The sequence below is a fragment of the Hibiscus syriacus genome, unplaced genomic scaffold, assembly GCF_006381635.1.
Source record: "Hibiscus syriacus cultivar Baekdansim isolate YM2019G1 unplaced genomic scaffold, ASM638163v2 tig00111614_pilon, whole genome shotgun sequence".
Taxonomy (NCBI): domain Eukaryota; kingdom Viridiplantae; phylum Streptophyta; class Magnoliopsida; order Malvales; family Malvaceae; genus Hibiscus; species Hibiscus syriacus.
The window spans coordinates 727725-799813 of NW_024063134.1; the positions used below are offsets into that span (position 1 = coordinate 727725).

At 35.0% G+C, this 72089-nt stretch overlaps 1 protein-coding gene and 1 pseudogene across 2 annotated transcripts; one reads left to right on the forward strand and one right to left on the reverse strand.

The window, feature by feature from the left end:
• The first annotated feature begins 12254 nt into the window (after positions 1-12254).
• On the forward strand, positions 12255-14297 carry LOC120165816 (putative 4-hydroxy-4-methyl-2-oxoglutarate aldolase 2). Of its 2 annotated transcripts, none has more exons than XM_039175253.1 (3): positions 12255-12350; positions 13523-14037; positions 14091-14293. In XM_039175253.1, the coding sequence occupies exons 2-3, from the start codon at positions 13536-13538 to the stop codon at positions 14180-14182; spliced, it is 594 nt and encodes a 197-aa protein (XP_039031184.1). In that variant the 5' UTR covers positions 12255-12350; positions 13523-13535; the 3' UTR covers positions 14183-14293. The 2 variants fall into 2 exon arrangements, with proteins under 2 accessions (XP_039031184.1, XP_039031183.1); XM_039175252.1 differs by having other exon boundaries at positions 12311-12351; positions 13522-14054; positions 14130-14297.
• A 33423-nt stretch (positions 14298-47720) lies between these two features.
• On the reverse strand, positions 47721-48936 carry LOC120165800 (annotated as a pseudogene).
• Between the last annotated feature and the right edge of the window lie 23153 nt (positions 48937-72089).

The following is a 72089-nucleotide window of genomic DNA, read 5'->3' on the forward strand; positions in this document are numbered from 1 at the left end:
GAAGATGAGCCTGAGGAGCCCGAGGAGCAAGCACAACAAACGAATCAAATGCCTCCATATTTGCAATCTTTTATGGAGACATTCGATTTCTGATATGCTACCATAGATTCGCGCTTTACTTCTATAGAGTCCCATTTATCCACAATGGGAGCTCAACAATTGGAAAATCTTCAGGAGATGCGTGCAAACAATGAAGCAACAAACACTCGTATTAATGAACTCACTCATGAGATGGCCGCTATGCGAGCTCATTTTCCTCCTCCCGATCCTCCTACGGATGCTTGATTATGTGTTTTGCTTTAGTACTTTGAACTTAAAGCTTATTGTTTCAACATTTTGAATATTTTAGAATGTTTGATTTTTATGGATTGTTAAACGTATTTGATGGATTATGGATGTTTGAACTTATATATTTGGTGTGGTTAAATTTCTTCATTCTTGCATCATTTATATCATGTTAGATATATGACCAATTTTGCCATGTCACATTGTTTATGAATATTGATTATGAAACTAATGGCTAACGTTTTTCTTGATTGTGATCTTTGCAGCTTAAACTATATAATAATCAATTGGCCAAATGATTTCAAAACCTTCTTTAAATTCTTTTACGAATCTTTTTGATTTAACAAAAAGGGGAAGAAATGTTAAAAAGGAAGTTTTTGAAGAGGAGTAGTGTTAAAGTAAGGAGGAGTAATATTTTTAAAATCAAAATTCATTTTGAAATTAGAAAATATTAAAATGTTTTGTTATATCAAAAAGGGGGAGATTGTTGAAAACATTTTGATGTTTCGATATAACAAATTAAATTAAAAGAATTTTAATTTTGAAAAAGATTTTTTCTAAGCATATTCGATATATTAAATCGAATATCAAAATATTACTCAAAGTATTTCAAAGTTCATTTTAAATCCTTACTCAAGTGTAAAATTAAGTTTTAATCTTAAAATAATTTCAAAACGATTTTACAAAATATTTCGAACCATTTCAAAGCCAAAAATTCCAGATTGCTCAGAGGGAACCGATTCCCCCCCAAGGGGGTACCGATTCCCCCTGAATGGTTTGGCTCCGAGAATTTCAGTATGCTCGGAGGGAACCGATTCCCCCCAGGGGGTACCGATTCCCCTCACTGTTCAACGGTCGAAATATTTGAATTTTACACTTAGGGAACCGATTCCCCATTAGGGGTACCGATTCCCCCCACGCTCCAAGCAGAAATTTTAATTGTTTTCACATTTAAACGGCTCCAAAAACTTCATTAATGATCCCCAACATTCAGAAGTGATTCAAGGTTTATTTAAGCAAGCTTAGAAGCCATTGATAAAAAACAAGAAACATCAAGCAACTAGAATCAAGAGAGAATCAAAGAGAAAGCATCAAACCTCAAGTTTGAGCATTTCAAGCCTATTTTTCATTCAATATTCATTTTGCTTTCAAGAACACTTATTGTGCTCAATTGTATTCATTCTTGAGTGTTCTTTTATTTTTTCTAGAATTGTGCAAACAATATACCTTGTGAGGATTTCCTTGTAAGTTTGTAAATTTGTATTGTTCTCTTTGGGAGAGAGTGTTCTCAAGAATTTGGGGTATAATTCTTGAGGGTTTGTAAGGTTACTCGTTGTCCTCAAAAGAAAGACAAATTAGTGAATTTGTGGAAAATCCTTAGTGTGGATAGCTAAGGTAGTGGACGTAGACTTTGGTTGAGAAAGTCCAACCACTCTAAATCGCTGTGCAAATTTCTTTCAATTTTCTGTAAAAGCTTCTACCAAACTTTTAATTGCCAATTCACCCCCTCTTAGCCATATTCATCAATCGATTAACTCAACAAACAACAACAACAACAACAACAAAACCCTATTCCCATATGCAATGGGGTAAGGGGGAGGTAGGGTAGTAGGCTGCCCCCAACGCCAGGTTGAGAGCAGCTTCTGTAGAAGAACTCCGGCAGTCAGAAAATTAAAAATAAAGATAAAATGCAATGTATGCATAAATCAATACATAAATACATAGTTGAAATAGTCGTCATATGCAATATTCATATGCGCGATCTGTAATGGGAAGTAATCCCTGCAAATATATCCTTGAGTAAAAATCTCTACATATATACAGAAAAGTAAAACCCGACTAAATTTAAAAGAGAAAATAACTTCAGTGACCAAAAATGCCTTATAATACACGATTTTAACAAACTTTTTTTGGATTTGCGAAAATGACCAACAAATTCGCAACTCAGTTTTGAAATTCGCAACTCAAATTTCTTTTCCGCAACGTGAATTTGTAATTCGCAACACATAAGTCAAATTCGCAAAGCGCGTTTATTTTCGAATTCGAAACACAATATTAATTTCACAACATAAATGTAAACAGTATAATCGTAACTCATAACCTAAAACCCTAAATCACAACTCAGTCCCATCTCCATCTCTCACTCTCTACGGCAACATCTGTCCTTATCTCCGGTGAAATCTGTCCCCATATCTGGCGACCCCCCTCTATCTCCATCTCTCAGAGCCACCCTCACAACCATTCACAGCCACAAATAGAAAATCAACCACCGATGGTTAGTTTTTTTAATTATTTTTATTTTAAAATTTTTGTATTATTATTAGATTTTTCCTATTTAAATTGATGATAAATTTACTGGTAATTTCAATATATAGATTAACCATTTCACTTAGATTGCTTAGTAAATTCATTTGGTTGCTGCCAATACTGCTAAAATGTTTAGTTTTTAACCCTGTGAAGTTAGTATTTGTCTTTGTTTTGTCTTTTGGTTGAAGTAATGCAATTCATTCAAGTTTCAATTTGCAGAAGAATAGTTTTTGAAACTTAAATTCGCAACACGAAAATGAAATTCGCAATACGAAAATCGCAACGCGATTTTAGTTTCGCGTTGCGATTTTCATTTTCGCGTTACGATTTTCATTTTCGCGTTGCGAATTTAAGTTTCAGAAACTACTCTTCTTATGAAAATTGAAACTTGAATGAATTGCATTACTTCAACCAAAAAAACAAAGACAAATACTAACTTCACAGTGTTGCGAATTTAAGTTTCAAGAATAAATTACTACTCCTTATGTTGTCCTTGAACTTGCACTAAACCTATATGTTATCCTTTTAAATGTTTATATAAGTGCTTACTTCTGGAATGTTATCTGATGCATTTTGTGAACTATGATAGAATAATGACTTGGGTGAATAACATACTAGTTTAAAACATATTTGGCTTTATTTTCACTGTTTAATATCATGTATGTTTATAGTGTTGTTTTTGGTATATCTAACTTGATATGTTATTATCGTTTTTGTTAGGAATTTTTTTCGGCTTCATTGACTTTAAGGAATAAATTAAGCCTAGCCACTATAATTGTGTCGACACTTACACTTGTACAAAGAAAATTGTTTGAGGATACTTACTTCGGGCCATGGCTGAAAGTACAACATCCAGGTAGAGATGCTATGTTGACCCATTTGTTTCTTCAGACCATGACTAACGATCTACCCGAGAGGATACAACGTGGTGATGAAGAGATATGGTTTCATTTTCCACCAGCGTATACTTGTTTTGGGCGGGAGGAGTTTTGCTTAATCACTGGTCTACGTTTCGGACACGATGAAGTAGGTCAGTACACTAGTCATATCGCCCGTCCATCATGGTTATTTCGAGTTTTTCCTAACCTGGAAAAGGCGAAGCCCAGTTTACACATCGATAATTTGAAAATATTACTTCTTAAAGATGGTTTTACTCGGATGGATGACCTTGATGTTATCCGAGTATGCATTTTATTACTTTTGAATGCCGAATGTTTTGGCAAAAAAGTCAGACAAGCTATTTCTGAGGACCTAATATTATTGGTAGAGGACCTAAATGCATGGAATGTGTTTCTGTGGGGTTCATATCTATGGAAAGCTACCTGGAAAAAGTTGTCGTCTGTCTTTGAGGACTGTCATAGTTTGCGTGGCCATGGTTCCAAATACACTTTGGTAGGCTTTATTTGGGCCTTTAAGGTAAGAATTTCTATATAATGTTTCCAAAATTATAATTAAATTTAATAATTACTAAAATTAATGTTTGTGTATTATATTGTTTGTAGATTTGGATATTTGAAGCTTTTCCCAGCACGCAGACATATGCAATCAAAAAATCAAATGGTATTCCTAGGCTATTACCTGGAGGAGGATCCGATTGTTGGATTGGGAAGATTTACTACCATATAAGATGATGAATGATATAAGTTAACACAAATACTACCATATAAGATGATGAATGATATAAGTTAACACAAATACTACCATATATAAACAAATTATTACTAGTAGACGTTTGACTTTATTTGAGCTTTTATATTGTTAGGAGGCAAACTATCCATTTCAGAGGCTGAGCTTGCCACTGATTGGTGGCAAGCTAGTAAGCGTTTTTTTATGGGACCGATGATGAGCACCCCCACTTCGAGAGCCATCATCTGATCGAACCGATTATACACCTCCACACTGAGAGCCATCACCTATTTCATCACATCATCAAGCCTCTTCTCTACCATCACCTCATGATAGGCGACCGGCAAAGATGCCACGATATTTATCTCCCCGTTCTCCACCTCCACGGGATGAGTTAGGTGAGTTACGTGATGAGGTCAGTGTTTTGCGTGATGAGGTCAGTACTTTACGTCACGATAATCGTGCATGGCGTGATGCGGTACGGTTTTTACGTGGTAAGGTAGATGTTTTACGCGATGACAATGGTGCTTTACGTGGTAAGGTATATACTTTACGTGATGAGGTAGTCGCTCTACGTGAGATTGTTTCATCGTTGCAGAATGAGGTTCACACTCTACGCAATGAGGTAAGTTTGTTTAATACTATACTGAAAATGTAAATAATATTTTTTCGACATTATTTATTATTTATTTACTGATTTATGTATTAATTTATTTTTAGCGGCCCAATAAGGTAGATGTTTTACGTCGGGTTTTTCTTGCACGATGGAGTTCACACATCAAACGTCGTACACGTGCCATTACGTCTCCTTTCACCCCACTAGTTCCAAGACTTCGTAAGAAGAAGCCTGATTCACCTGTCATCGTTCAAGAGGCCCCTCTTATCGTTCAAGAGGCCCCTCCCATCGTTCAAGAGGCCTCTCTCATCGTTTAAGAGGCCCCTCTCATCGTTCAAGAGGTCCCTCCCACCGTTCAAGAGCCCGATTCACATGGCATACTATGTCAACATATTGATAAACCCCCTCACATGCCCGATATGATGGATGAGAGTTGGTTTTCGTATAAGTTACCGGCCAGTACCATTTCTCAGCAGAAGATGAGAACACTACTAGACACAATTATGGATAATACCCTTTGGGCTAAGACCGCAGTTGATTTTTATCTACATGAGCGGAGCCATGAGTGTTACGTTGACATATACAAAAGTGACTATAGTATGCATTTGTTTCTTGATCGGTCTTGGTGGGGTGTTTTATTATATTAGGGGTTGAAGATAATGACTATTTCGAATGAGGGGTAAGTCTTATATTCTTCTTATATTGCATTTTGATTTTTTTTTAAATTTATTAAATTCATTAATATATGTATTTTTTTATAAAACAGCATATTGATGCATGGGTGTCACGTCTTCTGATTATAAGGAAATTGAAGAAAATAAAAAAGACGCGATGGACTATTATGCCTTCGTCTTTTCATGTAGCTCACTTGAAGGATCAGAGAGACGCTTCATATGCGTTGGGTAATGGAAAAGCTATCCTTTATCCTGCATGGTGGGAGGTCGATAAGGTTAGTATTTATTTTTTAAAGGTGTTCATAAATTTTATTTGATGTGCGCAATTGAATTATTATTTATGATTACAGATGTTTATCCCTGTTATGGAACGTTGCCATTGGCTTCTCGTCGAGCTTCAGCTCCTATCCCTGAAGACAATAGTATATGACAGCATGTTGAATTACATACCATTATCTGATTTGAAAGATATTATTTGTAAGGAATGAAGCACTCATTTGGCTAAATACTTGGATGCGCTTGATTATTGGACTAATTCTGGAACAAGAAGCCAAAAAAGTTCAAAGTTACAATGATGAGAGACGAGACAGTGCCACAACAAACGTCGGGAGTCAGAGGGGATTGTGGTCCTCTTGTATGCATGTGCTTGGAACGTTTGACGATAGGAGGTAAGCAGTTTCTACCTCCCACAGATAGAGATAGAGGTGCAGTAGGGTTGTGGTTTCACCATTTTATGGCTAGAGCGATATATTCGAGACGTTGCCTACTTCCATCCGCGTGCTGAAAGTGTGTATAAACAACCATTTGTTATTGGTAAGTTTGAGCAAGTGTTGTTAACATATAATTCAATAATTTGTTGTTTGTTGGTTTTAGATGTGTAGAAAATATCATGGCCATAACGTTTCTACAGGTTAATATTGAAGTGATATGCGTGAACAAATTGATGTATTTAGATGTAAGCTCCCTATTGTTAGAAGCATTTGGATATACTGTGAACAAATGTTTTAAATATATATAGAAACTTATTTACAATGTTGTTTAATTGATTTGTTGTTTAATTTTCAATCTGTATTATGTTGAAGGCAAAAAAGACTTGTTGAAGGTACACTTTCGCAATAATCGCAACGTGAATTTGACTTTCGCGTTGTAAATTCAAGGAAAACACCTTCAAAAAGATAATAGACAACAATCTGACAAGTGATAACAACTAAACAGATCATAGCAATGTTCAAACTCAAGTTACTAATGCATGTCTAACTGAAAATGTATGCATTCACACATAAAATACACATAATACAACGTTTGCACTTAAAAATCACCTAAGTTAATAAGTCCCAAAAGGTGAAGCCGGTTGTGATTGGGATTTTGATTTTGATTGCGATTTTGATTTCCTTTTGCTTGACACCATATGAGCTTTGGATTTTGATGAGGATCCATATTTTGGTAGAGGAAAAGATGATTGTGATGGCACTGGTGATCCATAGGTCAACCTTGTATGACCACTTTCCTTGCACCGACTACATGTTGATATCATTTTCTCTTCACTCTTAGACAGTATATGATCATGATTTTTTGGTCTGCCAGGTAGCCTGCCGTCCATGACTGGTGGTAAAACTGTTTGTAAGTCATCTGGTATATCCCACTCAGAAGGATGTGGAATAGGGTAGTCAATCTCGATATAAGTCTGTCGATATACTTCTATAGTGTAGCAATCCATAGCGTATACGGTTGAATCATCTTGGTTTAGATGGAGAGCAACTTTTATAACATGGCCATACGAATAACCAGATATTTGCCATTTCATACAATTACACGTCTTTGCATTTAGATCGACAAGCCCATTTAAGTTATTATCCAATACTTCAAACAAAGTGTTTGAACATGGTTCAACTCTCCATGACGTTGACTTCACAACACGTTTCGTTATTTTTTTTCAGTCCATGGTGTAACACGATGTTCCAATGTTCCTGTAAATTTAAATAAATAATACTTAGTAAAATATATTAAATATGATAAGTTACTAATTTAAAGAAATAATACATGCATGGTTTCTTTTCTTGTAGTACCACAGTTGAATAGAGGCTCGAAAAAATTCCATTAACATAGTAATGGGTAATTTTCGGGAATGACGACTTAGAGCATTGATTGATTCTGCACTATTAGACGTCATGAAACCATATCTTGCTCCAAGTTGATGTACTCTTGAACATTTTTCAAACCCGACATCTTCTAGTGTTTGAGCACATTGAGGCAAAACACATCTTAAACAATTTATATTCTTATTAAAATCCACTTTCTGATAAGCTTTTACAGCATTCCAGTATGTCCATTTGTGATTTTTTATACCAGCAGACCTTGCTTTTAGATTTATGTACAAATGAACACCACAAAGTCCATGAAAAGCATCTGGGAAACACCTTCTAACATCGTTGTCAATTGAGTTTGCCCTATCGGATATGATTTTTAGATTGCTAATAGGACCTATGCAATCCCTAAGATGCCCCATAAACCATGTCCATGAATCAGAGGTTTCAGATTTGCCAACCCCGTAAGCTATTGGCAGTATCCCATTATTAGCATCCATGGCTACTGCTAATAAGTTTACTCCATGGTATCGACCTTTTAAATGTGCTCCGTCAACTATAATAACTGGGCACATGCAAGTAATAAACGAACGAATCTACAAAATAATATACATAAGAAATATAATCATTTAAATGTGAAATGCATGTAACTAACAAAAACGAGTCAACAAAATTATATTGATTTACTAACTGCAGTACCAATGGAGATAAACAGTAACTCAAAGCATCCATCTCTATCTGTTATGATATGAGTTATCGACCCAGGATTTTTCAGCTTTAAATTGTGACAATAAGCCATCAATTGGGCAAACGATGCTTCTGGTGACCCCCTCAACAATTCCAAGGCATAACATTTGGCTTTCCAAGCTTGAGAATATGAGACACTAATCTTGAACCGAGCATTCATGTCAGTCATAATTTCATGTCCTCGATATACCCTGCCATTCAAAAACATTAACTCAACCAGAAAACCACTCAACACCTTTTTGTTTGCCTGTCTATGGTGAGGAAAAACTTGGGTTCTTGAACATGTATGTTTATCAATAAAAGTCATAACTTAAAACATTTTGCAATCTTTTATCCTCTTTGCAATCATACGTCACGTACAGTTTTTGTCAATCATACACTTTGTTTCGAAACGATATTTGCTTGATTTGTTAACTTTTAGTTGATAGCCATCTTCCACATATTTCGTATACAAAGCTATCTTCAAGTCTTCCTTTGTATCAAAACAATCATCTTTCTTGATACGAATAACTTTTGTGTAACAATCAACTGCTATCTTTACCAACTCTTCTTCCGGTATCTGAAGTAATTCTGGCATATTCCAGTTATACTCCCGTGGCATTTTCTTCTTTTTCTTTTCTTCGGGGACTTCTTCTTCTTCTTCTTCAGGGTTATATGAATTACAGAATGGATGTTCAACATGTTTATTCATAGTCGTAACTTCCTCCTCATTATCATCAACAACATATTCCTCGGCATCGGCTGTTTCATCATCAAAATTCGGGTATTGACCAATATCAAAATCATTACACGCAGGGTCTGTTTCTTCTTCTGAAACATCATCAAAATCTGAGTATTGGCCAAGATCAAAGTTTGGGTATTGACCAAGATCAAATTTTGAATACTGACTAGTACTCACAATTGTTTTCTGTTGGTTCATCATCGTCTAACTGGTCAATACGAAAATCGGAATTTGGTGCTGAAAGTTGATTGGGATTTGGATTAGGGAAAGGTTGTGGGTTTTGAGATTGTGTTTGATATTGAATTTGGTATTGGAAATGTGGTGAAACAAAATTTTCTTGGTGATGAAATTATGGTGGAACCATTAAATTTTGAGGTTGATAACAACGTTGTACATTGTGAGCACCATAAACTGGGGTTGAATAACTTAGTTGATTACTACCAGCTACTGACCCAACTTCACTACTTCTAGGTTCAACAACATACAATGTAACATCATCTTCTTGCGAAACACTAATGTAAGCAATGAATCGTTCAACATCTTCATTGTCGGTTAACAAATAAACTTTACCTTTTCTTTGATAAGATAGCCTAAATCCACTTAGGGCTCTAAATTCAATTTCTTTGCAACACGTAACATTAGAGTTTCATAAGTTAACTTTTTTAATGACAGTTTTAGTTGAAGATTCATGAGTAAAGGCATATATTGTAAAACACTATGAACATTCTCCCATGACCCTCCAAAACACAAATCTATCCAAACATAATCAACATTAGATGATTTCATTCTACAAATTGTAAATTAATTTACTAAACAAATGAGCTATAAACTAGATATTATCACTAACTTAGAGAAAAACATACATTTATTAAGTTGATAGTTGATAATTTGGGAGAGAAATCATTGAAAAATTATATAGAAATAAAATTATGTAAAAAAATTAGAGATGGGGAAGGATGTCGTTGGATATAGGAACGGATGTCGCCGGAGAAAATTATAGATGGAGATGGAATGAGTTGCGATTTAGGGATTTAGGTTATGAGTTGTTGCTGCTGCGTAGTTTATATACCCAAAACATTTGTGTTGCGAAAATAAAAGTTGTTGCGAAATTAAAATTCGTATTGTGAATTCGAAAATCGAGTTGCGAAAACAAAATTCATGTTGCGATTTAAAAAATCTTGTTGCGAAAAGGAAACTTGTGTTGCGAAAAAGAAATTTGCGTTACGAATTCAGAAATCGAGTTGCGAATTGAAATTCCGTGTTGCGAATTTAGAAATCGCGTTGCGAGAAAGAAATTTTCGTTGCGATTGCAGAAACTGAGTTGCGAATTTGGAAACTGAGTTGCGAAATTGGAGTTCGCGTTGCGAATTTTTTGTTCATTTTCGCAAATCCCAAAAAAGTTGGTTAAAATCATATATTATAAGGCATTTTCGGTCACTGAAGTTATTTTCTCAATTTAAAAAGGGGAAACATGAAGAGAATGATACACATTAGTCAACGATAGCAAGCTACGAGAAGGAAAAAAGTCAAATGGGTTAAAACCTAAACTAAGACAACATTACTCCGCTACCCTAGTTCTAAGCCTTCATACATTTCAATGACAGAAACATATAGAAAGTAGAAGCCATGAAAATTTATCGAGCATCAAGATCTCTCTTATTAGTCGTAATATGCAAGCTCGTGTAGATCTTTTAGCCTGTTCCTCGGAACAATCTTCACTCAAATGTTCAATATATGTCGCCAACCATAGTAACGATATTCGACCACGATTGAAATCAGGCGAGATACCTCCAAGATACTCCTCGCACAACGAACGCCAATCACTATCCGCCATACCCGAAATGGCATCCCCATTTACCAACAGCCCCAGATGTAAGGAAACATCCTCCAGTGTAATCGTACAATCCCCACATGGAATATGGAACGTGTGTGTCTCCGATCTCCACCTCTTGACCATTGCAGAAATAAGATTGCTTTCAAGGTTACAACGCCCTTCATGTCTAGCTATGTAACCGAATGCAACCTCTACTAAATACGACCATACACTACTTGATATCTCTAACTTAGTATTACGAATAAATATGTCTAATATATTGTCATTCCCCTAATTAAATAAATAATATACAAATTAAAATATAAACTAATACTAAATAAATAAATAAATAAAATATTCACAATAATAAAACTAATACAAATTAAATAAATTGTTACTGTATCGGTAAAATGACTCGCGATATGATTTTCATCTAAACGCAACAATCTGCCTTCTATTTTATAACTATAAAACATAAAGAAAAATTAGACAGTAAAATAAAATAATTAACTATTTAATGATTATAACATAATAATAATAATAATTTTACCTTCTAAGAACAATAACAGAACTTACTTGACCATTGCTAAAATGAGTGATAAAAATAAACTATTTTCGTTTTGATATGATTTGAGGGTTATATGAGAGGATATTTATAGGGGGAGACTTAGTAATTAAGGCGGACGGTTGAAGTAATTTTGGAAAGCGCAGATGGTAATTCACGCCTTCGATGCGTGTCAGAACCCATGAAAGATGAGAATGGTAATCCACTCTTTATTCTTACGTGACGCTAGCTCGGACGAACCCTAAGAAAGCCACGTTGTCAAAAAAGGTGTTAGATCAATAAAATTAAGAGGATGAGTGTCTGACAAATAATTATGATTTTTTTTATTGTTTATAAAAACGCTCAATTTTTTTTATATATAGACATAGATATATAGATGTGCTCGTAGCAAAAGAAAAGTTTGTCAGTCACCATCTCCTGTCCGGATATAGCCAGGTGGAACCGGGGGGAAATAGTAATAATAAACAGAAAAAAAGTTAAAGCTTAAACAAATATAGGAAAAAATATAATGGTAAACTATATCTTTAGTACCTCAACTATCATTTTATCTCATTTTGATTATCTAACTATTTTTATTTTTAAAATTATACTTAACATGAATGCTGACATGAAAATTATTTTATTTTTCAAAAATATTATGATGTTATCTTATTATGACACATCAGTGTTACCGCAACATGTGAATAAAACGAAACCAAAATTAAATGTTAGGTGTGTTTTTGAAAAGAAATGACTACAATAGAATAAAAGTGATAGTTGAGATACTAAAAGTGTAGTTTACCAATAAAACAATCGTTCGATCTAGCAGTCATACTCAGATTCTCTTTCCTACTTTGAAACCACAAACTCCCCTCTCTGTTTCAACTTTCACTTTGCATCTTCTTTTGAAACCTTGACGAGTTCAGTTTCTAGGTAAAACAATTATTCTTTGATTTTCCCCAATTTTGAGTTATCTGACGTTGATTCGAATTTATGTTCTTTGTTTTTCATTTTATATTGATTCACTGTTTTCATTCAAAACTAACCGATCTTTTAAATCGGGTTGTTTGATCAGCTTATTTAGATTAAACGTTTCACTTTTCTATTATGTATAAATTTGTTGAATGGTTGTTTATGCAAAGCAAAAGATTTGATAATAAATACAAGAGCTTAAGATAAAAGGGTATAAATCAAAAAACGGTTTGATCAAGAATCTAAACAATATTAGTATGGAGGAGACATTTCTAGTTATTAAATCGTAATGGGTTTTCTTATGTTTGAAGAATTTGAATCGATTTCTTACATTTTATTCCAAATATTTAATCTTAAGGTCTTCCCTTTACCTGCCCTATTGATGGACTTGATGTGTGTGTGTGTTTTTTCGATTTAGTTATGTTAAAATTTCGTTGTTTTTATTTGATTTGTTGGAACTTTTGCAATGTTCTTTATGCTTCTTGATTTCGGCATAGATCTTAGAGAACTTTCTGATTGCAATGACAATAGAAATTGGTGATTTTGTTTTATCGTTATGCATATGGCTAATGCTTGGATGTTCAGGAAGATCTAAGGATGGGAATGCTGGGAACCAAATCCTTTTTTTATTTAGTCCGGGTAATTGCAAGATAATATATGTTCGAAAGACTTCGTTCTTGAACCCGAGACCTCTAGAATAACAAGCATCTTTTAACAATTGAGATCATTTGGTTCGTGCTGGGAACCGAATCCTAGTTCTGTTGAATGTTACCTTTTTAAGAGTAACTGCATGAATTTGTCTTTTCTAATGTTCCCAATCTGAATTGGTTGTTTTGGTGAAGATGATATGTAGAGGAGAGCTTGTTTTGGTTCTTGGATTGTGAAGATGATATGTGAGATCGTCTGGTTTTTTTTGTCATATTTATTTCTGATTTTTTTTCGTAATTACGATAAATTGTTGCTTTTAGTGATACTACTAGTTCTAAATTATCGTAGTTTTTTTGGCTAGCAATGATGATGAGATCCAACTTTCTAGTGTCTGATAGCTTGTATTCAAGTGTAATTTTGAGAAAATGTGATTTTATCTTCATCTCTGAGCCTGAATATTTTTCAATCGTCGTTTTTCCTTGAAGGTGTTTGTAATAAATGGCTTTGGTTACAACTGCTGAAGTGTGTGATGCAAATCCACAGCTAATTGTAGGTGGTGAACTTCGGGCCCTCCAACCGATATTTCAAATATATGGTCGTCGCCCGGTCTTTTCCGGACCAATAGTTACTCTTAAAGTGTTTGAAGACAACGTTTTGATCCGTGAGTTCCTCGAGGAGAAGGGTAATGGCAGAGTTCTGGTTGTAGATGGGGGTGGTAGTTTAAGGTGTGCCATACTTGGAGGCAACCCTGTGGTTCAAGCTCAGAATAATGGATGGGCTGGAATAGTGGTTAACGGCTGCGTAAGGGATGTCGATGAGATTAATGGTTGTGACATTGGGGTCAGAGCTCTTCATTCTCATCCGATGAAGGCCAATAAGAAGGGAATTGGGGAGAAACATGTCCCAATAACCATTGCTGGGACTAGAATCTGCGATGGGGAGTGGCTTTATGCAGACACCGATGGTATCCTCATCTCAAGATGGAGTTATCGGTTTGACTGCCATTTTGTACCTAAAGATTAAATCCGTAGGATGCCATTCCATCCTGGTAAGTTATGCCATTCCACACTGGTAAGCTATGTAATGTGTTTCTGCCATTCCACACTGGTAAGCTATGTAATGTGTTTCTGCCATTCTGTTCCTGAGTTAAGATTTCGAACCACGGATAAAGATGTGTGATGTACTATTAACTCTAGATGATGAATGTATGCTAGTCTGTAATAATGTTTTTGATAAATGAGAATGGTTAATAATTTTGATCCATTGAAAATGGTTTCCATTAGAAGTTATCTGATATGAAGAAAATAACATTTCATAACGGTTGCAGATCCAATGGAGAAAAAGTTCTTCCAGCATTTTGTAACAAGACTCACAATTATGTCTTACTGCTTGAAATGGGGATGTGGCGGGGGACTTAAATCAACTTTTACACTGAATTCATTAATTGACTAACAGTCAATCTATATAAGTAGATGTGATATTTTTATTTATTTAATTAATGTTGTAGTATATGTCACATCATTTTTTTAGTGGTGTGACATATGTCACATTATTAATTAAATATATATAAAAATATTACATCAGCAGGCCATTGGTCAACTAATAGTTTTCATACAACAAGATTGATTTTGACTAAAAATTTAAACATTAAGGGGTAAAATGTTTAAAATAATAATAAGGTCAAAATGATTATTTGTGCAGATGTTGGGAGGTATTTCATCATTATTTATTTTCATTTTCAACATTGAAGTTAAAAAAAAAAAGAATAGGATGTTCAACTGAACACTAATGTTATTGTTTTATAACAAATCGATCCCTTGTCGGCTAACAATCATTACCCTATTAATAGATGACTAATGCGGTACGTTTGAGTGACTGAGTTAGCATTGTTTGGTCACGTTGGCACTCTTTGACTCTCGCTTTAACTCAGCCTTCTCATGTTGATGTTGTTTTTCGTCTGCTTCGTTGATCGATGCCATTTTTTTACTTCTTTTCTTCACTAGTGCAATTGATATGCATAGCTAATCTAGTTTTGCTGAAAAAATGAAGCTTGTTTCTCTTGCTCGACAATGGTGTTTCCAAGCGTGTCTGCTTCGACTTTTGATGGATATCTCAATTTTCATGGTTAGTCCACCGGTGACGAGGGCTCTATACTTCCAGTGTCTTTATCTCTAAAGTTAAGGCGTTGTCATAACGATTTTTGGGCCGAGCTTGACAAGATTTTTGACGTATTTATAAAATTAGGACAGTCGCTGTCAATCATTTTAACGCGAGATTAAAACACAAAAATTCGGTAAGTTTTAATAAAAACTTTTGATTTTACTAAAATATCGATGTTTTAGGTCTGCAAAATTATAAATCATGTTTAAGAGTCAGTTTCGCGTGGAAAAAGATTAGTATCCCACAATGCCCAAAATTAATAACTTGTCAATTACTTTTTGTTTTAAAGTTGGAAAATTAGAGTTTGAGATTTTATTTAATTTAAGATTTGTTATGTATGTAAATTTCAAAAGAGAATATAAATGTAATATGACTGATAATAAGTACCCAAGCACAAACGGAAGTTTCATTATTAATCATAATAAATAAATATTATCTTAATAATTTTAAAATCAGGATGAAAAAGTTCAAAAAGGAGGTTGATATGTTTCGAGAGTTTGTAATGATCATCCTCAAACAGAGACGTGAGATACATTATTAACCCCAAAATAAATAAACAATGACTTATTTTTTAAAATAAATTATGCAGTCAAATAACCAATTGTCATATATTAAGTGTGTTAATTAAGATTTCATCTAAGTAAGGATTAAACTATAAATTTTAAAAAACTTAAAAGATTAAACCTAAAATGTAGGTTCTAATATTAAACCCTAACAAATTTTAAAAATTTATTGAATCGAATAGTTAATTTGGAGCACCAAGCTAAGGTAAAGATCATTTTAGAAATTCTCCTAATTTAGGGACAAAAGTGAAATTAAAACTAAAGTGGATGCTCTAATATTGAAACCTAACAAATTTTAGAATTTTATTGAATTGAATAATTAAATCGGAAACCCAAGCAATGACAGAGATCATTTAAAAATTCTCCTAAGTTTAAGGGCTAAAGTGAAATTAAAACTAAGATAAAGGCTATAATATTAAAACTTAACAAATTTTAGAATTTTTATTCTAATAATTAAAATAGAACCTCAAGCAAAAGCGAGGACTAATATAAACATTCTCCTAAACTTAGGGACTAAACTAAAAGAAAATTAAATCTAAAGGTTTAATTTAAGGTCAAGAACTTATTCTAGGACTAAATTAGAAAGCATGCAAAAAGATAGATGAAAATTAAAATAAATTAAAATATAATAATGAACTAAATTGAAATAATTCGAAATATAAAGCTGTAATTAAAATACATTAAACAAGAGGACTAAAATAAAATAAAACAGAAAGACATGTGCATAAATAAAAAAATATGGAAAGTTAAATGCTAGAATTAAGAAATTGGAATTTAAAGGGCATTAAAATAAAGGATTGAAATTAAAACAAAGAGAGATGAAATGCACAAATTAAAAAGCAGAAAATTAAATAACAAAGCATAAAGGATGAAATTGAATAAAGTAATAATTGGACGCCAAAATTAAAAGACAAACAATATTAAAAATGAACTGAAAAATGTAAAATATCAAAAAAATTACAAGTTAAGGGTTCATTTTAGAATTTTACCCGGACTATAAATAATACGGATCATACCGAGGACGAGTCACCGTGAGGTAGTATGATAGATTTGTAACAAATTAAAAAGTTACTGGTTAGAGTTAAAATTTTACTCGAACCATAAATAACACGGATCATACACGGGACGGTTCACAGTGAGGTCAAAGGATCGATTTGTAACAAATTAAAAGTTAGTGGTTAGAATCGAAATAAATAAAAAATGTTAGGAGATAAATAAAATAAAGAAAACACAGAGGGATTGACCACATAATTTACTCTTAATCAACCCTAAGTATTTAGCCCAAAATTTTTATTATTATTTTAGGATATTTTATCTCTAATCCTAAAAAATTATTAGTGTCTAAACTCACAAACCTTCCCCTCTTCTTTCGACTGCCGCTTCTCCTTAGAACCTACAACCACCAACCTCAACCGTCATAGATAGATATAATTTTACTCTTCGACCACCACCAGTGGTGATCAGACAAATCTAATCCTAATCCGAAATGAATCGGAACTCCTCGATATCTTCTCTATACGCCCAAAATCGAAGCTAAAAAATCACAGAATGACCCCTAAACTTTTTGAAACTCTACTAGACTCATTGATTTCCCAACTCCGACGACACAACGAAGGCTTATAACTCTATCTTCTCCTCCGATGAGATTTCAAATGACACAAGATGAAGCCGAAAAGGCCTCACTATAGGGCTCAAACGACTCAGGTAATCAAAAACTCACCTCTAACTCTTATTTTGAATAAAGACCACTGAAAATGCGGGACAAAAGGTGAAAATACCTTAAAAATTCTTGTTTTCTATTGCTTTGTTTTTCAAATGTAGGAGTCCAACCGTCTACATATTTTTTTTGGATAAACAAGCTTTATTACCCAAAATAGCAGAAACTGCTTCAAAACAGAACAATCAAAGTATCAAAAGAATGGGGAAACCTATTTTCATACAAAAATTAAACTATACCCCAATTGTTACAAAGAGCTAGATTTGTGCTATCATTTCTATTTATGTTCCTATTACTTAGAACAGTTCCAACAATTAACTTAACGTTGTTGATGATTTCTTCATCGCTTCTGCTTTCCCCCCTGAAAATCTTGTGGTTTCTTTCCTCCCAAATGATGTAGTTAAAGCAGCACCAGGAGAGCCTCAAAATGGTAGAGATTAGAGACTTACCCTTCCATGAATTTGTTACCCATTCGAGCATTCTAGACCAAGAAGTGGGATAAAAGCCGTATGAGAACAAGTGGAAAAAAGATGATATATTGTTTCAATTCCATCCGAGCAGAAGGAACAATCAACATTAATGATAAGCCCGAACCGTTGTAATCTGTCTTTGGTAGGTAGCCGATCCAGTATGTTCATCCAAGTTATCATGCTATGTTTCGGAACATGAAGAGAAAACCATATTAGATTATGCCAAGGAACTTTGCTGTTTTTTGGTCGAATCTCATCCCAGATTTGTTTGGTGTTAATTGCAGAAGACAAAAGCAATGTTCTAGCAACAGTACGTAATTTTAGAATACGCCTAAAAATCTAGCTTGCGTTCTGTGGTTCAGGCATGGTCCAGAAATCCTGATTCTTGATAAAATTAGTTTTAGTTCAGGCTACCCAAAGAGAACCTTCTCCAGCAAGAATTTTCCTGGTTAAAAGAATCAAATTTGAACAGTTCCAAGATTTGATATCCTTAAGACCAAGACCACCTTCAGACTTTAGATTACAGATTTTCCCCCAGCTCACCTTAGCTCCTGTAGTTTTAGTGTCCGAACCTTTCCAAAAGAATCTTGAACACAATTGTTCAATTTTCTTGATAATAGATTGAGGCAAGACAAGTTGTCTACACCAAAAGTTAGCAACGCTATAGAGGACAGTCTTGATGAGTTCCAACCTTCCTGCAAAACTCATCTTTTTCGTGGACCACTGGTGGAGTCTAAACTTGATACTGTCAATAAGGGCCTGACAGTCCTTTTTAGATAGCTTCTTTGTGACCAAAGGGACACCCAAGTAACGAACAGGGAGCCTTCTATGTTTAAATCCTGTAGAAGATAAAATAGCTTCGAGGATATGAAGAGGAATTCCAGCCGTGAAGATTTCACATTTTCCAGCATTAAGTTTCAGCCCAGAAAACTCATAAAAGCAGTCTAAGACTGTTATGACTCCCAAAACAGACTCAAGGTTACCTTTACAAAATATCAGTAAGTCATCGGCAAAAGACAAATGAGTGAGTCCAAGATTCTTACATTTAGGGTGGAAGGCGAAAATCCCTTTAGAAGCAGCAGTGTTGAGGAGTTGGGACAAAACATTCATAATTAGAACAAATAAAATAGGGGATAGTGGATCACCTTGTCTTATCCCCTTAGCACCCTTGAAGTAGCCAATCAAGCTTCCGTTGAATGTTATAGAGTATCGAGCATTCGAATAGCAAGCAGTAATCCAATTGATGACTTTTGTTGGAAATGCCAGAGCTTTGAGAACTTCAGAAATGAAATCCCAATTAATGGAGTCAAAAGCTTTTTGAAGGTCAATTTTCAACGCAATGGAGTGTATTGTCCACTATACTTATTCCTTTGACAAAAGCAGATTGATTAGGGGCTATAATCCCCGGAAGCAAAGAAGTGATCCTATTTACAAGTATCTTTGTGATAGCCTTGTAAATCATAGAACAACATGATATAGGACGAAAATCAGAAACTTTATTGGGATTTGGTATTTTGGGAATCAAAGCAATGGTGGTCGAATTAAAAGCTGGGTAAATATAGGATTCTTGGAAGAAATATTTAACAGCTTGAAGAACATCTTTACCAACCACCACCCAAGCTTTTTTTGAAGAATAAGGAGGTGAAACCATCGGGACCGGGGGCCTTGTCATTACCTTGACTGAAAATGGCTTTTTTAATACCCTCATTAGTAACTTCTTTAGCAAGCATTTCAATGTCTTCCAAGGAATGATTTGGGATGACCAAACCTTTAAGGAGAATAGAAGAGTATACTTTGACATTAGGGTCTTGAGAGCCTAATATTTTTTTTTTGAAATAATCAATAATTTCCACTGACATATCTTCAAAAGAATCAAGTCTATCCCGTGATTATTGACCAAGACTCATATAGTATGTCTTTTGTTCTTAGTAGCAATGACCGAGTGAAAAAATTTAGTACATCTGTCTCCTTCTTTGAGCCAATGCACTTTAGCTTTTTGTTTCAAAAACATCAATTCAGCTTCTTTTAACGAGTTAAATTCTCTCTGCAGCTCAAGCTATTTCTCCAAGGGACCTTCTCCATTTAAGGTACAAATTTGTTGTGATTTCAGTTCCATTCGCTTTTGAGTGACTCGGCCTGAAATGTCACTAAAAAAATCCTTGTTGAGGTTTTTAAGACTAGCTTTGAGACGTTTAAGCTTAGTGAATAAGATCTTCATTGGGTTTCCCTCAGTTTCCATAATCTAGGATTGACTCACGATATCAAGGAAGTTTGGGTGGAGAGTCCAACAATTAAAGAATTTAAACGGTTTCGGTCTACTAGCATGAACCTCTTTACTTAGATTCACCAAGGTCATGCAATGATCGGAAGGACCCGGGGCCATGAATTCCACATAAGAGTGAGGAAAAGATTCAAACCACGAAGGGTTGATTAAAACTCTGTCTAATTTCCGAGCTAAGAAATTTTCACTTTGCTTGTTGCTCCACGAAAATATAGGACCAAAATAAGGATGATCTTGTAACTGAAGGTCATGTGTAGTTTCTTGAAACTCAAGCATATCAGAAGAGGAGATCGTGCCCATAAGTTCATAGTCAGAGCTCTCGTAATTGTGAAGAATAACATTGAAATCACCTCCCAAGATCCAGGGGAAATTACTAAAATTAGAATCAATATGCCTTAGATCTTGCCAGAGTTGTCTTTTAAAAGTTCCATTATTACCACCATAAATTGCGGTAATAATGAAAGGATCTTCTTTGAACATTCCTTTGACATTGATGCTTTGGACCGAAATATAGCATAAAGAGAGATCAATTTCTTTTCTCCACAAAACCCAAATTCGTCCATTCACAGCAAAATCATAGTTAGAAATACAGTTCCAATTTTCAAAGGTAGAAGTAAGAATATTTGCAGATTTTTCCACTTTCACCCGAGTTTCCATCAAACAGAGAATAGTGACATTATTTTTGGTAGCCCTTTTAAGGACTTGGCCTTGTTTAAGAGGGTTGTTTAACCCTCTTACTTTCCAGAATGCTAGGATCATTTCCCCTGTGACGAGGAGCCCGTGTCTCCTCCTTTTCTTTCAACTGCTGAAACTTTGTGTTTTTCAATGTGGGCCTTTTTCTTTAATTTGAGGTCTTTGATCAGCTCAGCAACCCCAGAAGCTGTTGCTCTAGATTTTTTAACTTGATTTTCCGATGGAGATTGGACCTCATCAATCGAACTGAGCAAATCAAATCTGTTGGAGGATCCTGTGAAGACTTTGTTTGATTTAGATGGCCTGCCCCTGCCTCTCTTAGTTTGCAATGGAGAATTAGAGTCATCCTTCTTGCCTAACTCAGTGGATTTAATGCTTTTTTCTTCTCGAAGATCAAGGGCAATCTCTGAACCCTTAACCGTGAAATCAAAAATATTAGGATGATTATGAAACCCAGAATCGTCCAAAACAGTAACTTGAAGTTGAGGGTCAGAATCAAGTTTAGTTCCCTCTTCATATTCCTTACTAGGATTCTTGGAAGACAGGTCATGGTCAATAGATATTGAAGATTGAGTATTATCATTACTGTTAACTTCAGGAGCAGGAGTGGAAGAAATGACATGTAACACCCTTAACTCATATCCGACCCGAATACAAGTCTGAGGTGTCACATTGACTTTTCAAAACCTTGACTCTTATAGAAAATCCCGGGAATTTTTAAAACTTTCATTAAAACGAAACACATTAATTTACATAAAACCATAAAATACAAAATTGATCAGAGTATTCGTAATTAACACTTATTACATGCCAACACTCTATACATAACCAAGTACATACTTTGTCAATTACTTCTGATCTGATCTCTTAGTAGTATTGCTGTCCGTGCTACTTCTATTTCCACTTTTCCTGATTCTTGGTACCTACGTGTAAATCACTTACACGCTAAGTCATAGACTTAGTGAGGCAATAAATGAATATGCAACAATAAACTTATGAATGTTCATACTTATCATTGGATCATGACATTTCAATATGCATGTATCTATCACACGATAACATATAATGCACATACGAAACTTACCTTCTTGTATCACTTTCATTGTAAATCGGTATTTCAATTGCATAGCCCATGTATATTATTGAGATTAGAGGTATGTGAGTGCATTGAGGTTGTGCACTAATGCTGTCACCACAGCTCGTATCTATTCCCTCATGGGGCACCGAACCTTAGTTCAGTATTCGTCCCGTAGGACTCCTACATCCCGAAGGACTACGTCCCGAAGGACTATTATACCCTCGACTCTTGGCATGCCAATTACACCTATAATTCTCATATCGTATACTATGGGCATTATTCTTATATTTCATATGTTCATGTACTCATATCATTTCTCTTGTGATCATGTATCTCATGTCACTTCATATCATGTTCTCATATCACAGGTCATAGCACATATCATATCACATGAACATATATATATCTTATGCATGTATCACAATAATTATCATGTATGCATGTTCACAACTACTGTATTATAAAAATAAACATAGGGATTAGACTTATCACAAGTCTTATTCCATTATAATAAACATATAGTATGCACTCACCTTAGCTTTGCTTTGATTCGATTTTAATCCTTTGATCGTTCCGGAATAAGCTTACTTTTAGTATCTACATAATCACACATGGATCTATATCAGTATTATAACTAATATACTCTAATGATTCACTCTTTAGACTAAGAGAAAAGTCAATTTCATCTTTTAATGAAGGTATGCATCGATGCACTACTGATGCATCGGTGCATAAAAGGTATTCGATGTAGTATTATTGCTGGGATGCATCGATGCACTCCTTATGCATCGATGCACCGATTGCATTCGATGTTTCACTATTAATGGGATGCATCGATGCACTACTTATGCATCGATGCACGAATTGCATTCGATGTCTTTATTTTAAAAGAGTGCATCGATGCACTACCAATGCATCGGTGCACATTCAAACAATTTCTGGGTTTTAACCTTGATGAATCAATGCACTATGAATGTGCATCGATGCACTCTACCCAGAATCCTCTTTTTGAACCCGAAAATCCATTCATTTTGGATTAAATCCTTCATGTTTAATCCCCTCTTTCACTCTTAAATCTAGTACACATCCTTAAACCAATTTATACTCATTTATTTTATCTTTAACCTTCAAATCCTATCCTTCATATGAAATTCAAGAATTACATCAATAGTCCAACATGTTTGAATTCCACTTTTAACACTTCATATATCTTAACTAGATTGATGACAAGTCAAATTTAACTTTCAATTCTAGTTATGAACTATATTCCAAGATTTCATTTAAGAACTTCAAATCTTAAATCTCTCCTAACTCCATCATCCTTTGATGTTAAGATAGCTTAAGCTTTCCTTAAGCTTAGTTATCATCTAATAATCAAAACCCAATATTAAATTTAAGAAGAAACTCAATAATCAGAAATCTTACCTTTGCTTTGGTTCACACGTACAAGGAAGAAAGAAGAAGAATATAACTCTGGAAGGCTTTGGTGTTCTCTTCTTTTCATCCCACTTGTACTCATATATATCCTTATCACTTCTTTAATTAATTTTCCTTGCAAATGGCTCTTTTGCCCTTCCATTCCTTCTTCCTTTTAATTCAATCCTACACAATCATTTACATATAAATCTTTATACTATTCATTCATTCTATTTTAATCACCAAAATCTGAAACTTTCCAATTTAGTCACTAACCCGGTATTGAGGATGTTACAATTCTCCCCCCTTAAGAAAATTCGTCCTCGAATTTTCATTATGCAAAGAGGTAGGGGTACTTAATCCTCATGTCCTCTTCACGTTCCCATGTTGCTTCCTCTACTTTGTGATTCCTCCACAAGACCTTAACCAATGGAATAGTCTTGTTCCTTAGTTGTTTAACTTCGTGAGCTAATATTTGAACAGGTTCTTCCTCATAAGTTAAATCAGGTCGGACTTCAATTTCTTCAGGAGTCACTGATAACTCCGTAAAAGGTCACATTTTTGTACATTTTTACTTAAGTTATTGAATGTCTAAAAGACCATTTAGAACCATTTAGATGCATTTAGGAGCATATAGTTGCATGTGGTGGATTTTAGTTTGCCGTGGCATTTTATTTTTACAGCGGTGCTGCTTTAGGGGAAAGGTACTTGTCTGATGATGTACAGGTGTTGAAAGCAAGGAAAAGAGGATTTAAAATGCCGTGACATAAGGATATTGCTGAGCTAAATAAAAATGCCAAGTTCAAATGGCATTTCAGGAGCGTACAAGAAGATATTTTCTAGCCAGCTGTCCCGGATTTTACGCATGCTCTGCCCGAGATACCCACCGCAGCATGGCGCTTCAACCACCGGTTCTATTGATGACGTTGCCTAGTCTGACCCTGCAGATCCTATCGGTCCTAGGGCGCCTGTAGAGGGATTATGCCAGTCTGCTCGACTCTCAAGCAACTCAACCATGGTTTTGGGGTTTCCTAGGATGGTTAACACCAAACCTTAGGATTTCTTTTCCCCTATAAATAGAGGAGGAAGCCATATTGAGGAGGACTTTAGTTCCAGCCACATTTGATCTTAAAAATTTAGAGAGAGAAAGTCTCATCTTTCTCCGTCAATCCCACTTGCCGTGGCATTTATCCTTGACAAGCTGAAGGGAGTGGCGTTCTGAGCATCCGAGAGGAGCCAGTCCGCTAAGAGCAGCTCGTGGTGGCAGAGGGAAGCATTAGGCAGTGCACGTCGAAGGCTTTTTCTCCTCCCCTTAGTACTTGTTTTCATATTTTGTTGATTGGGTTGTAAGGAACGAATGAATCTTGCTTTGTGCTTGTTGATTTCGAACCCCACCATGAACTAATCCTATTTGGTGGGAGTTCGCATGGATGTTTAAGTTTTTGTTTTAACGAATGGCTGTTATTTCATGCTTTATTCTATTTTGTTTGTGAGACTTAACGCCTTAAGGTTGTAGGAGCTACGAGAGTAGCCTTTCCTTAGGAGGGTTCATGAGGTTCGAGAGAATGCCTTGGCAATTTATCTTTAGACTTCGAGAGAAGCTAGGGAGGAACTACATAAACAACGGGTTCTAGGTAGTAACTAGGCCTAATCCACCTTAGAGATAAGGCTAGGATTTCATTCGACTAAAAGGAGTTGGGTATAAACGATAGGTTAGATGTTAATGCTGCCGCAAAAAGGTATTGCCGAGACATATTCTATTAGCTGAGTCAATAGGATCACTGCTTGGGCTTACGCCAATCGGTTTTGCCAGGGCATCTTTAGTCTGTCGAGTCCCTTACTAGAGATAGCATAGGGCACATCAGTAGACTCTGTCGGGCAGGGTAAGCAGAGAAGAAGCACCATTCAGAGAAATAGACTTAAGTTTTCCTTGTGTCTTCCATCACTCATTTCCATTGCTGCTTGTCTTGTGAGAAAGCTAAAGTCCTACATATATTAAATCTAGTATTTGCATTTTTATTTTGCCTTGACATTTCCATTTGTCTTCACGTATCACAATTTAATTTGCCACGACATATCCATCTGCTACCACACTATCACCACTCCATTTTCACTACGTCCATTCCATTTTGCCACTGCATTCTCATCTGTATATACCATAACTAACCTTACTTAGGTGACAAAGTAAAGTGCCTTGATAAACCTATTTGACTTCCCCAATTCCCTGTGGAGACGATACTCTACTTATCACTTTATTACTTGTTCGATTGTGTATACTTGCACACATATCCGCACCCATTTATAGTACTCACAAACAGCGGACAAGTTTTTGGCGCCGTTGCCGGGGAATTGCAACTGGAAGTTAAATTGATTTGTCATAGCATTTTTTATATTACTTGTGTAAATTTTTCTCTTTTAGTTATCTTTACTTTATATTTTCTTTAATTTTTCATATTTTTTCGAGTTTATGACCAGAAGCAACCCTGAAGAGCCATTTGATCCTATTGATCCTGAAATTAAAAGGCTCTTTAGACAAAGAAGATGAGCACAACGTGTCAACATGTACCAACTCGGAAATCAGGGCATTGGCCATGAGGATGATCAAAATGCCGAGGCAAATCCAAATGCTGGGAATGCAGCTAGGCCTCGGGCTATTCGTGATCATTTAAATCCAATCTTAGAGGATCTCAACCCTGGAATTGTGGCACCCGATATTCAGGCAGCCCATTTCGAGCTGAAACCTGTCATGTTCAATATGTTAAACTCTATAGGGCAGTTTGGGGGTATGCCAAATGAAGATGCCAGGCAGCATATTCGTAACTTCTTGAAAGTGTGCGATTCTTTTCGCCAACAAGGGGTGCATGAAGATGTTCTGAAATTAAAGCTATTTCCATATTCCCTACGAGACAGAGCAAGGGCATGGTTGAGTGGAGTTCCAGCGGGTTCTATGGAGTCGTGGACAGATCTGTGCAAATATTTTTTGCTGCGGTATAATCCTCCGAACATGAACACCCAACTTAGGACGACATTGCTTCATTCTTTCAAGCTGATGACGAGTCGATGCATGAGTGCTGGGATAGATACAAAGCATTGCTTCGCAAGTGTTCAAACCATGGTTTTCAAGATTGGACACAAGTAGTGATGTTCTATAATGGAGTAAACGCACCCACGAGGATGATGCTTGATGCCTCTGCAAATGGGACGTTACTGGATAAATCACCAGCAGAGGCATTTGACATCTTGGATAGGATTGCTACCAATGATTATCAGTTTCCCTCAACTAAGCATGGGTTTGGGCGTAAGACACATGGAGCTCTCGAGCTAGATTCTAATGATGCCCTGTCAGCCCAACTTGCTACCATTACCAACATGCTAAAGAATTTACAAAGGCCAAGTGAGGTAAGGGAAACAAAGGCAGCCTGTTCAGTTTGTTTATTATGCCAAGGCAATCACAATGAGAGTAATTGCCCAACCAATAAAGAATCCATCAACTTTGTTGGCAATTTTAATCGAGGCAATAACAACCCCTATTCAAACACCTATAATCCTGGATGGCGTCAGCATTCAAATTTTTCTTGGGAAATCAAGGAAGCAGCACTGCTCAACAGCCAGCTCGTCAGCAGAATTTTAATGATTCCTAGGGCTATCAATCGAATATGCCATGGCATAATCAAAACAAGGGAGGGCCATCTTCATCAAATACTAGTTCTTTGAAGGCCACAATGCAAGAATTCATTGCAACAACAAAAAAAATGCTGCAAGACCACTCGACCTCTATAAAAAATCAAGGAGCTCTACTCCAGAGCCATAGTTCATCGTTAAGGGCACTAGAGAGTCAAGTAGGTCAGATTGCTGCGGCATTACAAGAACGCAAACCCGAACATTTGCCAAGTGACACTGAAGTCACCAAACCTCATAGCAAAGAACAATGCAATGTGCTAACTCTCCGAAGCGGTACACAAATTAATATAGAAGATAAGTTTGGGGGAAAACCGAAGGAATATTCAACCCCCACAACCAGTCAAGCTAATAAAGAACTACAGGAGGAAGCACCGAAGGAAGAAGATAAATCTGAGGGTTCATCAAGTAACAAAGATGAGGGGGCAAATAGAAATGCCACGGTAACTTCTGTTCGCACCCCATCATTACAAGAAGCCAGACCCCCGCCTCCTTTTCCGCAAAGACTGAAGAAACATAACGAGGACATTCAGTTTAAAAAATTTATTGACATTCTGGGTCAACTGCAGATCAATGTTCCTTTTCTTGAAGCAATGGAACAAATTCCCACATATGCTAAATTTCTAAAAGAAATAGTCACCAAGAAGAGAAAGGTTGAGTAGTACGAAACAATTGCCACGGCAAAAGAATTTTGCTCTTCCTTAAGCAAGCTACCACCAAAAAGACGTGATCCGGGCAGCTTTATCATTCCATGTTCGATTGGAAACAAATTTGTTGGACAAGCACTGTGTAACCTTGGCTCAAGTGTAAACTTGATGCCTAAGTCGATTTTCGTAAAACTGGGGATAGGAAATGCGAGACCTACTTCAGTCATCTTGCAACTTGCCGATCGTTCACATGTGCGTCCAGAAGGGCGAATTGAAGATGTCATCGTGCGAGTTGACAAGTTTGTTTTCCCTGTCGATTTTCTGATTCTGGACTGTGAGGTCGACGCCACAGCGCCCATTATATTGGGGAGACCCTTCTTAGCTACAGGTCGTATTCTCATCGATTGAGAGAAGGGTGAGCTAACCATGCGAGTGGCCGAACAACAGATCACTGTTCATGTTTTCCAATCTCTAAAACACATGGATGATTATGAAGAATGTCAGAGCATTTTTGAGGTAGACACGGAAATTACAAAAGAAGCAGATCAATTTTGCCACGACAATTTCATTCAGCTGGATATTGATGAGAGGCTCCTTGAAGAGCCGAATGACTTTTCATCCGAGGAACAGTAGGCTAGCTTCCTTAAAGCTAGCCCAGGTACGCGTTTTGAACCTTTGAAATTTGAAGAGTTTGTTCCTCCTAAGCCCTCATTACAGCATGCACCTACCCTTGAACTTAAAAATTTGCCACAATATCTTAAATATGCTTATCTGGGTAGTAATGACACTTTGCCTGTGATTATTTCCTCTGCCCTTACTACTAACCAAGAATCTAGTTTGCTAAGTGTTTTGTCACAGCATAAGAAAGCGTTAGGGTGGACGATGGCAGATCTCAAGGGAATAAGTCCAACAATCTGCATGCACAAAATTTTGCTAGAAGAATGCCACGGCAAGTCCATAGAGCCACAACGAAGATTAAACCCAATCATGAAACAAGTTGTGATGAAAGAGATTCTCAAATGGCTTGACGCTGGAGTAATATATCATATTTCGGATATTTCGTGGGTAAGTCCCGTTCAATGCGTGCCAAAGAAGGGAGGCATGACCGTGGTGACGAGTGAAGACAACGAGTTGATACCTACTCGTACGGTCACCGGGTGGAGAATCTGCATGGACTACCGCAAGCTTAACAAGGCCACCAAGAAGGATCACTTCCCATTGCCGTTCATCGATCAAATGCTGGATCGACTTGCTGGCAATGCATATTATTGTTTCTTGGACGGTTACTCGGGGTATAACCAGATTGCCATCGCACTAGAGGACCAAGAGAAGACCACATTCACGTGCCCGTATGGCACATACGCTTTTCGAAGAATGCCTTTCGGACTCTGTAATGCCCCTGCAACTTTTCAGCGGTGCATGCAAGCCATTTTTTTGACATGGTGGAGGATTTTTTGGAAATTTTTATGGATAATTTTTCTGTTTTCGGAGACAATTTTCAAAAATGCCTCGGCAATTTGGCAAAGGTACTAAAGCGATGCGAGGAGGCTGATCTTGTACTAAACTGGGAAAAATGCCACTTCATGGTGACTGAAGGCATTGTTCTAGGACATAAAATTTTTGTAAAGGGAATTGAGGTCGACAAGGCTAAGATCGAGGTGATCGAGAAGCTTCCCCCACCAAATTCTGTCAAGGGCATTCAGAGTTTCCTTGGCCACGCTGGTTTTTACAGACGATTCATCAAGGATTTTTCCACACTATCCAAGCCTTTGTGTACTTTGCTACAACAGAACCAACCCTTTGTGTTCGATCAGAAATGCCATGGCGCATTCAAAGAGCTGAAGCGGAAACTTATCTCTGCGTCAATCGCAGTTCCCCCTGATTGGACGGCCCCATTCGAACTAATGTGTGATGCAAGTGATTTTGCCGTGGGAGCTGTGCTTGGGCAGCGTAAAGGTAAAATCTTTCATGTCATATATTATGCTAGCCGTACCTTAAATGATGCACAATTAAATTACACAACCACTGAGAAAGAATTACTTGCCGTGGTATTTACATTTGAAAAATTTAGGCCATACTTGATAGGTACCAAGGTTATAGTTCACACTGATCATTCATCTATAAAATATTTAGTGAACAAGAAAGATGCCAAGCCTAGACTGATCAGGTGGATATTACTTCTGCAAGAATTCGACTTAGAGGTAATTGATAGGAAAGGTACTGAAAACCAGGTTGCAGACCACTTATCTAGGCTAGAAAATATTTCAGAAAGCCATGACATTTTTGATATTAAAGAAGAATTCCCTGACGAGAAAATTTTATATGCCACGGTAATTTCGTGGTATGCTGACCTGGTTAACTTTCTTGTTAGTGGTGTTTTTCCTTATGAACTCAACAGCCAGGGTAAAAAGAGGTTTTTGCATGATGCCAAGTTCTACTTTTGGGACGAGTCGTACTTATTCAAGCAATGTGCCGATCAAATGATTCGACGATGTGTCCCCGAAGAAGAACAAAGCGATATCTTACACCATTGCCACACATCAACTTGTGGAGGACATTTTGGAGGTTTGTGGACTGCTGCAAAGGTCCTCCAGTCAGGTTTTTATTGGCCATCGTTATTTAAAGATGTCCACGCATTTTGCAAGGCATGTGACAGATGCCAGCGCACTGGAAATATTTCCAGGCGGCACGAAATGCCGCTGCAAAATATTCTGGAGATTGAGCTCTTCGATGTATGGGGCATTGATTTCATGGGACCATTTCCATCTTCCTTTGGAGATTTATACATCTTGCTAGCGGTGGATTATGTTTCAAAGTGGGTTGAAGCAATTGCTACGCCGAGAAATGACTCAAAGACTGTGTTCAAGTTCCTTCATAAGAACATCTTCACTCGTTTTAGAGTCCCAAGAGCTATTATCAGCGATGAGGGCAATCACTTTGACAACAGGCTGATTGCCAAGGCATTACAAAAATATGGAGTGCGACATAAGATTGCCACGGCATATCACCCGCAGACGAATGGACAGGCTGAAGTATCCAATCGAGAAGTCAAACAAATCCTTGAGAAGGTGGTTAACCCCCAAAGGAAAGACTGGTCCCCAAAGCTTGACGAAGCATTATGGGCATATAGGACAACATTCAAAACACCTTTAGGAATGTCGCCCTTTAAGATGGTATATGGAAAAGCCTGCCACCTCCCTGTTGAACTAGAGCACAAGGCATACTGGGCAATCAAAAAGCTAAACTTCGACGAGCAACTAGCTGGGGAGAAAAGATTGCTTGATTTAAATGAGATGGAAGAGTTTCGAGTGCAAGCATATGAAAATTCCAAGCTCTACAAGGAAAAAACCAAAAAGTGGCACGACAGAATGCTTTTGCCACGGCATTTTCATGTGGGTCAGAAAGTATTATTGTTCAATTCAAGGCTCAAACTCTTCCCAGGAAAATTAAAGTCACGCTGGTCGGGACCATTCGAAGTCTATCATGTTTACCCTTATGGCGCTGTTGATATTAAGAACATGGACGACTGATCCATCTTTAAAGTCAATGGCCAGCGCCTGAAGGTTTATCAAGGAATCCCACCTACGCGTGACAAGTCGGCGTTGCTCTTGCATGACGTCGACACCGGTTCGGCATCTTAAAGATGTCGTGGCAATTTAATTTTGCGTCTGTATATAAAATTTTTATTATTTTGCCTCTATTTTAATATCTATCTTTAACTAATTAATTTTTATTTTATTTTCGTGTGATCAGTAATTTTCCACGCACAAAAACGTGAGGAGTATGGAAGATGATTGTGAAAAGTTTGGGCGGCAAACGAAAATGAAAAAGGAGGGAAAGTTTTTACCTTTTGACTTTTAACTTAGAAGATAAATTTTTTTTTTTCACTTCCCTTTTGTTCTTTCCCGCCTTGACCACACCTATTTATAACTTTTCCCACTAAAACTCCTCATTTTGTTTTTATTCTCTTTCCATTTTTCACTTTCACTTTCACTTTAACCTCTTTTCATCTTTTTCTCCCACCATTTTGACAAAACCGCCATTACCACCATAGCTGTAAGCTTCGGCCGTGTGCTTTTATTGTATTATCATAATGGTTCGCTCACGACCAGCCCCACCACCCTCACCACCACGCTTTGTCGACGAGGCTGCCAAGGAACGCTATCAAACCATAAAGAACCGGCGAGTCTTTTTCGAGTTGGGCTTTGTCTTCTCTGAGGAGGAGAGCGCCGATTTGGGCAGCGAAGTGCTGGACGTGGTCACTAAGCATAAGTGGCAGAAGTTTGCCAAACATCCTGCCCCTGTCAACGCCACATTAGTGAAGGAGTTTTATTCTAACATTACCGAGCCGAATCAGCATGCCGTGATGGTTCGCGGCATTTCTATTCGTTTTACTCCTACCGCTATTAACCGTTATTTTAAACTGCAGGGTGCTGATGACCACCATGCGAGCTTTGCCCAAGAGGCCGACCATGAAACTTACCAAGGCATCCTGGAAGACTTGTGTCTTCCTGGTACTCAGTGGAACGGTCAGTAACTGAAAAGAAAGACCGTGGATAGGGATCGATTGCTCCCCCAGGTTAAACTGTGGAACCATTTCATGAAGCACAAGCTTATGCCAACCTCCCACAATACAACTGTATCATGCCAGCGGATGCTTTTGCTGCACTCTATCATCGCTGGACGAACCATCGATATAGGGAAGATTATCGTGGAACAGGCTCATCTGTGCCTAAAGCGACAGGAAAGTGCCTTAGTATTCCCAAATCTCATCACTGCTTTATGCCGAAAAAAGAAAGTTCGAGAAGAAATGTTTGATGAGATTTTGCCGGGCATTGCTGGACTCAACAAAGCGAAAATACCTATGTTGCTGGGCTACAAGGAAGCCAAAGGAAAGAAACACGAGGCAACCACATCTCGCGTTGCATCATCACCACATGTCAGGGCATCCTCAAACGCCCTAGAGCAAGCCGTTCAGCGCACTCATCGGCATGTTGGGCAGCTGTCCAACAAACTAATGGTCTATTTTGCTTATGCCAAACGACGTGATGCCTTTCTCACCAGCGCACTGATGGAGTTCCTCCCGCATACCAACTTTACCATTCCCCCTTTTCCTGATGAGCTCGTCCCATCGCATGGAGATGCCGAGGCATCTGCAGAAGTACCTCCACCCACCCCAGCTGTTTCTCAACATTCATCGAGTAAAGACAGTCCCCAGCGAGCTGAAGCAGAGGAGCTAGTGGACCCTGATCCGATCCACACAGTTTCGCCTGATGTAGACAGAGAAGCCAACCTCCAACTTGCTAATTTCCCGGAGCCTGCCCAATTTATTGAACTATTCGCAGAAGAATATCCAGCAATGCCACCAACTGCTGTACCGATGGAAACTGACAACCCCGAAGTATCACAACCTACTGAGTTGGCCGAGGAGTCATAATCAGAGATACCACGACAAGCTCCTTTGCGTAGGAGCAGACGTCGCCTACGAAAGGCATCTCAACATCAGGAGCCCCCGCTCCCAACTGTTCAAGAAAGCCCTAGCACTCTTCCAGCTGCACCAGCTTCTGACTCCGAGCATTCCAGCCCCGCTAAGCTCCGTAAGCGCACTCGCCGTGCGATTGATACACCACCACCATGAAGCTAAGGTACCTTGCATTGCATTGCATTCATAGCATGTAGCTTTCATTTTTCTTAGATTTAGTAAGCATTGGGGACAATGTTTCTCTTAAGTTTGGGGGAAGTAGGGTTCTCGCATCATTGTATGATAGTATTAGTAAAATGAATATGCCATGACATTAGTAAATATAGAATTAGTTTTCTGGAATTAATTGAGGATGCCCGATGATGAAGAATTCTTGATGGCTAGGATAGAATGTATATGACTGGTTGAGGATGATAAAACCAACTCTATGACTTGCTTCTTTGAAACCCTTGAACACGAGTGTATGTTTTCCATGCTTGAGAAACTTAGAAATTTTTTATAAGAGAATTCTTAAATGTCGTGGCATAAAACTGTGAATGTTGAAAACCCCGCATATAAAAAATAATAATATATATAAAAAAAAGAGAAATATAAATTATAAATAAATGCCTTGGCATATCTGTAGAGGAACACTCCGCTATGTCTTGGCATATGAGTGAATGAAAGTAGTCACATGATGACTCTACCTGACTAGCTCGGGGGTGAAAGGTATGCTCCCTTTCATCTAGAGTGTGGGATGGTACAGTGATGGGTTGACTCTCCTCGTAGAAGAAGTAATCAAAGAAAACAAAGGGGAGTAGTAATTTGAAAATGTCATGGTAAATTGAGAAAGCTTGAGTAGAAAATTTTTAGGTTTGTTAAGCATGGACTGGATACAAACACACACACACCCACATAAAGAATCTTGCCCTAGGGGACGGTACTTGATTTTTTCAAACTAGTCTAGCATGTTGAAGTCATATGTGCTGAGGGCTGAAATTTTATCCCATAAAACTATTCTACTTCTGAACTTGCCATGGTATTTTTGTTTTGCTTAATACTATCCATTGCTTGAGGACAAGCAATAACTTAAGTTTGGGGGTGTGATAACTCCGTAAAAGGTCACATTTTTGTACCTTTTTACTTAAGTTATTGAATGTCTAAAAGACCATTTAGATGCATTTAGGAGCATATAGTTGCATGTGGTGGATTTCAGTTTGCCGTGGCATTTTATTTTTACAGCGGTGCTACTTTAGGGGAAAGGTACTTGTCTGATGATGTGCAGGTGTTGAAAGCAAGGAAAAGAGGATTTAAAATGCCGTGACATAAGGATATTGCTGAGCTAAATAAAAATGCCAAGTTCAAATGACATTTCAGGAGTGTACAAGAAGATATTTTCTAGCCAGTTGTCCCGGATTTTACGCATGCTCTGCCCGAGATACCCACCGCAGCATGGCGCTTCAACCACCGATTCTGTTGATGGCGTTGCCTAGTCTGACCCTGCAGATAATGTCGGTCATAGGGCGCCTGTAGCGGGATTATGCCAGTCTACTCGACTCTCAAACAACTCAACCATGGTTTTGGGGTTTCCTAGGATGGTTGACACCAAACCTTAGGATTTTTTCCCCTATAAATAGAGGAGGAAGCCATATTGAGGAGGACTTTAGTTCCATCCACATTTGATCTTAAAAAGTTAGAGAGAGAAAGTCTCATCTTTCTCCGTCAATCCCACTTGCCGTGGCATTTCTCCTTGACAAGCTGAAGGGAGTGGCGTTCTGAGCATCCGAGAGGAGCCAGTCCGCTAAGAGCAGCTCGTGGTGGTAGAGGGAAGAATTAGGCAGTGCACGTCGAAGGCTTTTTCTCCTCCCCTTAGTACTTGTTTTCATATTTTGTTGATTGGGTTGTAAGGAACGAATGAATCTTGCTTTGTGCTTGTTGATTTCGAACCCCACCATGAACTAATCCTATTTGGTGGGAGTTCACATGGATGTTTAAGTTTTTGTTTTAATGAATGGCTGTTATTTCATGCTTTATTCTGTTTTGTTTGTGAGACTTAATGCCTTAAGGTTGTAGGAGCTACGAGAATAGCCTTTCCTTAGGAGGGTTCATGAGGTTCGAGAGAATGCCTTGGCAATTTATCTTTAGACTTCGAGAGAAGCTAGGGAGGAACTACATAAACAACGGGTTCTAGGTAGTAACTAAGCCTAATCCACCTTAGAGATAAGGCTATGATTTCATTCGACTAAAAGGAGTTGGGTATAAACGATAGGTTAGATGTTAATGCTGCCGCAAAAAGGTATTGCCGAGACATATTCTATTAGCTGAGTCAATAGGATCACTGCTTGGGCTTACGCCAATCGGTTTTTCCAGGGCATCTTTAGTCTGTCGAGTCCCTTACTAGAGATAGTATAGGGCACATCAGTAGACTCTGTTGGGCAGGGTAAGCAGAGAAGAAGCACCATTCAGAGAAATAGACTTAAGTTTTCCTTGTGTCTCCCATCACTCATTTCCATTGCTGCTTGTCTTGTGAGAAAGCTAAAGTCCTACATATATTAAATCTAGTATTTGCATTTTTATTTTGCCTTGACATTTCCATTTGTCTTCAGGTATCACAATTTAATTTGCCACGACATATCCATCTGCTACCACACTATCACCACTCCATTTCCACTACGTCCATTCCATTTTGCCACTGCATTCTCATATGTATATACCATAACCAACTTTACTTAGGTGACAAAGTAAAGTGCCTTGACAAACCTATTTGATTTCCCCAATTCCCTGTGGAGACGATACTCTACTTATCACTTTATTACTTGTTCGATTGTGTATACTTGTACACATATCCGTACCCATTTAGAGTACTCACAAACAGTGGACAGTCACAATGTGAGATGGATCAGATCTATGTTTCCTAAGCATTGAGACATGAAAAACATTATGTATCTTTTCCATTTTAGGTGGCAAAAATAACTGATATGCTACTGATCCTACCCTCTTAGTAATCTCATAAGGTCCAATGAACTGAGGACTCAACTTTCCTTTACGTCCAAACCTCAATATTTTTTCCACAGAGACACTTTCAAGAACACTTTATCTCCGAATTGAAATTCAATTTCTTTCCTTTTTAAATCAGCATACAATTTCTGTCTATCAGCTGCACCTTTCAGATTATTTTGAATTACTTGAACTTTCTCTTCTGTATTCTGAATCAACTCAGGACCAATAACTTCTCGATCCTTAAGTTCATACCAGTTCAAGGGCGTACGACATCTTCTTCCGTATAGAGCTTCATAGGGAGCCATTTTGATGCTTGACTGATAACTATTGTTGTACGCAAATTCAGCAAGTGGTAAATACCTTTCCCACGATCCTTTGTATTCAATAACACAAGCTCTTAGCATATCCTCCAGAATTTTAATAGTTCGCTCGGATTGACCATCGGTTTGAGGATGAAACATTGTACTGAAGTTTAACCGAGTTCCCAATGCTCTACGTAATAACTTCCAAAACCGTGATGTGAATCTAGGATCCCGATCAGAAACTATGGAAATAGGTACACCATGCAATCGTATAATCTCTCTAATATACAATTCAGCATACCTATCCATGGAGAAATCAGTTCGTACTGGAATAAAATGTGCTGACTTAGTCAATCTATCCACGATTACCCAGATTGAATCCTTTTTGTTCAGAGTTAAAGGCAAACTCGTCACAAAATCCATCGTTATGTTTTCCCATTTCCATTGAGGAATTGAAATTGGTTGTAACAATCCTGACGGAACTTGATGTTCAGCTTTGACTTGTTGACAAGTCAAACACTTTGATACAAATTCTGAAATGTCTTTCTTCATTCCCGGCCACCAATATTGACTCTTAAGATCCATATACATTTTGTTCCCTCCCGGATGCATTGTCAATGGACTACAATGAGCTTCCATTAACAAATCATTCTTTAATTCATCATTATCCGGAATTACTAATCTTTCTTGATAATACAAGTTCTCATCAGACTTAATCTCATAATATGTACCCTCTCCATTCTTTATCTGTTGTATCCTCTTTAAACACTTTTCATCTTTAACTTGCAATTCTTTAATTCGATTTAGCCAAACGGGCTTGACTGTCAATTCTGCACAAATTGCACCATCTTCTCTTAACGATAATCTAGCATCAAGAGTTCGCAAAGCTGCAAACGTCTTTCGACTCAAGGCATCAGCTACCACATTTGCCTTTCTAGGATGGAAATCAATCACCACATCATAATCCTTGAGAAATTCCACCCATCTTCTTTGTCTTAAATTCAACTCTTTCTGAGTCATCAAGTATTTTAAGCTCTTATGATCCGTATACAAGTAGTACTTTTCACCATACAAGTAGTGACGCCAGATATTTAAAGCAAACACTATTGCCGCCATCTCTAGGTCGTGTGTTGGATAATTTTTCTCGTGCGGTTTTAGTTGTCTCGAAGAATAGGCTACCACTTTGCCTTCTTGCATTAATACGCATCCCAAACCACTATGTGACGCATCACTATACACTATAAAGTTCTTTCCAGACTCGGGTTGAACTAACATTGGAGCTTCTGTAAGAATCTTCTTTAACTTTTCAAAACTCTCTTGACATTGTTGAGTCCAAACAAATTTTAATTCCTTTTTCAACAGTTTAGTCATGGATAATGCTATAATCGAAAAGTTTTTAACAAACCTTCGATAATAACCAGCTAACCCCAGAAAACTTCTAACTTCTGATACATTCTTTGGAACTTTCCACTCCAGAATAGCTTTAATCTTTTGGGGATCCACTCGAATTCCTTATGCAGGAATTACATGTCCAAGGAATTCCACTTCATTCAACCAGAATTCACATTTAGAGAATTTAGCATAAAGCTTCCTGTCTCGTAAAGTCTGTAAAACAATCTGTAAGTGTGAACTATGCTCTTCTTCTGACTTTGAATATATTAAAATATCATCAATAAACACCACAACAAACTGATCCAAATACGGTTGGAAAATTCTGTTCATTAAATCCATAAAGCAGCTGGTGCATTCGTAACTCCAAACGGCATCACGATAAATTCATAATGACCATATCTTGTTCTAAACATCGTTTCGAAATGTCTTTTTCTTGAATCTTTAATTGATGATAACCCGAACGTAGATCAATTTTTGAGAACACTGAACCTTCCTTTAATTGATCAAATAAATCGTCGATTCGGGGAAGTGGATACTTGTTCTTGATGGTCACTTTATTGAGTTGTCTGTAATCGATACAAAGACGCATTGATCCATCTTTCTTCTTAACAAATAGAACTGGAGCTCCCCAAGGTGATACACTTGGTCTAATAAACCCTTTGTCTAATAACTCCTTTAATTGAATCTTTAATTCTTGTAACTCCTTTGGAGCCATTCTGTATGGTGCCATTGCAATGGGCTTTGTTCCTGGTATTATCTCAATCTGGAATTCTACCTCTCTGTCAGGAGGTAAACCTGGCAACTCTGCAGGAAATACATCGAGAAACTCTCTGACTATAGGAATCTCTTCAATCCCTTTCTCATTGGTTCTAACATCCAGTACATTAGCAATAAACCCTTGACATCCCTGTAGCAGTAACTTCTTTGCAGTCATCACTGAAATCACACTTGCTAATGGATTCCATCTTTCACTAAATACAATAACTTCTATTCCTTCAGAACTTCTCAATGTCACTCTTTTCAATCTACAATCAACATCAGCGTAATAACGATATAACCAATCCATCCCCAGTATCACTTTGAATTCGTCAAAAGGTAATTCTATCAGATTAGCAGGAAATTCAATTCCCTGAATCCGTATGGGACACCCTCGGCTCACCATATTTACTCGATTACTGTGCCCTAATGGATTCATCACTATTACTTCATTGCTAGTAGTTTCTAAAGGAATGTTCAATTCTCTTACTAACATACTAGTAATATATGAATATGTAGACCCCGGATCAATCAATACAATAACACCTTTGTCAAACAATAGAAAGGTACCTGTTATAATATCTGGGTCATCACAATCCTCATTGGTCTTGAGGTTGTACACTCGAGCAGTAGAGTGTATCTCCTGTTGAGCAGAGGACTCTGACTGACTTCTTCCTCTACCTCTTTCCTTCTGGGCTACAGAAACATACCTCTCTGGCTGTACAGATTCACTGGTTGACATTGGACAATCTCGAATGAAATGTCCGGCGTCTCCACATCTAAAGAAGACTCCAGAAATCATTCGACATACCCCTAAATAATTCTTTCCACAATGTGGGCATTGTCTGGCTTGACTCTGATTAGTTCTCCCAGCTCCAGATTCCACTGACTGAGTTTGTCTACCTCTCATTTGATTTGATCCTCTAGCGGAGGATGCCACTGATTCTGATCTAACCTGGGGTCGAAAACCAGCATCTTTGCCCCTTTTTGATGGTGCGGAACTTGAAGAAACACTCGTTCTTTTGACTGTATGAGCTCTTGAATTTTCAAACCTCTCGTTCTGAGCTCTTTCCAGAGCCTTGGCACGGTTATCTACTTCTTGAAATGATGATAAATTCAAGACAATCAATATTTCCTTTAACCGAGGACGTAAACCCTCTACGAACCACTCACAAGCATCCTTTTCAGTAGGAACTAGCTCGGCAGCAAAGCGGCTCAATTTATTGAATTCACACTCATACTCATATACAGTGTGATTCCATTGCTTCAGATTCATGAACTCTTGCTTCATTTGATGAACAAATTGATCTCCGATGTACTTATGCTTGAATTTTTTTAAAAATAAAGACCAAGTTACTTGGGTGTTAGACATTCTCAATGTAACATTGGTCCACCAGATCCTTGCTTGTCCTCTCAATAATGAAATTATCCCATCCAACTTCTCAGCATCGAAACAATGAAGTCCCGTAAGCATGATTTTCATGTCATTAAGCCAAAGGTCCGCAATAACAAGACCTTCATTGGCTTCCCCTTTAAACTCTGGAGCTCCTAATCCCTTTAACTCTTTCGCAACATTCATTTTTGGAGTTGAAGTAACAGGAGGTTGGAAACGCGTCAATACCGCGTCTAACGTTCTAAAGAATATATCTTGATCATTGACAGGCATTCTAGAGGATGTCTGTTCTTCACTCTGCCTGGCCAGGGCAGGTGAATTACTGCTTTCAGTTGGTCTATCGTCTCCCGCTTCATTTCTAGATCTACTTTGTCTGGACATCTATAAAAATACAACCATATAGTTCTATTAGCAAAACAACATACTTACTATACCATCAGATCAGAAGTTTTCACTATTTTGTTGGCATGTATACCTTATAAGATACTCTAGACTTCGGTTTATGCTGAGAATCGACTAAACCGTAGCTCTGATACCATTAATATCCGACCCGAATACAAGTCTGAGGTGTCACATTGACTTTTCAAAACCTTGACTCTTATAGAAAATCCCGGGAATTTTTAAAACTTTCATTAAAACGAAACACATTAATTTACATAAAACCATAAAATACAAAATCGATCAGAGTATTCATAATTAACACTTATTACATGCCAACACTCTATATATAACCAATTACATACTTTGTCAATTACTTCTGATCTGATCTCTTAGTAGTATTGCTGTCCGTGATACTTCTATTTCCACTTTTCCTGATTCTTGGTACCTACGTGTAAATCACTTACACGCTAAGTCATAGACTTAGTGAGGCAATAAATGAATATGCAACAATAAACTTATGAATGTTCATACTTACCATTGGATCATGACATTTCAATATGCATGTATCTATCGCACGATAACATATAATGCACAACGAAACTTACCTTATTGTATCACTTTCACTGTAAACCGGTATTTCAATTGCATAGCCCATGTATATTATTGAGATTAGAGGTATGTGAGTGCATTGAGGTTGTGCACTAATACTGTTACCACAGCTCGTATCTATTCCCTCATGGGGCATTGAACCTTAGTTCAATATTCGTCCCGTAGGACTCCTACATCCCGAAGGACTACGTCCCGAAGGACTATATCCCGAAGAACTATTATACCCTCGACTCTTGGCATGCCAATTACACCTATAATTCTCATATCGTATACTATGGGTATTATTCTTATATTTCATATGTTCATGTACTCAAATCATTTCTCTTGTGATCATGTATCTCATGTCACTTCATATCATGTTCTCATATCACAGGTCATATCACATATCATATCACATGAACATATATATATCTTATGCATGTATCACAATAATTATCATGTATGCATGTTCACAACTACTGTATTATAAAAATCAACATAGGGATTAGGCTTATCACAAGTCTTATTCCATTATAATATACATATAGTATGCACTCACCTTAGTTTTGCTTTGATTCGATTCTAATCCTTTGATCGTTCCGGAATAAGCTTACTTTTAGTATCTACATAATCTCACATGGATCTATATCAGTATTATAACTAATATACTCTAATGATTCACTCTTTAGACTAAGAGAAAAGTCAATTTCATCTTTTAATGAAGGTATGCATCGATGCACTACTGATGCATCGGTGCATAAAAGGTATTCGATGTAGTATTATTGCTGGGATGCATCGATGCACTCCTTATACATCGATGCACCGATTGCATTCGATGTTTCACTATTAATGGGATGCATCGATGCACTACTTATGCATCGATGCACGAATTGCATTCGATGTCTTTATTTTAAAAGAGTGCATCGATGCACTACCAATGCATCGGTGCACATTCAAATAATTTCTGGGTTTTAACCTTGATGAATCGATGCACTATGAATGTGCATCGATGCACTCTGCCCAGAATCCTCTTTTTGAACCCGAAAATCCATTCATTTTGGATTAAATCCTTCATGTTTAATCCTCTCTTTCACTCTTAACTCTAGTACACATCCTTAAACCAATTTATACTTATTTATTTCATCTTTAACCTTCAAATCCTATCATTCATATGAAATTCAAGAATTACATCAATAATCCAACATGTTTGAATTCCACTTTTAACACTTCATATATCTTAACTAGATTGATGACAAGTCAAATTTAACTTTCAATTCTAGTTATGAACTCTATTCCAAGATTTCATTTAAGAACTTCAAATCTTAAATCTCTCCTAACTCCATCATCCTTTGATGTTAAGATAACTTAATCTTTCCTTAAGCTTAGTTATCATCTAATAATCAAAACCCAATATTAAATTTAACAAGAAACTCAATAATCAGAAATCTTACCTTTGCTTTGGTTCACACGTACAAGGAAGAAAGAAGAAGAAGATAACTCTGGAAGGCTTTGGTGTTCTCTTCTTTTCACCCCACTTGTACTCATATATATCCTTATTCCTTGTTTAATTAATTTTCCTTGCAAATGGCTCTTTTGCCCTTCCATTCCTTCTTCCTTTCAATTCAATCCTACACAATCATTTACATATAAATCTTTATACTATTCATTCATTCTATTTTAATCACCAAAATCTGAAACTTTCCAATTTAGTCACTAACCTGGTATTGAGGATGTTACATGACAGGTTCTTTTTTCTTCCAAATAAGAGATGAAGCTTGAGACGAACTAGGGGATTTGTTGCATCCTTTTATACTGTGACCAAAGACGTTATAGTTCTTACAACAAGGGGGAATCCATGGCACTTCAACAACAATTGTAGTTGTTTGGCCATTGTTCAGTATAACATCGATATATCTAGGAATGGAATCATTTGCCCCTATCTCTATACATACTTTAGCAAATTCCAGCCTAGTTTTGGATGCTGTGACAGAATCCATAGATAGAGGATAACCAATAGCACTAGCTATGTAACTCAGACCTTCATTCGAGAACAATTCAAGAGGGACATTATATAAGTGTACCCACAAAGGAATTTTTGAGAGGTCAAAATTTAACTTAGGCATGTTTGGTTCCCATTTCCTAAGTATCAAGGGTTTGTTGAAAATATGCCAAGGTCCATTCTCCATAACCCAATCCCTAGCATTCTCTGAATTAAACGAGAAAAGATATAGATTATTACATGCATATTTGATTTGCATCGAAGCCCCCTGTAAGGATTTTTTCCATAGATTTTCAACAATTTGTTGTAGCGCTGAAAATTTGGGTGCGGCTCCGAGGAAGTGCCCGACAAGAGATAATCTCCATTCAGCAATTCCTTCTTCGAACACCTCCGGAGGTGGGTGAACAGTCGGCGTACCATCGCGCAGATTTGGGGGAAAATAATGAAGCTGATTTCCAACATAGCATGAAAATAATTTGCGCCAATCCATCAGAAACCCAAAAAAGACCTTGAACAAAAGTTGAAGAAAGTGAGAGAGATGAAAAAACACAGTAAGAACGATCGAATCGCCGGAAACACTGATGCATATTCTCAGTTTCCATTAGTCCTGCTAATATACGCCTAGAGGAAACTACAATCGTGCACCATTCTTTTTGTTTGATTAATATGGGAGCATCGTCTACATATTTTTTGGGAGAGTGTTTATCAAACCATTTTAAGGTTACATTTGAACATGAAAAAAGTTACGACATTTGTATAACTCAATTCCCTTTTGTCTTCTTCTGCATGTTAACTGCTAGTGTGGAAGATCAACAGGAGCTACTGAGATCGGGATCATTGTTGTACAAGAGGGGATTCTTGAGAGGTGTCTTCATCTCGCGTGAGGAGTTCAACCATAATCAAGATTCAGACTGTTGGATTTATCCCAGATCGGATGAATAAGGCTCGACAACTGTTGATCTCTCATGATTAACCGCGGGTAAAAAACTCAACTTAACTTGAAAACTTGATTTTTTTTAACTTAAATTAATTTCGATTTCTAATTTTATAAACTCGATTTAACTAAAAAAAATCAAATTCAAATTAAGTTGTAAAATACAACTAGAATACCTCAAATATTAACTCAAATTTTTTTAGTAATTAATAAATTAATTTTTAAGTTTGTGTTGAATTTATCAACCTTTATTCTCACGGTGGGCAATTCATAATTTGAAGGTCTCCCACGGAAGCTGTTCTCAACCTGACGTTGGGGGCAGCCTACTATCCTACCTCACTTTATACCATTACATATGTAAATAAGGGTCAGCTAATTTTTTTACATATGAAATACATACATATATATATATATAAGCACTTAAATTCAAATCAAATAATGTCGTAATATTATAAATATTTACAATTAAATTTAAACGCAAACTTGAAAATTCGACTCAATTCAAATTTTACAAACTCATCTAGACTTAAAAAATTTCAAATAAACTTCGATTTATAAAATAAGACTCATCAACTTAATTTTTTAACTCGACTTGATCGGACGCACACCACTACTCATAAGGATTTCACACGTTATCCTAATGTTTGATGATTTGGTCATTGATTACTACTTCAATCAGACGGTTTGTAAGAGTGCGGCGCTAAGGGTTGGCACAAAACCTTAGTCCTTTTGGACCTAAACATGTGGGCTTCTTTATTTGGGTTCCAATCGGGTTTGAGTTAAGGCTTTACATTTATTTTGTATTGGATTTGAATTTAAAAAAAAATTTAATTTGTACTGTATTTTAGACTTCCTTATATATACTTTGGGTTTATTTATTTATAATAATAATAATAAGAGTAAACTATACGGGTGACCGTTAAACTATAGCTTATTTTCATTTTGACCACTGATGTTTGAGATTGTTTCATACAGGGTAAACTACACGAGTGACAACTCAAATATGGTCAAAAACCATTTTGACTATCGATGTTTCAATTTGATCAATTATACCACCTAACTATTTAAATGCTTTAATCAAGCCACCCTCTATTAACATTTAATGGAAGAGGTGACGTGACAATTAAAATACTTTGGAATAATTACATAATTGTTCTATATTATTTATATATTCTTTCAATTTGATCCTAATTTTAATAAATTAAAATAAATTTAACCCTTGAACTATGAGGTGCCATGTGTCCTAGGTGACACCTGCCATGACACATGTCATCATTCGATTGGGAGACTAAATTTATTTTAATTTAATAAATTTATTTTCCTTCGTGTCACCCTCTTGAAAGAAAATAATAAATCTCGCAACAAGTAAGCAAGTGGATTCAAACCTAAGACCCTTGGGTTTAAATAGTTGGAGCCAAGCCATTGAGCCATGCATTTAGTAAAATTTGGACAACAAAAGATATATATCTTGTATTTATGTAAATGTACGAACCAAGTGGCCTGCGTGGTAAATAAATTATTGTTATTTCTTGAGGACCTGAGTTCGAGCATTATAGATGTCAGAGGTGTGACCGTTCAATGTTGAAAGTTTGAGAGTTTATCTTTAAACAAATATTGTCTTGTACTTACCCAAATGAATAAATTTTAAAAAAAATATTTTATTTTTGTTTTAATTTATTAAATATATTTTATCTTTGTTTTAACTTATTAAAAATATTTTATTTTTATTTTAATATATTTATATATTTCATAAATTAAAACAAAAAATATATATATATATTTAATAAGTTAGGGAAAAGATATATTTTTATTTTTATTTATTTCACCCGTGTAGTTGACCCTTTCACACACACACACACACACACATATATATATATATATATATAATAAATAAATTATATTTCACACATATATACTAAATTATAGTTAATGTAAGACTTAAAAATGAAAATGAGTTTAAGATTTTTTATTTTAAATTAAATAGTTTTATTGTGTGGTTAGGATTATCTAAATAATTTTAATATAATTTTATTTTTAATATAATTTATATATTATTATTTAAAAAATAATTGTAAAAAATAATCTATATAAAAATATTAAACTCAATTTTATTTTGTGATTTGAATTCTCTAAATAATTTTAATACCAAATTATTTTTAATAGAATTTATATATTATTACTTTAAAAATAATTATAAAAAATAATTTAAATAAAAATATTAAACTCATTTTTTATTTTTAAATCTCACATTAATTATAATTTAATAATTATATATATATATCCATGTGTGAAATAATCTTAAACACAATATAAAAAAGATTGTGCAATTTAAAGCCAAATAGATGGCTTGTTCCAATGGCAAAGGCATTCCCAGGGACCTCTTGGTTCAAATCCCCCAAACTCTCCTCTATTGTAATATGTTTTGATTTAAAACAATGACTAAATTGATAGAATGTGTAAATATTAATGATCGAATATAAAATTACATCAATTTTATTATTTCTCACGTCACCACCTCACCACCTTTGTTAAAAATTAACGGTTAGTTAATTGATTAAAGTATTTAAATAGTTAAATGATTCGATTGATCGAATCAAAACGTCAGTAGTCAAAATAAAAATAGGCTATAGTTTAATGGTATAATAATAAAAATATTAATCCGAATAAAAAGGGTAATTACAAGCGTCCTAAGCAGCCAACAACCATTTCATCGTGTTGATAATAGTGTTTGTTTTGACGGATTATGATTGATGTAACCATCTAAGGTACTCGGGTATCCACCCTTGCTGGAATCCTCAAACTTCCCATGTACCCAACAAAGTGGCGCTAGAATCCATATCAGCCCAATTGAATAACAAACTTATGAGAACTTTGCCGATATGAAAAACCTAAAGAGGAAAAAGGTAGGCATAATACCAAAAATTAGCCCCCTAGTGTTTACTGAAATTGTCATTTTGGCCCCTATTCTATTTTTTAGAGTATTTTAGCCCCCAACGTTTCATTTTAGGGCAAAAATACCCCTAATATTTGACAAAATAATCACTTTGACCCTTATTCTTTTTCCCCGAGTAATTTAGCCCTCAACATTTCATTTTAGGTGAAAAAAAACCCCTATTTTGGGGCGTTAGTCATATGTTAACTAATAGTTTTCATTTATAGAGTTGGGTTTTTGCCTCAAAGTCGAAGACCAAAATACTCCAAAAGAAAGAGTAGGGCCAGAGTGATCATCTTGATAAACATTCGAGGCTATTTTTGGCATAATGCAAATAATAACCATATGTTCCCCTTTAGTGTGCAGAACAAAGTAACACTGACAGAAAATATATGGGGACAACGTCAAAGTATCATATATATACAAACACAACAGCGATATTGAACTTTAACCCCCCAAATTAATAAATGAATGACTTTCATCAACATCATGCATTTTATGGTATCATATTTTCTTACAACTAAGAAAATTATTGGTATAAACAATAGAAGGACAAACAGCTATTATGGTACCGATCCAAAAAGCATGAACTTTTTACCATAGCTAACTGCTATTGTTAGCTTATATACTAAACCATTTTAAGGAGGCGGCTTCTGGCGTTTCATTTAGAAGGCCTAATAAAATAACAATATAATCAGCTCAATAATATAAATATTACTGCAGAATGGTAAACTATAAGTTGTAAATGTTGCCTTCATTCCTAATTCAAAAGACATGAATGAATGCAGTAGAAACATAGAAGAGACTTTGCGCACCTTGCAAGAATGTTGGTTGATGATCATCCCAGTGCCCTGCTTTTCTCATAAGTCGGTTGATCTTCATTTATTGACTATAGGTTCACTAACATGACTGCTGTAGATGCATCAGCAGAAAATCCTCTATTTACCATTTCGTGAAGAATTTCCATAGCTCTTGAAAGGACATTGCTTCGAAGAATACCCCATATTATAATATTGTAAGAGAAGCTATTTGGAAAACAATCATCTGCTTCCATCTTCCTGCAAAGGTCATATGCCTTTTCAGGCAGTCCTTCATTGCAATATCCCTTGATCATTATGTTATATGTTGGGAGAGTAGGCTTTAACCCGAAGACAAAGATGTGAGAAAATAGTTTCCTTGCAGCTTCAAAATGCCCAGCTTCAATCATGCCATCAAGTATGATATTGTAGTGGACAATATAGGGTTCCAGCTCATCATTTTGCATTTCCTGAAATAGTTCCAACGCCACATCAACTTGACCGTGTTTGCATAAGCCATCCAACAAAACCGAGCAAGTAGTTAAATTCGGGACTTGTCCGCACGAATGCATATCCTCGAAGAGTTCTTGTGCATCCAAAAGCCTGCCGACTAGGAACATGCCACCCATAAGAGTGGTGTACGTAACAGTGTCAGGAGCAGGTCCTTTTTGAGTCATTTCATGAAAGAGTTTCAGCGCTTCATCTATCCTTTTAGTTTTGCAGTATCCGTTGACCATGATATTGTAACTAAATACATTAGGTTCACATCCATTGTTAACCATTGAATCAAAACCTTTTTTGCCTCATCCATCTCGTTCCGCAAACAATATCCATACATCAATTCACTATATGTAATAACATTAGGTTGAATACCTCTACGAGACATCATTTCAACTACACTCAGAGCCCCGGAAATTTTCCCTTCTTTACAAAGTCCACCAACCAAAATATTAAAAGTCACAACATTTGGCTTCAAATTCTTACTCTCCATTTCATTGAGTAATCTGTTCACCTCACTCCACCGGCCAGAACTACACATTGCTCGAATCAATGAACTGTAAGTGACAACATCCGGTTGAATGCCTTTACCCTTCATTTCGGAGACAAGGTCCAAAGCCTCGGTTAAGAATTTACTCTTACAAAGGCTATCAATAACAGCAGCATAAGCTACAATATCAGGCTTAAAACCTCTTTCTTGGATCTCTCTAAACATTGTAAGAGCGCCACTGCTATCGCCTATTTTACAATGTCCATTCACCATCGTCGTGTATATATATAAATCAGGCCAAAACCCCATTATAACCATCTCATTGAACAACCTAGCGGCTTGAGGAACTTTACCATTGATGCAAAACCCTTTGATCAAAGTAGAGAAAGTAACTAAATTCGGCCTATAACTGAGCTTAAACATCTTCCCTAAAACCTAAAACCCGAAATCCACTCGATGCGAATCACAAAAACAATTCATCAAAATGTTGAGAGTATAAGCATCACGGGGTATTCTTAAAAGCTCCATTTGTTTACAAAGGGAAACAGCAAAGGCATGGTGTTTCATTCCCACAACAGCCACCAACAGTTTATTGAATTCCACAATACATGGCCTGGGAGAAGCATGAGCCATCTGATTAAATAAAATAAGGGCATCAACAGTATTACGAAATTCATACTTTTTTCCATTTCCCTTGGCGGTTTTCTTTGATATTTTTCTGCTATAAAAAGAACACGAAGAGCAAAACCCGAAACAAAAAGGAGGAATTTGTATACGAAGAAGTGAATAAGGGTTACCTATTCGATGAAAATCAGAAGGATTAACAGACGTTTTCCTCAACTTCCACTTCATCGGGATTTTTTCGGCGCTTCTTGTACTGGTGACAGAGCCGAGTAGTCTCTGTTTTGGGTTTTGAAAAGTAAACCAAGGCTAAACCACACGTTTAGTACTTAAGCTATTATTTTGGTTTCCTTTTGATACCCAAAGTTTATTTTGTTTCATGGCCATACCTAAATTAAAAACTTAAAGATAATGCTGACATGTCACCATAAGATAATATCATATCATCATTGAAAAAAATAAGAATATGGAATATCAATATTATGTTAATTTTAAAAACAATGAAGTATCAAATTGAAATCTAAATAAATATTAGGTATAATTTTGAAAAATAATAAAATTTAGGTACCAAAATGAAATAAAATTAATAGTTTAGATATTAAACACATAGTTTGTCGAAAAATCAATTTATACTCGTAAACTTACAGTATTTTAAACAAGGGTAAAATACAACTCAAGGCACTCAGTTATGTGTATAATACAAACTGGTCACTATATCTTTCAATATTTATAAACATATCAGTCAATTAGAATTTTATTACAAACAAATTATCGGTCGTTAAATATTTGACGAACAATGTAGACGAGGTGACGATGATTGAGCTAGGCTCGGGTATGAGGTTGTGGGTTGTTATTCTCTGTACTAATGAGTGCGAAATAAAAGAGAATTTCAGGATTTTGGATTTTGGACTAATTTACTGTGAATGTCATACGTCACAATATATTATTCAAACGACGTATCGAAATGTATAACTAGTTAAATTATTGTTATTAAGTAAATATTAAAAGGATAAATTATATGTTTAGCACTTACACTATTACTTTTATTTCGTTTTAGTACTTAAATTTTATTTTTTTTCAAAAACATTAACAATAATTTAATGTGGCATGACATGCCAATTTTTTTTATTTTCACATCATTTATCTATTTCTCTGTTAATTTTTTTAATTAATTTTATTCAATCAATTAAATGATGACATGTGTCACCAATTATGAGGATAAAATAAACTATTCTTGCTTCGAGCATGAATTGAACCTGGCCACTTACATGAAATGCAAGGCATTCAAGCATTAAATTAAACTAGTCATTTATAATAATTTTATCATATTTTGTATTTAACTTATATAACAATATCATCACAAAATCAATATTTTCAGATGATTATATAAAATTCGAATATGTGACACTTTAAATTAATGATCGAAAGTTTAGTTATAACTAAATTATGGGTCTATTTTTATTATATCAAACTTAATACTTACTTATATCATTATTAAATTAAAGAGTAATTTTTCACTTTATTTAGAAATAAAAAATAATTAAATAATTATTTTTATCTATATATAAAATTTATATTAAATTATTCTAAAAAATTATTTCTAATATTATGAAAATACTTTAAATATTTATTTATTTTTTAAAATCATATAATTTATTTATTTGAAATAATATTAACTTTAAATTATCTATTTAATTTTAAATAATATTGTACGTAACCAAAGTAATAGTTGGATAGTAACATATAATTTACCCTAAATTTTAAAATTAAATAAATAATTTAAAAATAATATTATTTCAAATAAATAATTAATTAGATTTTAATATATATATATATATATAGTTATAATATTATAAATATACCTTTTCATAATTATTTCATATAATTTTTATTAAAATATATGAATTATTTAATTATTTTGTATTTCTAAATAAAGTAAAAAATTAACTTTTAATTTAATAATGATATAAGTAAGTATTAAATTCAATATAATAAAAAAATTCACACTATAATTGAGTAAGCTTTTGGTGTTTAATTTAAAGTTTCTCAAATTTGAACCTTATAATCATCGAAAATTATTAATTTTGTAGTGATATTGTTATATAAGTTTTTTTAATTAATTTAGGGTAAGTACAAGGTAATATCTGTTCAAAGATAACTCTCAACTTTTCGACATTGAACGCTCACACCCCTGGCATTTATGGTGCTCAAACTGGGGTCCTCAATGAATAACAACAATTCAAAAAGTGGTGAAATTTACTCAAATGACTAGTTTAGCTCAATGATTGAGTGTTTTGTTTCTCATGTAAGATACTCAAGATCAATTCATACTAGGGACAAGAATAATTTCTATCTTTTTATCTCATAGGTGGTGAAGTGTGTCACCACCTAATTGGTTAAATAAAATTAATTAAAAAATACTGAAAAATAAAAAGAGGTGATGTGGTAATTAAAAAATAAAAAATTGACATGTTATACCACATAAGCAATATCGTCAATGATTTAAAAAATTAAAGTTTAAAAACTAAAATTAAACAACAATGTTAATTTAGGTACAAGACTATAATTTATCTTTTTTAATATTTATTTAATGAGGACAATTTAACTAGTGATACGTTTAGTATATCACTTTAATGATATGTTACGGTATACGACATTTAAAAAAGAGTGAGTGTTATCGATTTAAGAAAGAAGGGGTTGCGATTATGACGACGGAAAAGTAGGGATTCATAAAGACAGAGCGACTGAGAGTTGTGAGGTTCGAGGCGTGGTTTGTAGTAATTATCAGTCTAGGGTAATGACAAATAAAATGAACGTGTTTAAAATTTGATTTAGGATTTCGAAAAATCCATAATTCGTATGTTTCACATAACTATTATATTTTGCCACATTATACCATATTAACATGTTGGCCTAATGGTTAGGCGTTGATCCCTGATCCACCATACACGAGTTTAAATCATCATTGCTACATTCATCACAAGACTCACATAAAAAATGAACTAACGCTTCTAATTAATTCACACGATAAAAAAAGAAAAACAACAGAACAATAGACTTGCGATTGCTTTTTGAATGTGATCCTGATGTTATTTGGTCGACATGTCTACTAGAGTTACGATCGACTATCTCTTAGCTTTCCAATGATTCTTGAATCGCATCAATCTGATATTGAAAACTCAAGATACGCTCATTTTAGTGAAGACAATGCATGCATAAATTCATATACGAGATTTTATAAATATTACGAATATTCAATAATTTTATTGATTATTTGTAATATAATTTAATATAGGATGATGCATTATCTTTTATGATTAAATTTATTATTTTATTAGGAATTAATATAGAGTTAAAACAATTATCTTTAGTTTATTTTTATTAGGAATTAGGATAGTATTGTTATTGTTATTTTTATTATTATTTTCAAGTATTATTCATACTACAATAAAGATCACTTCACCCTATATAAAGGAGGCTACTCCCACCATTGTAAACTATGTTTTCTTGAATACAATACATTGAGAGTTTATTTTTGCAAGTATTGATTACTTGTGCCTTCAACGTTTATTTTCATTAAGGTTTTTTCAAGTTCTTTGTGCGAGATCTTCACACTCCAATATGCCTCTTCATTGTGATTATAAGGGCTGATTAGAGCCAATTATTGAGTTTGCCTAGTCAATTGCGACTAGGAGGGTTCATAGGACACTTATCCATCAATTTCCATCATATCCATATCCATTATGAATATCATCCATGCCACCATCTCTACGATTTTAGCCATAACCCTAATTTGACTAAGTCATTATATCTTTATCAATTCTTTATTTTATGTTCATCTTCTTTGTCTTTATTTATCATTATTATCTTAGTCTTTATTTCCTTAATCTTTGTTCTTGATTTTCCAACAACCCTAAATCCTACATTATTCATATTTACCGCAACCTACATCTCTTCATTCCCTCTCGTTCTTTGATCGAGCCTAGAGCTTTCTAGGTTTGATTCCTCAATGAGAGCAACAATCATTCATCTTCTGCCATATCTCTATCAATTGGTATCATATTTGGGGATGATTCTTGGAGAGAATCAATAAGTTTTGCTTCATCTTGCATGCATACACTGCCAAGGTACCCCAACGGAGCTAGTTCGCACAAGTTCATCATTTTCAGGTTCTTTTGCATTTTTTTAATTTAGTTTCAATTCCTTATTTTTAGTTTGTTGTTTTTCATTGAAAAGAAAAAAAAAGAAAAAAAAAGAAAAAGGCAACAGAAAATGAGAAAAACATAAATAAATAAATAAATGAATAAATTGCAAAAGAATGAATTTGGAGCTAATTTTTGTATGAACATTCTTCATCCTAAGAGAGATATGCAGTCCAAAATCCAGGTTAATTGGACATCAATAGACCTCTCTGATACATCATTCAAGATTTTTCACCAGATTTGAGTATTGGTCCTTGACGAATTTTTAGAGAGAATTTGGCGCTAAAATTTTTCAGATTTCAACTAAATTCATTAGAAGGCATCCACAAAATATATCTGAATTTTTGGAGTTTTGAAACCCCTTCATAAACATTGCTCAAGTTGATTTGACGTTTTATTGGCAGATTTGGGGACTTGTCATTGACAAATTTCTAGAAAATTCTATAAAGGGAATTTTGTGCTGAAATTTTCTAGATTATAACTACATCCACTGAGGGACATTAAAAAATAAAAAGAATTTGGAGATAAAAAACCCCTAAAAAATGTTGCTCAAGTTGATCCAATGATTTAGGTTTTTCCGAGTTTAGGTTTTCCAAATTTGATTTGATTCTTATTGCTCTAGGTTCCTTTGTCTTATCTTTTCTTTGTTCATCTATATCATCTAACACATTCTCCTCCTTTTGTTAGTAGGACTAAAACAATTTGCATACTTCTTCTTCCTTGTATTCTTATTTTTTTGGAGTCTTACCTTTGTTTGACCTCGTAGAGCTTTAAGCAATTTTCTCATCTTTGTTAGCGATTGAACTCCGATACGAACATTGAAAATCTTTTTAGAGAGATAGTTTTGAAGGGTACAAGATTGGCTTCCTTGCCTCTTAGATTATTTCGTTCTTGAAGTGATTTGTGAGGCTTCTTGTTTTCTTTGATTTTATTTTTACTTAAAATTTTTATTTGAGTGTTTTTACTTTCAGGATGGAAAAAGATGTAAAAGAATCCGAGGATTCCGAGGCCTCATGAACATCACTGCTCAACAAGTTGAAAAATTTTAAGTGGATGTAAAATAATTAAACTTGTTGAGAAATGACATTCATGAGGCCTTAAAATGCCTCAGATTCTTTTACATCATCTACCATCCTAAAAGTCACAACACTCAAAGAAAAAATTTAAGTGGAAAAGAAAATCAAAGAAAACAAAAACCTCATAAATCACTCAAAGACATGAATACTCTGAAAGGTAAGGAAGCCAATCTTGTACCCTTTAAAACTCTCTCTCTCTAAAAAGATTTTCAATGTTCGTATCGGAGTTTAATCGCTAACAAAGATGAGAAAATTACGTAAAGCTCTATAAGGTCAAACAAAAGTAATACTCCAAGAGAATGAGAATACAATGAAGAAAAAATATACAAACTTTTAGTCCTACTAGCACAAGGAGGTAATTGTTAGATGATATAGAGGAATAAAGAAAATGTAAGACAAAGGAACCTAAAACAATAAGATCCTAAAGCAATAAGAATCAAATAAAAGTTGGAAAACCTAAACTCGAAAAAAACCTAAATCGCTGGATCAACTTGAGCAACATTTTTTAGGCGGTTTTCGATCTCCAGAAACTCTATTTTTTTAAAATTCCCCTCAGTGGGTTTACTTATAATCTGGAAAATTTCAGTGCAAAATTCCCTTTGTAGAATTATCTAGAAATTCATCAATGACAAGTCGCCAAATCTATAATCAAACGTATGATCAACTTGAGAAATGTTTATGATGGGTTTTCGAGCTCCAAAAATTTGGAAATATTTTGTGGATGTCTTGCAATGAATGTAGTTGCAATCTGAAAAATTTCAGCACCAAATTCTCTTTAAAATATTCTATGAAAATTCGTCAAGGACCAATACTCAAATCCACTGAACAATCTTAAATGATGGATTAGAAGGTTCTACTGATGTTCGATTAACCTGGATCTTGGAATTTATATACATCTCTTAGGATAAAGAATGTTCTTGTAAAAAATCAGCTTTAAATTCATTTGTTTGCAATTTTTGTATTTTTTGTATTTTTGTTTTTCTCTTTTTGTTTTACCTTTTTCTTTTTGATTTTTTCTTTTCAATGAAAAATAACAAACTAACAAGAAGGAATCAAAGCTAAATTAAAAAAAATAAAAAAGAACCTAAAAAATGATGAACTTGTGTAAACTAGCTCCGTTAGGGTACCTTGGCGATGTATGCATGCAAGATGAAGCAAAACCAATTGTTTTTCTCCAAGAATCGTCTCAATTATGAACTTGTGTAAACTAGCTCCGTTGGGGTACCTTGGTGTGAAGATCTCTCTTGATAACTCCGTAAAAAGGCTATATTTGGGGCCTTTTTACTTAAGTTTTTTTTATTTTCTTAAGGCTAATATAGGTTGATTTAGATGCATTTAGGAGTATATAATTTCATTTGGTAGATTTATTTTGCCTTTGCATTTTATTTTGTGAATGGTGCTATTTTATGGAGAATGTTTGACTTGGATGTTGATATGTAGGTTCTAAGAGTAAGGGTGTGTGAGGAGAATTGTCGTGGAAAACTGAGATGCTAAAGCATAATGAAAATGTTGTAACATTTTTAGACGCAGAAAAATACAAAGGAGTTGATGATATTTTCACATAAAGACAATTATCAATTCATCATGTGTTCTTTGCCACTAGCCACCCAAGAGGGGTCAATTACCACCTGTTGTACTACCTCTCACATGTGGGGAATGTACCTTAAGGCACCTTTGTAATTTTAATACAAAATCTTAGGTATATTCCCTTGGTATATATAGATTATGACACCATAAATGAATAATATATATCTTTCTACGGAAATAGTGAGCTGAACAAGAGAAGAGAGACAACAACAAGCTTCTAATTTTCTTTATTTTTCTCATCTCTTTCGTGGTGTTCCTCTATTTTCAAGATAAAGGGAGTGGCAAGCTAGGCGTTCGAAAGGAACTAGCATCGCTAAGGTGGTTCTTGGTGGCCGAGGGTGACCCGACAGTGTGCGTTGGGAGTCTTTTCTACACCCTTATTATTTCTTTTTATTCACTTTTTATGGGTTGTAAGCAACAAATGATTTTCATGGATTATTCAAACCCCACAATGAACTAAATTTTATTTGGTGGGTTCATCATGGATGATTAAGTGTTTTTCTTTAATGGAGTATACTACTTAGTGTTTGAGAGAAACTAAGTTATTGACCTTTAGTTCTTGAGAGAAACTATAGGAAGATCGACGTAAGCAAAGGGTTTTAGCTGATAACTAGAGCCTAATCCACCATTAGAGATGAGGTTAGGATTTCAATGACTAAAAGGGGTAGTGCTAAATCGATAGGTTAGATATTGTTGCTAAGGCTGAGAGGATTTACTATGGCATTCTCATATGTCAGATCCCACGGCTAAAGATAACGTAGGGACTAAGGGTGTTCGCGGTCGATTTGAATCGATTTTTGACTAAAAATTCATCCGATTCGAAAGTATAAATGTTTGCGGTTTGGATGTTTCTAAAAAAATCTGATCTGATCCGATCCAATTAAGTGCAGCTTGATTCAGTTCGGATTTGTGCGGTTTTTGGATTCTAATTTTTCAAAATAATTCATGAATTTTTCATTAAAAAAATAGCATATGTATAACAAAAGCAAATAGAATATATATTTTAACAAATGCAAGCTTATGAAGCTTACAAAGAGAATATATATTTTAACAAATCAAGAAACAAATCAGTTTCTCGTCAGTAAATCACCCATAAAAGTAAAATGACACATTTTCTAAGTTTTGCCCGACAATTTTCTCTCTACCTCAGAATTGAGGAAATATCAAAAGACTATACTATCCTTCTTTGATATTATCATTTATTGCACCATTTTTTTCATTGGCATCGATGACTAGAATCTGGAGTAAAATTGTTACGTGTGTGTCGAGGAAAACTGAATCTATATATGTATCTGGGTTTTATGAGATTTTGTAGGGCTTTTGATAGGTTTGTTTCAAGCTTGTAAATTCAATATTTCATTTTATTGGTTCGATTTGGTTTGGATCGGTTCCAGATTTCCAAACTGAAACTGAATCGAACCGATCGGTTTTTTTAAAAAAAACCAAACACACTAAATCGATTTTGATTTTTTTCGGTTATTGATTTTTTGGATTGGTTTTCGGTTATTTTTTTTATCGGATTGGATCTGAACACCCCTAGTAGGGACACTCATAGTAAAATCTATCGAGCAAGTAAGACATAGAAGTTTCAACCATCTTAAAAAATAAGACTTAATATTCCTAATTGACCCCATCATTCATTCCCATAATAGCTTGTTGTGTGAGGATTATCAAGTCATCTTACTTAATTCTCAAGTTATCAATCTGTTTTACTTTAGGAATCTCATTTGATTGCACTTTAAACAATTGCTTTTTCCATGACATTCTCATTTTCCACCCATTCTGTAACACCCCCAACCCGTACCCAACCTGAATACGAGTCCGAGGCATCACATTAACTTTTCAAACTTTGAATCTTAAAGAAAATCAAGGAAATTTTAAACTTTCATTAAAACAAAAGTTGTTAACTTACATAAGTTGACCCAAAACAATACAAAATTGATCAGAGCATTCTTAACATACAATTTCTTACATGCCAACACATTATATACAATAAAATACCTAATTGGTCTGTTACTTCTGATCTGATCTTCTAATAAGGGATGTTGTTTGTGCCACTCCTAGTTCTTGTCTTCTTGGTTCTTGGTACCTATGTGTAAATCACTTACATGCTAAGTCACAGACTTAGTGAGGTATAAAATGAACACATGATAATAAAATTATGAACATGTGATACTATCAATCCATTATAACATTGCAATGTACATGTATATACTAAACTATAACATATATAATTATGATATGCACAAATGAACTTTAACATTTTATAATAGTTTTCATTCAATTTATCTTTGGATGCCCATGTACATTATTGAGAACATGAGGCACGTGAGTACATTGAGGTTGTGCACAATGATGTCACCACAGCTCAAATTAATTCCCACTAGGGGCACTGAATATTTGTCCCGAATGACCATTATGTCCCGAAGAACCACCGATAATCTCTCGACTCTTGGCATGCCAATTATACCTACAACTCTCATATTAAATAACATAGGCTTAAATATGAATACATTTCTCATTTTCATATCTCTTTTACCACTTTTCATATAAAAACACACTTCACTTCATATGCACACATATGATCACTTCCATTATTTCACATACCTGGATTGATTCTCTTATAATGACATTCATTCATATAATATCATATCAAAGCATGGATGCATTATGTATGAAATCATTGTAACAATAATATATATATATATATATTTATACATGTACATGAATATAAAATCATAAATTCAACTATAAGAGATAGACTTATAGTAAGTCTTATCTCAATACAATTCTATCTAGGATATGCACTTACCTTAGCATTGCTTGATTCTAGTACTTTATCTCTCTCGACCGTTTCTAATTCTTCGATTGTTCCAGAACAGGGTTATGTTCAATATCTACATAATCATACATGGATCCATATCAGTATTCCAATTGGTATACTCTAATCTTTCATTCCTTAAACTAAAAGAAATGCTACTTTCATTTCTTATTTAAGGTAAGTATCGGTACACTCTATAGTGTATCGGTACATTTCTTAACATATCAGTACATTTCTTAACGTGCGTATCGATATACTACCTATGTATCGATACACAAATTACATTTGAAAGTTTTCATCTTAAGGGGGTATCGATACACTACCTATGTATCGGTACACTTTGAATATTTTTCATGAATTTTACCATTGATGTATCGATACCTGTTAAATGTGTACCGATACACACCAGCCCATAATTCACATTTTAAGCACGAAAATTACTTCATTTTCAGTCCAACACTTCATATTTCATTCCTTCACCTATCCTTAACTTACTTACTCATACTTAAACTAATTTCTACTCAATAATCACCTCTTTAACCTCAAAATCATATCCTCTATATGTAATTCAAGAATTACACCAACTTTGCAACATGTTCTAAATCTAATTCTAACACTTCATACTCCTTAATTAGATTGATGACAAGTCAAATCCAACTTTCAATTCTAATTATGAACTCTATTTCAAGATTTCATTCAAGAAACCCTAATCTTTAATCTCTCCTAACTCCATCATATTTTGATTTTAAGATGACTTAGGCTTTCTTTATACTTAATTATCATCTAATGATCATAACCCAAACTTAAATTCAGCAAGAAATAGACTAACAAGAGGACTCACCTTTGGCTTGGCTCTCACGGATAAAGAAGGATGAAAGAGAAGAGAACTCTGTAAACCTCACTTGGTCTCCCTCTCCCTCCTACGTGGATTAATATATATCCACAACATAAATTATTTCCTTGCAATTTACCATTTTATCCTTATATTCCTCATTCTTTTCAATTTAACCCTACACAATATTTCCCATATAATTCCTTGTACTATTCAATTATTCTACTTTAATCACCAAATTCTAAAACTTTACAATTTAGTCACTAACCCGATATTGAGGATGTTACACATTCACACTACCATTTCAAATCCACCTACAAACATTTCATTTTGCCTCGATATAACCATTTGTGCATACCATTAGCTATACTTAGATAAATTAGTTTGTTCCTTTGACTTAACTCGTAATTTCCTCGAATCCTTGTGGAGACGATACTCACTCATCACTGTATTATTTGCTCGATTGTGTATACTTACACATAATTTCCGCATAATTTATAGCACATACAAAACGCAAACACCTTTCACAAAGAACTTAAAAAAACTCAATGAAAAAAACTTAATGAGAAGAAGTTTTGAAGGCACAAGTAATCAACACTTGCAAAGATAAACTCTCAATATATTGTATTTAAGAAAAGACATGTTTATAATGGTGGGAGGAGCCTCCTTTATATAGGGTGAAAGAGTACTTGTTGTAGTATAATGCTTGAAAATAATAATAAAAATAACAATATTATCCTAATTCATAATAAAAATAAACTAAAGATAATTGTTTTCACTCTATCTTAATTCCTAATAAAATAATAAATCTAATCCTAAAAGATAATACATCAACCAAAATTAAACTATATTACAAATAATGTAACACCCATAGACTGATGCGGGTGACCCGATATGATCCATGGTGTCACATTAGGGTCACTGGAGTGTCCCACAATAAAAATCCCAAAAAAATTAAAATTTCTTTTAAAATGTATAAAATCATAAAATAATTTAGAATTAAAATACAAGTTCAGAAAACCATTCATATATTACAGACAAAGTTAAAATCATACAAGTTTCAAACTTGGATATAAAAATAAAATACCACCTACATGCCCCTTAAACACATGCACCGTACTCCGCAAGAACGCCAGTGGAACTCCTTTACTGATGTTAATAGTTGCATTGGTTCAATCATTTTAACCTGAAATAGCGAGTAATAGAGCGAGCTTTGGAAACCTCAGTAATACAGAACTACCAAGTGATGCTGAATGACATGTAGATAATAGGCAAGCATAATTTTCGTTATTGATTCTGACATCTACAAATTTTTATACTGAGCTGAGGTCTCACTGATATCTCAGGTAGTAAAAGACAAGAAACTTTCAGTTCAGAGGAAATGTTTCGGAGGACTAGGTTCAGGAGATCAGAATAGGTTATCTAGTGTGTTCCCACAAAACTAGTGAAAATATACATATGTTTTTAAAACAATAGCAGTTTAAAACATATTTTTCAAAAACCATAGTAAAACCCTCCAACCGAATGCCAATATGCAGTTCCCAGAACTGCATCTATAAGGACTTACCCTAGGCCCAAAGGGCGTAGGTGCCAACCTAAGTGAGCATCTTGGGTCCATAAGGTCTTACCCTAACCGAAGCGTAGGTGCCCACCAGTCCCATAAGGACTTACCCAATGCACACAGCAGAGGAGCCACCCTAAGGGAGTGCCTTAAGGTCCATAAGGTTTTACAACTAGGCCCATTAGGCCTAGAAGCTGACCCAAGAGTTTCCATATGACCATAAGGAATTACCAGTCGGTGCGGAACCTATACAAGGAATTACTAGCAGTGACTGAACCTGCTAGAGTCTTCAGTCATACCAGAGTCCCATAGTACCTCGTATAAAAATAATTTCAAACAGTAAATAGAGATATCAGAAATCAGAGCAGAGATCAGAGATCATAACAAAAATCAGAACATATATCAAAGTTCAAAGCAGAAATCAGAGGTCAACTTGCATTTCATATAAAAGACACATACTTTTAAAATTAGAGAAAATATATGTGTAATTAGGGAACACACTAGAGGTTCCATATATTATTCGGAGGTGATTGATATTTATCATATAGAGAGTTAGGAAACTTCTGTAAACTGATTAAATTCATAAACATTATCCCCATAATAGGGTTTGATAGCTGACGGATTCATCAATTATTTAGAACATGATTTAACATGATCATATAATATTGGTATACTTTCGGAGGCACTATGTAATCAGAAAGGTATTCAGAATCCTATGCATCAGAGTTACTTATGTTTTCATATATGAAATGAGTGATTATGTTATTCAGGAAATCAGAGGCATTTTGAGCATTAGGTTCTTGGAGAATTCTTAGTGATTTGATCTAATAAGAGAGAAACGAAGTCGCCATGCTGTCGTAACCGGTTTTCGCCCGGGTACGAATTTTACTTGGTGGGAAAAGTAAAATGAATAAATAAATGATTTTTTATTTTAAAAATGTTTTGGGAGTCACGATCGGCCTTTTGGATTAGGTAGGTCGAATACCTAAAAATCATCTTTTAAAAGAGTTTTTAAGAAAACATCATTTAAAAGATAAACTGATTTGCGTTTAACAAAAAATTCGTTCTTTTTAATAATAACAAGGGATTTGTGGTCGGTTACGTTTGGGGAAGGATTAGCATCCATACAATGCCCAACATTGGTCTTTGTCGATTATAAATTGTCTCTAATAATAGAATTTTAAGAATTTGAATATAAATCTAATTCACGATCCGCTTATTCCAGATTCAATTGCAAATATAGTAAATATATAGGATATTTATTTATTTTAAAATATCAGAAAAGGGCATCTAGTTGCTTTAAGACAACCCCTTTCTTTAATATTAAAAAATAAATAAATATTAAAAAATATGAAAAAATTTTCTAAAAAATAATTTAAATAAAACTAGATTAAATATAATATTTTATTTATTTAAAAATATCAGAAAATGACATCTAGTTATTTTAAGATATCCAATTTCTTTAATATTAAAAAATAAATAAATATTAATAACAATAATTTAAATAAAACTAAAGTAAATATAATATTTTATTTATTTAAAAATATCAGAAAATGACATTTAGTTACCTTAAGACAACCCATTTCTTAATATTAAAAAATAAATAAATATTAAAATTTAATTAAATATATTTATATGAAATAAAATTAAATACTATATTTAAAATATTAAAACATAAGGGTAATAATAAAATAAAATTAAATAAATTAGTGACCAAAATAAATAAAATTAAAATTATAGTATTAAAATGTAAACTATTTAAACTTAGTGCTCTAATTCGAAATATCACAAAAATTTAAGTATTAACAGTGTGATTTAACCTATTTTAATTAATTCGGGATATAACAATAATTTATTTAAATTAATAGGGGCTAAATAAGGTATTTACCCTAAATATTTATAAGTATAGGCAGTGACTAAATTATAATAAAATAAAATACAATTACATAATTAAAATATGCAAAAATCTGATTTGAGTGACCAAAATAGAAGTTTATAAAATCAAAGGGATTGCGCATATGGTCTGTCCATTCCCAAATTACATGGAGGTCCCTCACCAAAACTACGTCATTTTGGTGAGGGTATAAATACCCTTTATTAGGCCTAAACCCTAAATCTAAAAAAAACCGAAGTTTTTACCTCGGTTGGAACAACGTCTCCGATGATGTTTGGACTCTCCTCGGTGGTAGGTCCCTCGGCGTTTTTTTCTTTCCAATTTGTAATTGTCTGGGATCGTTGGTAGCTTGCTTCTCCGTCGGTGTTGGTGTTTTTATTGCTTGTTGGTGGTGGTTCCTCATTCTTTCTCCGTCTGTCTTATGTCTTTCGTAGGTTCGGTGGCTTTTATAGCCACCACCGAGCTCTCAATGGACCGGGTAATAAGGGTAGAGTTCGGTGAGTCACCAAACTATAGTGGTGACTCACCTTAGGGCTTCAACGTGGAGGGGCAGCTGGCTTCTGGAAGTTGTTGGAAATACTGCTGTGGTGGAGTTGAAACGTGGAAGGGCTGTTGACAGCTAAAAATGGTGATTACACAAGGCATTTAAGATTTGTTTCGATCTATCAGAATATCGAGTTAATTCTAATTGTACAAATTCCAGTAATGGTATCTATTAACCGGTCAAATCATTTCACTTCAAGGGTATTCACTCTTTAATACATACAACTCTTGTCTATTGATCATCTTCAGAATCATCATTGAATGGATCTTATGGAGACGAACATATATTCCAATGGTCTTTATTTTATTTCTACAATGCAACGATATCAGGAAATGTCGACGTGCTTGATTCATGGTTCAAAACCCTTATGGACGGTACAACATATAAGATCATCAGTGTTTCCATACTTATCCAAATTATTCGCTTAATTCAAGGTTATTGGGGTACTTAAATAAATTAGTATTCAAGTTTATCCCAGTCACTTCGAAGTTTCCAAAGTAATTCTATCATTTTAACAATTCGAATATGTATCGTACTTCCATTCAGTTCAACTTTGTCATTTCGATCAATTCAGACATGAAAGATACTTTCGGTAATTTAGTCTCTAGGTGTTTGCTCAAGAAAATAGAAATTTTAAGTCTTTTACCATCTCAAAGATCATGATCGATTAACATGACTATTTTCACTTTCTGGGAAAATCCTTATCTATTATATCATACTTATATTTTCGTTGTTTCTTATCCAAGCATTTTTGACATTTAACCTTTAACGAGATTAATTAAAATTTATGAGTCCCAAGATTGATTGATTTACTGATTAATTCACTGAACTTAGATTTGTTTCCGATCAGTCTACTAATAACTCCGTAAAAGGCCACATTTTGGGACCTTTTTACTTAAGTTATTGAATGTCTAAAGGCTCATTTAGGACCATGTAGATGCATTTAGAAGCATTTAGTTGCATGTGGTAGATTTTGGTTTGCCGTGGCATTTTACTTTTACAGCGGTGCTGCTTTATGGGAAATGTACTTGTCTGATGATGTGTAGGTATTGAGAGCAAGGAAAAGAGGAAAGGAAATGCTATGATATAAGGAGATTGATGAGCTAAATAAAAATGCCAAGTTCGACTGGCATTTCGAGAGCGCACAAGGTGAAAAAAGATATTCTCTAGCTAGTTGTCCCTAACTCTCCGTGTCCTCTGCCCAAGAAATCCACCTCGAAGATCCACCTGGAGGGATCGGCGCTGTAATCGTCGGTTCTACTGATGACGCCGTCTGACCCTGCAGATCCTGTCTGTCCTTGGGTGCCTGCAATGGGATTTGGCTGGTCCATCAGTCAGCTACCCAGGCTGTATCATAGCCTGTTCTGATCGACTCCCAAGCATTTAACCATGGTTTTTGGGGTTTTCTAGGAAAGTTAATATCCAGTCCTAGGATTTATTTTCCCCTATAAATAGAGGATGAAGCCACAATGTTAGAGACTTTAGCTCCACCTAAATTTGAGTTTAAAGAGTTAGAGAGAGAAGGTCTCATCTTTCTACGTCAATCCCACTTGCCGTGGCATTTCTCTTTGACAAACTGAGGGAGTGGCGTTCTGAGCGTCCGAGAGGAGCCAGTCCACTGGGAGCTGTTCTTGGTGGCCGAGAGAAGCACTGGGCAGTGCATGTCAAAGGCTTTCTCTCCTCCCCTTAGTTCTTTTCTTTCATATTTTGTTTTTGGGTTGTAAGGAACGAATGAAACTTACTTTGTGCTTGTTTATTTCGAACCCCACCATGAACTAATCCTATTTGGTGGGAGTTCGCTTTGATGTTTAAGTTTTATTTCAATGAATGGTTGTTTTTATATGCTTTAATCTATTTTGTTTATGAAACTTAACGCTTTAAGGTTGTAGGAGCTACGAGAGTAACCTTTCTTTAGAATATGCTTAGGGTTCGGGAGAATGCCTTGGCAAAATATATTTAGTCTTCGAGAGAAGCTAGGGAGGAACTACATAAACAAGGGATTCTAGGTAGTAACTAGACCTAATCCACCATAGAGATAAGGATAGGATTTCATTCGACTAAAAGGAGCTGTACAAAAATAATAGGTTAGATGTTAATGCTGCCGCAAAAAGGTATTGCCGAGACATATCATGTTATCTGGACCAATAGAATCACTGCAGGGGTTTACGCCAATCAGATTTTCCAGGGAATCTTTAATCCGTCGAGTCCCTTACTAGAGATAGCATAGGGCACCTCTGTAGACTCTGTCGGGCAGGTTAGGCATAGAAGAAATACCATTCAGAGAAATAGACTTAGATTTTCTTGGTGACTCTTTCCGCTCATTCCCATAGCAGCTTGTCATGTGAGAAAGCTAAAGTCCTACATATTATTTCTAGTATTTACATTTTATTTTGCCTAGACATTTCCATTTGTTTGCATGCATCACAATTTAATTTGCCACAAGATAATCAATTGCTACCTCACTGCCATCATCCATTTCCACATCAGTCATTCCATATTGCCACAACATTCTCATTTGTATATACCATCACTAACTTTACTTAGGTGACAAAGTAAAGTGCCTTGAAAAATCTATTTGATTTCTCCAATTCCCTGTGGAGACGATATTCATCTTATCACTTTATTACTTGTTCGATTGTGTATACTTGCACACATATCCACACCCTTTTTATAGTACCCACAAGAGCAGACATCTACAATTTTCTTTTACGAGTCGTCTGAGTCTTATACAATGTTATGTCTTTATTCCAAATTTAGTTTTAGTCTAATGATAATTAAATACACCTCATGGACCAATTATTTCCATTAATGCATTTACCAATTATCAATGTGTTCTGAAAAGCATACAAAAGGTAGTAAAGTATTACCTCGATTTCTGTGCTTCACCGATCAAACATTTAAACTTCATTTTATCACTCTCGAACTTGAATTCAATTTTCAATAATTCCTCGGAAACATAGCAACCAAATTTACTTCAGAAACTGAACTTAATTGAGAAACCAAATTGAATCCGAAGATAAAACATTGAAAAACGACTTACCGAGTGCGAATTTTGCAAAACGAACTTCAGATTCGGACTCAGGACTTCAAAAAACATAAAATAAGACTTTTCAGAAAATTTGACTTTTTTTTGTTAAAGTCAACGGTCAAATCGGTTAATGGGTCAGGTCAAAGTCAACGGGTCGGGTCGGTTGACTCGGTTTAGACCGGGTTGGCAGGTTCAGGCTGGTCCGGATTGACTGGACCGATTCTAGAAGGTTTCCAGTGCAGGGGCGAGCCCCACGCGCACTACCAGCGCATGGCGACACGTGGGTCGGTGATGGGGAACGATGATAGCAGCCGAGCCTTCCACAAGTAGCCAATCACCAAAAACAACCCAAAATAATCCAAAAATCAACCAAAATCCACGACAAAACAACCAAAAACATTTGAAATTTACCCTTAACATCGGATGAAGAAACCGACGGTACTGGATGACAGCTTCGGTCGGGTTAGGAGCAGACAATGATGGGGAACTCACTGGCAGCAGCAATGAGGCGAGACTGTTGTCGGATCGGTCGGAATCGAAGAAAAACCATGAGGCGGTGGTTTCGACGAAGCTTCATTGCCTTTTCCATGGTAAACGAAGGCTCCGTTTGATAAATTGACTGAGGGGTTTTGGTTGGACGACGACGACGTCTTCACTGGGACGGGCGGTGGCGTGCACCACCGGCCAGAGGAGGGAGAAACGAGGAGGAATCTGGTGGGTTGGTTTTGAGGTTTAAGGATTACACGGGTTCACTAATACCTGGGGAACCAAAATAGATTTTGTTTTTTATTTTTGGGTTCAGATAGGTTATGGGAAAATTACGAGTCTAGTCCATAAAATTCCCAAACCTTCGAATTTAACTCAGACATCTTCAAAATTATTCGTTTTAGTCCCTCAATTAAATACAATAAAATCTAACCCCTAAATTGGGGTGTGACAAATAATCAATAAAAATATTGAAATATAGTAATATTTACAAAATCTTGTATAGGAATTTCTACATACGTTGTCTTCACTAAAATGATCGTATATTGAGTTCTCGATATTGGATTGATACAATTCAAGAATTATTGAAAGGTAAGAGACAATTGGTCATAACTCTAGGAGACATGTCGACCAAATAACATCAGGATCCCATTTAAAAAGTAGTCGCAAGTCTGCTACTATATTGTTCTTCTTTTTCAAGGCTTGATCGTATGGATCAATTGGAAGCGTTAGTCCATCTTCCTTTGATGCGAGCCTTGTAATGCATGTATCATCCTCCCTCTCTTCAAAAGGATTCGACCTCAAATCTAAAACATCAAAGGGAGAAGCGTTAGAACCTTTTAATGATTCACTCACATTATATCTACCGAATATATGTGATTTGAATCTTCGGGACTTTGTTCTTCTAATAGGTTTGAGTAGAAACATTAGTCCAAAGAAGCATGTATTTATGTACTCTGGTGCATGTATCACTTATATAATCTTAAGTTCCTTATTTACTCGCATTATCCTCATTCTCTTCAAAAGGATTCGACATCGAATCTAAAACATCAAAGGGAGAAACATTATAACCTTTTAATGATTCACTCACATTATACTTATCGAATATATATGATTTAAATCTTCAAGACTTTGTTCTTCTAATAGGTTCGAATAGAAACATTAGTCCAAAGATGCATGTATTTATGTACTCTGGTGCATGTATCACTTATAATCTTAAATTCCTATTCACTCACTTTTAAGTCTTAAACCTTAAATAAAATTAATTTAATATTTTTATTGACATGATAGTGTCATGTCAGCACTTAAGCATATATAGATGAGTTATGTCAATAACAAGTTAATTGTTAATCAATTAATGATTTTCATAAAAAAACATTTTGACAAAAAAATTTAGAACTAAAGTTGATCGTTAGTCAATTATTCATCTTTCGAGAGTCCTACTTCCACACAACTAGCGTCAGTTACTGTCCCTTTATATGTCATCATTATCCCTACTCCCTTCAACATTAAAAAAATTTCAATAACTTCAATCTTAATCCTATCACTTGAACAGGGGCATAGCTGGGGCGGCGTGAACTGCGCGACCGCGCAGGGCCCCCAAAAATAGGGCCCCAAAAAAGTATATATATATAGTGGTGTTTTTCCAATAAACGCCACTATAGATGGACCTATTGCGACGTTTTTTCTAAAAACGCCACTATTATTGTGTAGGGCCCCAAAAAATGCCCTAAAAAAGTATATATATAGTGACGTTTTTCCAATAAACACCACTATAGATGGACCTATTGCGACGTTTTTTCAAAACAACGCCACTATTGTTTCCCTGAAATCGAATATATCTAAAAAATAGGGCCCCTTTATAAGAATTTGTACAGGACCCCCGAAAACCTAGCCACGTCCCTGCACTTGAACTCCATATAAATCTAGTGGCCATTCCTCTATAATCTCAAATATCACCACTACCAAGGGTAAAACCTTAATCGAAAACATCTATAAAAAGAAAAGTATGAGAAATCGAGTAAAAAGTAAAAAATGGAGAGAAAATATTATTTTATCATAACATTATGATATTTTTCGCTAATCATAATCTTGGCTTAGATATCCAAACAGTGGATGAATAGAGAATAAAGTAAAGAACAACATGGTTTAAAATTGACCCCATGGGAGATCAATGAGAGAAAGTTGAGGGGTTCCCGAATAGATCTTAACCTCTTATGATATTTTTCAATAAAACTGAACTAAAATTCAAATTTAGTGCATCCAAAAGAGCCAGTCAGGAAAACTTGGAAATAAATGACCATCATTGATGATGATAGACGGTAGTTGGACGACTATGGCCTACGTTGACTAGGAGTGAGACAACTGACTGATGATGAAGTAACTGAGATAAGGAAAGAGAAAAAAAAAAGGAAAAAGAAGAGAAAAGAAAAAAAAATGAAAAAAAAAAGTCAAGGATATTTAAAGCCCAAAACAACATCATCATGGGAGGCTTGTTTATACCTCAAAACGATGTCATTTTCCGGACACCCGACTCATAACACACATGACTAGCCTGATCCTCGTCCTTGGATTCATACATTTCTTTAATTGTTTGATACATTATAACTTTGAACCCTATGCTTTTCTTATGTTTTTAATCTGATCATGTTTTTATAATTTCTCACTATTTTGGTTATTTAACTCCGGATCTTTTTCAAATTGATCTTGTTTTACAATATAATTACCATTTTGGGCCTTGTAAGTCGATTTCGTTGTAATTTAATCTTAATTCTACCCTATAATTCTTGTCCTTATTTTAGTTTAATCATGTATGTTTATATATATTAGATTAATATTATTAATAGTAGTAGTAGGAAAAATTATTTTAGATACCACTAAACTTTGTTCGTTAACTCGTTTATAACACTAAACTTTCATTTTTTTCTAATTATAACATTGAACTTTAGTTTTACATTCCATTTCTCACTTTTCCACTAAGTCATTAATGAGATAATGGCATGGCTCATAGTTGTTGATGTGGCATGTTACACCAAGATGACATCGTTTTGGTAAAGTTGTTATAATGCCTAAAACAACGTCTCTTTAGACACTGAACTTAAGGGGTGTATGATTTTTCTATTAAAGTTTAAACAATTTATTTTTTTACCATTACTTTCCGACCATCGCTGACTGCCAATCACCGACCGTCATTGATCATATTTCGTTACAAAATCAATACCATAATGTTTGCATTTCAATCCTCATTCTTCTCATATTATTAGTTTTCCCTGAAACCCACTCAAAATCGACGAAATTAAATACAAAATCTTCAATTTTTAGATGTTTGAAGAATTTCTTCGATACTAGATTTGAGATGTTTTCTCGAAAATATGAATGATGAAAAGTATTATTTTAAGAAGACAAATAATATACCTCAAAACTAGCCTTAGCGGACAATCATTGAAAGTGATCAAAGTATTAACACATCGAACATATAAATGGATTTTCGTTGATTATGAGTAAGTTTCATGAAAAATCAATCATAGGAGATGAAATAGTAGTGAAATAAGAATGCTTGATAATGATCTTGTCGCAAAATATGAGCGATGATGGGTGATCCTTGGCTACTGGTGGTGACCAAAAAGTGTATTGCTAAAAAGGAAAAGAAATTAAATTTTAGTGCCAAAATTGATACACCTAAGTTTAGAGTCGAATATGACATCGTTTTAGGTATTAGAACAGTTGTACAAAAACAACATTGTTTTGGTGTTACAAGAGATGTCAACAACCGTTAGTCATGCCCTCTTCTCGTTACTCACTTAACGACGGAGTTTTATAATTGAATGTAAAACTAAAGTTCAATCTTAATATGTAAAATTAAAAGTTCAGTGATGTAAACAAGTCAGCGAGTAAAGTTTGGTGGTTTCTGAATTTGTTTTTCCTTATTATTATATATAAAATACAAGATTGATAACTTTCGTTTAATTTTTGTATACTTTTCCTCACTGAATTTAAAAAAATAATATTTGAGTACTTTTATTTTTATTTAATTAAGATGTGATCACTGAGGCTTAACTGTCGTTAGACATTTAACAGATTACTGACGTGACACAGTAAATATATAAAAATAAAAAAGATAAACTACACAAATAATCAATAATATTTAAATAAGTTTTCGGTTTCTTTGAGCAAGAACGTTGAATGCATGAGGGGAGCCACTGTATAATAAGGTATGCCAATTGACACCCCAAAAATTTATAGAAATTATTTTTATTATCTAAAATTATATAATGATAACATTATTATTAAAATAATTGTCATCCCTTGAAAAAGAAATTGATCTATTCCTTTTTAAATATATATATAAAATATTTAATAATAAAAATTTAAAATCTCATTTAGATACCATCAACATCCTGCTGAAAACCTATTATTGTTATTATTATATTCATCAAAAAATCTATTATTATTATTATATTCATCAATTTTGCATATAAATATTTATTAAAGAAAAAGTATAATGCAAAAAATAACTCTCAATGTTTATCAAAATGGTCATTTTGACTCTATTCTTTTTTGGAGCATTTTAGTCCCCCAACATTTCATTTTGGAGCAAAAAACTCCATTTACAAATGAAAATCATTAGTTAACGTACTATTAAAGCTCAAGAAAATGAGCCTTTTTTAACGTAACGAAAAATTAAGTACTAAAATATCCCAGAAAAAAGAATAAGAGATAAAGTGATCATTCTGTCAAATGTTAGGGGCCTTTTTGTCCTAAAATGAAATGGTGA

What these genes read in the sequence shown, in the direction of transcription:
- LOC120165816 (XM_039175252.1), top strand. Translation starts at nt 13,536, where the DNA reads ATGGCTTTGGTTACAACTGCTGAAGTGTGTGATGCAAATCCACAGCTA. An exon ending in ACTGCCATTTTGTACCTAAA is followed by an intron (nt 14,055 to 14,129) that starts GATTAAATCCGT and finishes GTAATGTGTTTC; the next exon opens with TGCCATTCCACACTGGTAAG.